Here is a 62,498-nt window from a genome sequence, read left to right on the forward strand (position 1 = left end):
ATTAAAACATTCTACCACTTAAGTCTTACTATATTTTAATATTTAACAATGTTTCTTTAACCTCAATTTATAGGTTAATACTATTATTGTGTATTACCTGAATTTAAAACTGAACATTTTTGATGTAGCCTTTACCAATATCTGTAAACTGAGCTACAAGTGTAGGGAGGATGGGATAAGTTTATGAGCACTGTAAAACTCAATAGCTATAATGAGTATTTACTATGTTTGTATGTTATATTTAATTTGAAAAACAACCTTAATTCTATTAACATTCTGCATGATTCTTTCCAAGATTTATTTTCATCAACGTGTATGTGTGTCTGTATGTATACATATATGTGTATGTGTCTGTGTGCTTATGCTTATAGACAGATTTATACTCATGTAACTAAGAATAAGCAGGCTTATATACAGGCCTGTACTTCTGAATTTCATGACTTCTGTCGTTAACATTTCACTGACCACTAACTATTAACCAAAATTTGATTCTTAGTATGTGTTTCATATACGCAACACTTAAGTCAAACATTTCTGTATTATTGACTATTAGTTTTTTTCCTCCAGAATCTTCATTCTCATAAATAACACTCCGAAGAACATCTCTGAAAACAAACCTGAGCTTGCATGTCTTGATTATTTCTAGCATTACTTCTAGGGAAAAGCCTTGACTGGGTGGTTAAAATGAATTGTTTGTGAGCTAAATAAAGGTTTAAGCTAGAATTATTAAAAATAAATTCTAATACATAATTCAAATTTGGTCAGGTAATATTTTATACTACCAGAAAAATATTATGTAAGGATTTTTATCCTCTCCTGATTTTCCAAGATGTTTGGTTTTTACATAGTAAAGTATAAATAACTAAAACAATATATTTTTCAGATAAAAATAAAAACAGTACAACTCTACACTTGTATTAACTCTCGCTTTCTCAAATTAATTCTGTATTCTCAATAAAAGTATGATCATAAGAGATCACAAGTAAAAAATTAAATCTCAGATTATTAATATTGCTTTTCAAAAAGGCATTTAAAAGTATCTGCTGTTTGCATTTATATTAGGAAACATCCTTTTTAAACGTCAGTGAGCATACTCTCCAAATGCATTTACTTAAGCATTCTTATTAATAGTCCTGGTATTATTTTAATAAGAAATATCTAATCAAGATACTTTATATTTAATCCAAATATTATAGATAAATCAGAATATATTAATCATTTACATGCAATCAGAACATTAGAATTTTTAAAGCTACGTAACTGTTGATTTATTGAGATACGTCAGCCACCAAAAGTAGCAAGTAATGAGAACAAACAATTTATGCTGGGTAAATTCTAATCATATTTCTTTAAAAATTTGTGTAGGAAAATGAACATGTACAACTATGATGAACTAATCCCTTCAACTAGAACAGTCCTGGATGTACTTAAAATATTGAGATTTCATTTAAAATAATATTTATAGTCTTTCTTCCAAAAAATACATTTTAACTATTTTGGTCTCATTGCCAAGGGGATCGAAAAGGAACTCATAAAATGAGATTATTGTAATTATTTTATTTTCCTATTAAAATGGCAAGACACAGATTGAGTTTAACAGATACCATGAGAGAGTATATTCTTTTTGACTATAAAAAATATTTTCGAGGTCTTTTTTCTTGGTAGTAGGATGTCACTTTGCAGGAGAAATATTTAACTACAGATGTATATAGACACAGATACAAATACAGATATACATATGTATATTCTATTTGCAGAGAATTATTTATCATTAAAAGGTATTCATAATAATATCTCTACCATTTATGAAATGAAAAAGTGATTTAAAAACAGCAAAGTCGACTGAAGGGAAATTATCTAGCAATTTATGACAGCATCTAATTTAAATCCCTACTTTCTGACTTAAATCAACATTGTGACTTTTAATTAAATTGACACTAAATAATAAATTCTTCAGCATATTGAGATAAGTGGATTCAAACTTTATTTCCTAGAAAGTATACATTATTCACGAATATATCTGTGAAAAAAAGTGTAATGCGATTATTTGGAAACAAAACCAAAATGAGTATGACTCATCAAAACATGTCAATTTTTAAAATCGTAATTACCACATGAAATGGTTAAGGGTAGAATTTAAATACATGGATTCTATTTTTCTCACTTTTAAAACATTCTCTGATTTAGAAGGTGGGGTAAAAGGACAAAGAATTTTGTGAAAAAAAATTACAGTGCATACACGTATTGAAAGGTAGTATGTATAATGAAGCTGCGATATATCTTTCTTCAACAGGAACACGAGAGGAAAGGAGAAAGGAGACGGGGATCGGGTACAAGACGACGCGGCAGCAGCGGCGGCGGCGGCGGCGGCAGAGCGAGCTCCGGAGGCAAGGGGCGGGGAGGGGGGGGCGTGTGCGGGGGCGAACCGAGGGGTGACCGGGATTTCGGGCTAAAACTCGGTGGTTCCCGTCGCCCGTTCCCGCGGCCGAGCCATGAGAGCCACGGTGAGCTCGGGCTTCTCCGGAGCCGCCGCCCCTACCGTCTCTCTAGGCCCCGGCCCCTCCCGCGGCTTCCCGGAGCGGCCGCCCGGCCCCACCCCCTCCCCGAGACCCTGCGGCAGCCGCCCGCCCCGCCGCCCCCTCCCCGCGGCTTCCCGGAGCGGCCGCCCGTCCCCGCCCCCTCCCCGCGGTCCTGCGGGAGCCGCCCGGCCTCGCTCCCTCCCCGCTGTCCTGCGGGAGCCGCCCGGCCCCGCCCCCTCCCGCGGCTCCCCGGAGCGACCGCCTAGGCGAGCCGGTGGAAGGCATCCTCCAGGTGGGCAACCATCTGAGTGACCTCTCAGCCTGCTGACCCCAGGGTGCGCAGGGCAAGTATCTCTTCCAAAGGCTCATCCTCGAGCAGGACTGGAGCCTCGGGAGCTCCGGGGCGCTTGAGGGGCGCCTCTGCGTTTCCCGGGTGTCAGGGCTTCTGCTTGAGCCTTTCTGCTTGCAGCCACCAGGCAGCTTTTAACCACCCTGGAGCCCCGCCTGAGCCGCGGCCCAAATGGAAACAATTAAGCTTCTGCAGCAAAGTTAAAGAAAGCAAAATAAACAAAAAGGCTTTAGAAAGGGCCCGTTTATCTTTCAAAAAAACGTTTTATTCTCCCCTAGAATTCAGGCATCCCCCCATTCCCTTCCCCTATTAAGGTTGTATATAAGCTCTCAAATCTCACCCCTTTTGGGGAGGTACTTTTCTTTTTTTCCTGTGAAACTCCTTGTGTATGCAATATTAAAAATAATACAGTTGTGAATCTATTCTCCTTTTAATTTGCTTTGTGGCTTATTTCATAGAGTCAGCTTTTGAACTGAAGTGTAGCAGAGTGTGCCACTCCCAGATGTATGATTTGGGCATAAGAATTCTTTTGAGCTGAGGATAAAAGAAAAGCTGCCACCTTCCCTTATTTGCTTAAAAGTAGGACATACATTTTCACAGCCATTCCTTCTCCCATTTCTACCAAAAAGGACAAAAGTTAATCACACCATTAGACACCCCATTTTCCCATAAGGGGAAAAAGATTTTTCCTCCATCCTCCTGGGCTCTACAGGGGAGGACAAATAATTTTCTTTCTATCCTTCTGAGTTTTGGAACCAGAGGAATCTGCATAAGAAACTTTACTAAACAACCTTTATTTCAACCCCTGGAGGCCTGAACCTTCTTTCTGCTGTCCTGTCATTTCTCCACAAATTTATTCTTTGTTGAAGACGCTATATAAGCTGCAATTCTAAATTGTCTCTTTGAATTACTCATTTTTCCTTGGGTATCTCCCATATATACATGAGGTGTACATGTTAATAAACTTCTGCTTGTTTTTCTCTTGGAAACCTGTCTTTATTACAGTGGTCGCAGCCAAAAACTGACTTGTGACATTTGGCAGGCATGCCTTGTTATAGTATTCTATAGTATTCCTATCTGGGTTTCTTGAAATCCTGCTGTCTGCTTTTAAAACATAAAAAGACAGCTAAAATAATGCTTCCTAAGCAAAATCTTTCAAAGACTTATGTGTGATAGTTTTATGAATACTCAGGCAAGAGACATCTCTTGTGAAATGAAATTAGGAAAACAATTCCATACAATAGTATCAAAAGGAATAGTACTTAGGAATAAATTTAACAAAGTGAGTGCAAAACGCATACCCTAAAATTAGATTCTGATAAATTTTAGAAAGAAATTAAAGATCTAAAAAAGTGGAAAGCATGTTGAGAAAATTCAACATTGTTAAGATGGCAATATTTAAACTCTGTCAAAATCTGAAAGGCCTTTTTTGAAGAAATGAATAACTGACCCCCAAATTTGTCTGGAATTTAAAAGGACACAGAAGAACCAAAGCAGATTTGGAAGAAGAACAAAGTAAGAAGATTCATATTCCTCATTTTCTGAATTTCCTACAAAGCAACAGTAATCAAGACAGTGTGGGGCTGGCATAAAGATAGATACATAGATCACTGAAATAGAAATAAACCCATGCATCTAAGGTTAACTGATTTTGAGAAGATTACAAGACAATTCAGTCAGAGGAGGGTCTATTCAAAAATGGCACTGGGACAGGTGGGTGGCCACATGCAAAACGATGAGGTTAGATCCTTAGCTAACATCGTATGCAAAGTTAATATGAAATAGATCCAAAATCTAAATGTAAGTGTTAAAAGTATACAACTATTAGAAGAAAACATAGGGATGTACCTTCACGACATTGGATTTGACAGTTGATTCTTAGATATGACACCAAACACACAAGCAACAAGAGCAAATGATAAGTAAATTGAACTCCATCAAAATTCAGACTTTTTTGTGTGCCACAGAATGTAGTTAATAAAGCGAAAAGAGAAATCCCAGAATGGGATAAAATATTAGCAGATCGAGTATGTCATAACGGACTTTTATCTAGAATGTGTAATGAAATCTTATAACTCAAAAAAGACAAATAACCCAATTAAAATGATATTCCATTTATTCAAAGAAGATATACAACTGACCAATAAGTACAAGAAAAGGTACTTGGCATACTTATATAACAGGAAACACAAATTAAAACCATAATAAGATACTATTTCACACCTATTATGATAATTATAATCCAAAAGTCAGGTCACAAGTGTTGACAAGCATATGGAGAAATTGGAACCCTCTTATACTGCTGCTGAGAATGTAGAATGCTGCAGCCACTTTGGAAAACTCTTTGGCAGTTTTTAAAGTTGTTGAACATAGAGTTACCATATGACCCAGCAATTCCACTAGACACATATGCAACAGAGATGAAAACATATGTCCACACAAAAATTTGTACATGAATGTTTATAGCAGCATAATAGCCAAAATTTGGAAACACCCCAAATGTCCATCAACTGATAAATGGATTTTAAAATGAGGTATATTCATATAATGGAATACTATACAGCAATAAACAGGAGTGAAATATGAAGTTTGACACGTTACAACACAGATGAACCTCGAAATCACTCTGCTAAGTGAAAGATAGTCACAGTACATCACATATAATGGGATTCTATTGTACATGAAATGTCCAAAATAGGCAAATTGATAGAGCCAAAAAGAAGATTAGCCATTGTTTAGTGCTGGGCTGGATGGAGTGATAGGGAATGATAGTAAATAGGTACACTTTTTGAGGTAATGAAAATCTTCTAAAATTGTATTGATCATTGTACATATCTGTAAATATACTTAAAATAGTTGAATTATACATTTTAAATGGGTTAGTTATGTTATATGAATTATATCTCAGTAAAACTTTTAAAAATGAGCCTATTCAAGTGTGGATTTTTAAATTAAGGCATAGTGTACCTCTAAAACAAAATCAGACGTGTTTGATAGTATTCAGGGTTTAAAATATTACAAAATCCGTAAGAAAAGAGTTATAGCTAAGAGTAAGGCCCATGAAGTCTGCCTAGATTTCTATTCTAGTTTGACCCATTATTACTATATGATTCAGGCAAGTTATATAATCTGAAAGTTATTTAATCTGAGAAATGGGTGTAATAAAAGTACGCATGTCATAGGTTTATTAAAGAGATTAAGTGAGATCTGAAGTAAGTTCATGTTAGATTTCATACTTTCATAATTCTTATTGTTATTCGCTGACAACCCAGTGTTACCAACCTACTACAAGTTCATTTCTCATATGCACTGCTCCTGAAACAGATGTGATACAAACAGGTCCCAGATTCAAAGAACTGCTGAATTTCGTGGTGCAGAACACAAGCACATGAGAGTAGGTGAGGAAAGACAACAAGAGCTGGAATAAATAAGAAAGGTTGTCTAATGCATGTGAGAAGACCCAAGCTGGAGGAGGAGAAAGTGAATCTCAGGACAGAATGGCAAACTGAGAGGTAGGGATGGAAAGGAAGATATCACTAGTGGAATAGTGAAGAGATTGGGCAGGATGAAGATGCTGGAAAGAACATCTTTGAACAGGTAGGACTGAGCTCTGCTACACATGATAGGCTAAGATGTTTAGATACGCGGGGTATTAGTGGAATTTTTATCTTAACTTTGAAAATTGTGGTTTTCTTAGAGAAACAGGATTAGTTGCATATTGCCACCACTGGGTAACAGTTCTTATATTTGAGAGTTGTGTCAAATAACCACTTAGCCAAGTAGTGGTAATGTTTAGCTCTGTCTCCAGTGGGCTTTTAACCAAGAAGCAAAATCCCTATCTTAGAAAGAGGGGTCAAAGGAAAACTGCACCAGATGAATGGCTAAGGAAGACCTGACTCAGGACTTTTGCAATAGAGACTGAAGCTATTGCAACAGAAGAGAGAACCTGAATTCCGCTCTTCCAGAACAAACGGTGAGAGGGTTTTTAAGTGCTGTGGTGAACTAGCGGGAAAGCGCTGAGGGCTGATGGTGGGGAGCTGGCCTGGGTGATCAGGCTGCTGCGGTTACTAAGTCCCTCTTGCTGCTGTTAGGCCCCAGCTCTCCCAGAGACCAGGGGCTCCCTTCCTTGATGGTTACACGTCAGAGGGCCAGCTCCCAGGGCCCCGAGAAAGACACTCCAGGATTACAGAAGATCTGCATCTCAAAGGAGCAGAGAAACAATGTGCAATTCCAAGTTTCCTGAAGTCTATGCTCTGAGAAATAAGAGGTCAAGGGCCTGGAGTCAGGAGAAATCTTTCTAAAGGTTAGTCCAGCTGAGGGGAACATTAAGGCTCATCTTGGTCAAAGGATGCATATTTTAGAAATTCTGTCATGTGGAAACAGCCCTTGAATGCTGGTAACGCTTTGGAAATATATATGCATTTACGCAATGAATTATTTTTAAATCAAAAATGTTCTGGGTACAATTATATGCATTATAAACCAAAGGGAGGTCTTTCCTTCATTTTGTTTTCCTTTGGATCTCAAGGCCTTATTACTATTTTTTCCCTGTCAGAAAAGAACTATGACTTGAGGCTTTCCTTCTTCAGGCAATATTTTAATGCAGAATTGCGCTTTATGAGCTATGACAAGTCCCATTGAATTTCCATCTTCACTTCAGAAACTAAGTGGACTTTGAGGCTGCCTTTGTGCTGGTAATTAGGGCAAGTGAATGTGAATCTCAGTGTGTTGAAGTGGTAGCACATGTATTACTTTCTCTCTCAAATTCACCTTTATTCAAATGCAATATTCCACAACAGAGCATACTGAAAATTCAGAGCCTTGTGGATGACCCACACAATCATAGCATTAGTACCTAAACTTTGCATTTCTATGGTGCTCTATAATTTTTAATCACTTCCTCGTACATAATCTTATTTTGTCTTCCCAGTAACCACTGTGGTGGGGTTTACTACAGGCTTTTATAGTTGTCGTCCTGGAAATGGCAAGACTTGACTTTGAGGCTTTGGGCTCCTAGCTAAATATCTAGTTAGAAACTGAATACTTTTTTCAGATGTTGCTAATTAACTAGCATCAATTTCAAAATCATTATGCTCTTCTCTTTTTAAGTGATTAAATTAAGATATGGCATAGTATTTAATAAATTTCTATTTGTGATACAACTTTAAGAAGGCTTCAGAATAACTGAAGCCCATTAAATCAGTTGGGGCCTTCGACTATAGGCAAAAAAATAAAGATTATAATAAAACAAGATTAACAAAAGTACTCTTACCCTTCTTCTGAGACTGAAACTCAAGAATAGCCTACGGCATTGACAATGAGAAGAAATGTTTGAGAAAAAGCTGCATATGCTTAGCATATATTTCAGAAACTTTTTACATGTCTGGTCTAATGTAATAAATACCACTATGTCAATCTCTATCCAAAAGAAACTATTTAACATACTATGAATGTAGGCAGAAAAACATAACTTTTAGTACTTCAATCTGAAATAGACATCAAGTAAAATGTCCAAAAATTACATCTTTAGCTTGATCACTTATGTTTGAAGTATTTTTTGTCATCAGGCAACCTGCCCAGCCCCCTTCTCTCCACTACATGAATCCTTGTCAAAACTGCACACCAGCGGTGCGGCGCTGACAGCAGTGGGGGAGACCGTTCAAGATTGTGACCGTGATAGAATGTTCCCAGCTGCAGGTTTTGGTGCAAAACTGCCTCCAGATGGAAGGATAGCTCATGAGTTTGCTTTGGTAAGAACACGTGGCATGGACTGATACTTTGAAAAAAATATGTTGGATCTTTTCATTAGTTTGCTGCTTATGTTGTGATCACCCATGTAGCAAGTTTTTGTGACTATACATTCGGCTCAGCTTTGGTAAATGACTGGTTTAGGAGTGTGTGATTCATGGAAAAGAAGGACAGTTACATAGATTAGTAGTAAATCTACTTGAAGTGCCTCTGATTTATAAATACGGGTTCTATTCTGGTTATCTATTTCTGCGTATCAAACCTCCCTAAAACTTAAGAGGCATAAAACAATACCTTCCGTTGCAGTCATCATTTGTGGGTCAGGAATTGGGCAGACTACAGTGGGGGTGGTGCGTTTCTTTAAGACGTACGGGGCCTCACCTTGGATGGCTTGACTGGCTGGAGATAGCTGGAACTCCTCTACTGGAGCCATGTCTAGATTTCACTCTGGCTGTTGGTTAGATTCTTCAGTTCTCTCTCTGTCACATCACCTGAGCTCATACGTCTATTAAGGTGGTTCATTTGCTGTGTCTGACACCTAAGGATGGCTGACATAGCTGGGCTGCCTACACACCTTCCCTTTTTCTACATACAGCCTGTCCATGTGGTCACCACGGGTTTCATCATGGTGCAGTGGTCCCAAGGTAGTCAGATTTCTTACACAGCAGCCAACTTCTCCCAAAGCGAGTATTCTAAAAGGCTGGGGCAGAAACTGCAGGGTCCTTTATGCCATAGCCTTGGAAGTCCCAGAAAGTTATTTCTCCTAAATTCTCTTGGTCAAACAAGTCACTAAATTTAGCCCAGTTTCAAGGTAGGGGAAGTAACCTTCACTTCTCAGTGGGAGGGGCAGCAAAGAATGTGTAGCTGCCCTAAATTTACCATCTTTCAAAATGTCATTTCTTTTCAAATACAAAGGGTTAGTTATGGCTGGAATTAATTTTTTTCAAATGGGATGCAATAATTATGGCTATAGTTAATTATGGTTTCAGTATAACAGAAGAGATATGACTGGAATAAATATTTCTTAATTTAATGTTCAATTTACATAGACCTACTCCATACTACATGATTACAAATAAGCAATGTACTGATTTTTACCTTCAACATAAACCTCATATAGATAGTGCTGATAGGCCCAATCAATCTTACCCTCACTTGCATTTTCTGATGAAATAATGGGAAAAAATCAGTGTAGGAAAAATTTGGGGGTAAAATTTTAGCTTTTTGTAATAGAAATGTCTCCCTCCCCTGCCCTATGTATTATAAAAGTAAACTTCCATGCCCGAAACTTTTGTAGGTCTATTTTGTTTTTATTTTTCTTTACAAAAATAATGTATGACATTTTTTAGAAGTTCTGCAAGAAAAATAGGCAAAAATAAACAATAATATAATCATTTGTGAGAAATTACTGAGCATAAATCTGGTACTTTATACTCATTTCTTATATAATCCTCATAACGTTCTTAAGTGCTGGGTGTACCAGGACTGTCACAGCACACTATTCTACCAAGAGCCACTCATATCAAATACAGTGAAAAGAGTACCCCCAGGAGCTGTGTAACTTTGCTCAGCCACAGAATTTAGCCAGGTTTCCAGGCGACAGGACTTGGACCCGGATCAGTCTTATTTTTGAATCCATGCTCCTAAACACTACTAAACCACATTTTTTACAAGTACCTGTAATCCTACCTCTCACAAATGTGCTTTCTTAATACAATTATATATCACACACACATACACACACACACTCTCTCTCTCTGTCCCAGAAGCTTTTATATGATTAAACTTCATCGCCCCTAAATATATTTTAAAAGCTGTATTTTCACTTTTTTTCCTATATTTATTATGTTTTCTGTTCCATCACCCACACAATTTCAGGAAAGTTTGCTGGAGGGTTTCTTTCTTCTATGCAATCATTCACATGTTACAACCCCAATGTCATATAAAATGAGTATCTGTTGGGATTTTGTTACGATTTTTTAAATTCCCAGAGCTCTACCTATAAATAGTACATGGTATTGAGATCAGAATATAATTGCTTATTATTTCAAGTACATGTTCCAGGAAAAAATTTAATGTGAAAGTCTGTATACACTTAACATTTTCTCATGAAAACATAAGTAACCTAGACACCACTTTTAATGTCCCTAAAGTTTGTCTTAACCCAGTTGCAAATCCTATGAAATCCTGCCTTATTTTTAGATAAGCAAAAAGTATAAGGCTCATATCTTTCTGAATATGTAGCCAAAACTTGAAAAAAATACTGTACTTGGCTCAGGTTTTCAGTGTTGAAAGGCAATATGAAACCTCAGTTCTCTATTTGCAGGTTCTGGTACTTGGTTATCTCCCTATTGGACGTCATCAATGCTCTGCTTTTCATAACCTGGGACATAGACAAGATGCTGAAACACCCCTGGCACCCAGCGCTGACCCCAGTGGACTCTCCCGTGGGTCTCCACCTCCAGCAGACAGTGGTACATTGATGGCATTCTCTGAGTGTGACCCTTTAGCTCAGGATTTTTCACTATTTTTTATCCACAACCTATACTAAATTATGGATTTTATATCTTCAGTCTGGACCCACACAACTAACATAAATATGAAATAATGCGCTCCCAGGCCATCTCCCTCCGCCGACACCATGCTCACTCTCAAGCCCTGGAAGTGGCAACGTGTGTGTAAGAAGACGAGTCTGGCTCAGCACCGCGGAGCACGAATACCTACCGGGTCTTCTCCTCCTGCTGAGCTGCCGCCCCCCTTCTTGCCGCCGCCGCCGCCGCTCCGGGTCCTCCTCCTCCTCTCTCCCCCGCCTCTGGTGCCTCTGCTGTCCCTGCTGACTCTGGTGCCACATCTGGGTATTTTCAGGGAAAAACCCCAAGACAGTATTTTCAAGTGTCATACCATCCACATAAAAATTGAACTTCCAGAATTTACAAATTAATTATTCTGAGCGGATAAATTATACATTTTTTTCCAAAATCCAGTCTACAGCAGTTAAAAATTCATACAGTTACAACATAATATTTTCTGTTTACAATCTACCTATTTTCATAGCTTTTCCTACTACACATGATAAAGTTCTCATCATGGCTACCAAGGTTTGCAAACACACTATACTTAAAATATATTTAGCAGCATATAAAATTGGATTAAAAGGAAAAGAGGTACTGCTGTTAAATAAAAGTGAAAATAAAAGGTGATAATAGAAACAACTCCATAGGAAAATAGATCATAATGTATTTCTGTTAGGACATCAAAAACTTTCCCATCAGAGCATATGCACAGCACTAATGAAACAATTCAACAGCACTTTAGTCCTGAGCAGAGTACAGCTCGGCTGCAAAACTTTGGTTAATACAAGTAAACATGAACGTTTAACGCAAACTGTTTGACATTCTTTGTTAGTACATTAAGGTCAATTCCATTTCTGTACACCAGAAACAGACACATCTTGACTAACTATATACATCACTAAAAAGGCAAATAACTAAATAAGCCAAAGAGAAAACAGAGAGGAAAATAAAATAGTGGTGGTGTAGTGAGATCTGAGGTATGAGACGGTGTGGGGATGGGAAGGGGGCAGAGCGTCTCAGGACTGTAGGGCCATCTTGAGAGAGCAGAGCAGGAGGGAAGCTGAAGTTTCTGGCAGGTGTTCCGGATGACTTCATTCGGGCAATAAATGCTCACAGGGCCGGGTTCTCTGTGGGCTGAGACGTGCGTAAGTCTCACCTCCTTCGTGAGCCCTCTCGAGCAATGCAGACTCCGTTTTTGTTTTCCTTTCACAAAGGCAGTCTTCTGCTGCCGGGAGCAGTGACCCCAGCTCAGCCTGGAGGACATTCAGGTGAGCTTCAGCTCACTGGCTAGTGCTGGAGGAACAGCAGCGTCTGCCATCGACCTCTTCCCTGCAGGCGCGGCAGCGCCCATGCCAGCTGAGAATGAGCACAGCTACCTGTGCTCAGGCTTGAGCTCGGGTGGGGGCGGGGAGCGGTCCTCCACCCTTCTAGACTCATCTGGCTGGTCTAAGAATTAACCTGACATGAGGCAGACTAACAGGAGAAAAATAAAAATTGAATAACACGTGTACTTCCTTGGGAGACAGCCAGGGTAAACTGAGTGAACTCACCAAGAAGGCTGCAGCCCTCACCTTCAACATCCTCTTCAGCTGAAGACTAAAGAGGAAGCTGCAGGCAGCGGTCAGTTACAGAGGTCAGCTACATGGAATGCCCGGAGGAATGAGAAGTTCAGTTAGACAAGGGCCGGAAAGGTGTCACTTTGGTTTAGACGTGGGAGTCATCAGTGACTCGCTGCGTGGGAATGGAGGAAGGGAAGACACACCAGCATGGGTGGGGACAGACTGCTGGTGGGGAAGCAGGCAAATCCTTCAGGAAGTTTGTCGTCAGAAGTAAGACTGGTTCATAGGAGAGGGAAGAAACAGAGGGAGATGTTTACAGAGAGGGAAATTTGAAATCGTCACTGAGAAGGAAGAAGGTGCAAGTTAACTAAATAAAAGTAGTAGGATCGCTGGGCAGTGTGTGACTTTCTTCAGCAGCACTTAGATGCCTGGGGGGATGTAAGGGGGAAGAGTGATAGTCTGTTGTGCAGCTGGGAGTTTTGCCAAGTAAGCACACTGAAAAGACAGAAAAGGGAATAAAGGATCTAAGTAGGAGTTATTAAAAATTTAGCTCCTGGAAATTGTTGAGAAGGAGAGTATTTCCTTTATCATCTTACATTCAGTGATTGGGAACCTGCAAATTAAATTGACTAAAGAAGATTACTGTGAGAAAACAATAACGTATGAATACATGCAGGAGTTCACAAAGCAATGGGACTTGAAGGGGTGGCTAGAAGTGGGGGCTTATATGCAATTTAATAAGTGACAGGAAAAGGAGAAAGGCATTTTCTGAAAAACAAATGACTACTTGGTGAGAGGGGAGAGAAAGGGCACTTATGGTACAACAAGTGACATTTAGGGAAGATAGATAACGCCTTAGGAGAATGTATGGGAGAGATGGCATGTTTGGGACAACGTCCGTTTGAGTCTGGTGCTCGGAACTTGTCTCTAATTTTAAGACTGTTTCCAAAAAGTAAATAAATAGAGAAAGTGAAAAGCCTGACGCAGATTTCGTTTCTCCATGAGAAAACATCTGTGAATCAGTGTTTAAGGTGACATACAGAAAGCTTGATGGCACTGTAATGATTGTTGTGATCCATCAGAACACTGCAACAGCCACAGCAGATCCAAACGCTGTCCGTCTAAATCTTTAGGTCTATAGACAGTGATTAACGCTGGAAAATTCAAAAAAGCTATCAATCAACACGGCTCAATATCAACGACAAGTTCGGTGGGTGGCTGGGTGCTGTTTAAACAGCTGGCATCCGGGCTCAGTTTGAGTATATAATACTCCAAAGTGCTGGGTTTTATTCCCAAAATCTGCTTAAAAGTCAATGAGATGCAGAGAAACGTGGTTTAAAATACTACATCAATTTTAATCATGCCCATAGAATGCAAGTGTATTTTCCCTTAATGAACAGTATCAGTATCTTACATAACGGGAAGTAAATAAAATGTTAAGCGAACAGCCCAGCAGGTAAATATTTACTATTTATCTTGCAGATCATATAATTATTCTTCAAAATCTCCACATATTTTTCACGTGCTTTCGAAACCAGATCTGGACTTAGACTTGACTCGTCCATCAAGGCTATGAGAGAGTCTCTAGGACTTAGATTCAAGTTCAGTAGTAGCTGGAAAGAAAATGAAAGAATTAGATTCTTTACTTAAAATACTTCATAGGTAACTAAATGACAGTTTATTTTTTAAGAAAAGCTGAGACTCTTCTAAGTTTTAAGAAGAACGAAAAATACCTACACACGATTACAACACAAAATACAAGATTACTATTCTAGACTTTGCCCAGGGCTGCACGTTGAAATAACTGCTCCTGTGGCTAAGGATCAGAGCCCCCGGTTTTCTCATTCTTCATTCATTTACTCGGCAACCATGTACTAAGGCACTGTGACAAGCACTGGAATCACAAGATGAAGATGACAGAGTCCACCCTGAAAAATCATGTACCGTAAACTGGAAAACTAAACAGGCAATTTCGGTACAGACATAAATGCCATGACAGGTATAAAAGAGGGCACAGTTGGAACACTCAGAAGGGACGTCCAGCTTTGTGTCAATTTTGTCCCCACTTTCGTGGCCATGATGTGTAAGCAGATACCCAAAGGAGGAGGAGAACGTGTGGGAGGGAGAGGCAAGAAGCAAACACAAAGAGCGGAGGCAGGAAGGGCGCCCACTGAGCCGGACGCAGTCGGACCAGCCGCTGGAGCCAAGGGGCAGGGCAGGGGAGGAAAGAGATACAGCTGAGGCCTTTGGCAAGAGCCAGATCGATGTGGGTGTTTTTCTTCCAAGCTAAGGAATTTGGAATTTTTCCTGAGGGCAAAAGGTTAACCCCTGACAAAGTGAATGACAGGAAATTAATTGTCATCCACCAGGGGACAGGTACATGAACTGTGATTGCTTGAGTCTGGGTTTTTGGCCTCAGTCACTACCAAACTCGAGAAGCTGATGACCTCCATGCTTTCTGAGAACAGGTCCGTGTGCAGGTGACAGGCCCACGGGGACAGCAGAAGAGGAAGGGCACAGCCAGAAACAGAGAGAGAACACAGACTTCCTGAGATTTTTTTTAAAGCTATGGATCATGACGAATAAATGAGTAGTAAGTACACTTATCATTATGAATGAAATTGTGCTTTCACATTTCTCATTAGATGTGTGTAAGAAAAAAATTTAACATAGTATCTGTTATTCAAACAATAGAAAGAGGTGCCATTTACTGTTTACAGTGCATTTTGGAAACCAATGTCTAAATTTAATTCAGAAATGTTGGCAACATACCTTCTTTTAATTCTCTATCTGTATTATTCTCCAACTACTTCCGCATCTGAAATAAGTCAAATATTATTTTTAATGTGTAAGTTAAACAAGAAACACTATCATAGGATTGACAGCTAGCTTATGAAATGTGGCCTTTAAATAAATACTTTTAGGGACTTCACCTAACTTGAGGATTGCTTAAATAGAAAAAATAATCACAGAAATAAAATCAAATAAATTCCTACTTACTTTGATTTTAGATAATAGAGAACATATATATGTAAGGCTATTTAGATTCCCCTGATGGAAAGCACAATAAACGCTGCCCTGTCAGATACACAAAATCTCAGAGGGCGATGCCCAATCTCATTAGCACAAAGAGTTTAAACAATTCAAGTCATGTTCTACACTGAATGCATTACTCTGCAGTTCTCAGAAAAACTGCCCTTTATAAAAGTTTAGTTTTTTTTAACGTTAATGGATTTTTCCTTAAAATGAGCTTTCCATTCCTGCACTTTTAGAAAACGAAAATTTTAAGGTCTGTTCTTGCTAATGTTTTTAGCACAGAATCGTAGAAGCATAAAATGAAGAAAAGTGTTCTGTTATAATGTCAAGTGAAAATTCTACTGGCAAACAAGTTAAGCAAATGTATTTTGCTCTGTCTATGACTAAAATATTCATACCAGAAAATCTGCTTGAAGAAAAGAAAAGGAGAGGGTAGCGACAGTTTCAACAGTTGGTTTCTGATTCACAACTTCCTAGAGTTAGAAATAAGGAAAACAATACATAATTCTTTAAATGTAACTTTGTTTCCATTCTAGAAATTAGGGCCAACTTTTTGAAACTTAATTAGTTACGTATTTAATTATGAAATGTGTGGGGACATTTCAAACTACAAATGTCCCCACCTAGAGTGTTCTTTTAAAAACCTTATAAAAGTCACCCGCTCACTAAACAGGGTCTAAACTAGTCCACCAGACATAATAAACACTGCGGTGGTAACAGCGACACGAGAGCCGAGGCCTTTGTAAATGTTAGGTGCAAAGACAAAATTTGGGGCTACCATTTGCCAGTATTTTCAGAGACTGTTTTCCGTAACACTGTCTGACAAGAGCATTCTACAGAGGCCTTCTACCATCAACAATGTGACAACAGTGCCAGGTGGGTCCTGTGAAGTGAAAAACGCCTAACAGATGAAGGGAGAAGACTTTACTGAAATAATTCATATAACCGTTAATAAACACTACGCAAAATGTAGATCACACTTTCACATGAGCTGAATGTAAGATTACTATCTTTTCCTCTACAAAGCTATTTTCCTAAATAGGTACTTCTGGGACCTTTATGTTTATTTCTAGGTGAGGACCCCCATGTCCAGATGGTGGAAGTGGTCTGAAGTCCAACATTAATAAGGAGAAGGCACCTGCAGTTTTCCTTAAACATTTCCATTTAACAAAAACACAGAAAGGTGAGAAAATTATACACAGGAAGACAATGTATCAGCAAGTTTTAATTCTAATGGTTTTTAATTAGGAGCATTCTCTCCTAACTGGCAGTTTGCAGACTATGTCCCATAGAAATGGAAGGTCCCACTGGGGACACTGCAGGATTGAGGTCAAAACTGAGGTCACAGGCTTGCAGATAATGCTGCCCTCTCTTTCTGAGATCAATTTGATAAAAACACACTTGCCACACACGTATACACGCACCTTCATTTCCAAAGTGAATATGTTCTTAGATTATTGATACTTTTCAGTTAATATTTGGTACCATTTTTATTTTAAATGTTATAAACATAAGTACAATTCCAGAAATGAAATAAAATCAAGTCATTTAACTGCTTTCATTCATTATCCTGTTGTAAATAGGTTAACGTATGAAGGAAATGACACTTGTCAGTTTGTAACTATTAAATGCATGTATTTTGCTGCAGAGAAAGGAAATGAGAAAGTATTTGTTGATCAAGGAGCTAAAAAATTAAGTACAGAGAAAAAAGTGAATGAAAGAAAAAGAACTGGAAGAAGTTGAGTGATTGTCTTTCAAAAGATAACACGCTTCCTCATTTGTCCATTCAGACAAAATGAAATGAGGGCAGGAGGGAGTCCACAGGGCAGAGAGCTGATAGCAGAAACAAGGTTACTGAACTCTGCCTCTGCCTTATGAGAAGTGAGCTTAACTACTGTGATAGTTTGATTAGAATTAAAATTCACAGTGGATGTGCCCTGCCTTGGAAGACTTCTTTTAAAAGAAACATGACCAGATTCTGCTGAGACGCAGTGCTGTGTCATGTCAAAAGTTAAAGTCTTAGGAATGTTAATCGTTTTAGCTCTGGTGCACTGCTATAATTCCATTTAGAAAAAGGGCTGCTAAACTGAATGGACACTTGAGAAATTTAAGTTACTTAAATAAATCATTAGAAAATGTTTGAAAGTGTCAGTAATACACCAAAAGTCCAAAATCAATGAGTGTAAAATTTAGTCTTCCTATTTAAAATAGATCTGAAGGACATTTATTAACTATTGTGGCCATGCTTCACGTTAGGCATACCAATACTAAAACACTCTTGAACACAAAATAATCTTTAAAACAGAGAAATTTTGTCTGTTATAATACTGTCTGGAATCCATTTTTAAGTTTTCAGTTCTCAGAAAAAAATTCTATGTGCAAGAAAATCTAACAGTGATGTATCTGCTCAGGCTAATTTTAACTTTTTGCATTTTATAGTAATATAATTAAATAACACAATTGAGTAAAATTGTAAAATTGCTTCTGACATGTAGGACAAAACAGCCCAGAAATAAACTAGAATGTGAAATCTGAGGGTAAAAATCAGCAAAACAGATACGGGGTCCATCTGTCACCGCTACAACGATGTCACGTGACAAGGCTATACTTCATTCAGTGGTAAGAGAGGCAATAAACCCAAGTGTTATGAACTGGAAAAAACTTGCTTCGACAACCAGCACGACTGAAGTCACAGACTTAGAGCAGCACTTCTGTCAAGTTAGAAAAAAATGCTGAGAAGGCTGGAACTTCACAGTAGGAACAGTCCAAAATGTTAAAACCTTGCACATAAAGGAGAATGTTAAATTCAACCGCAATGCCATTTTTAACATTTTGCTTTCTAGAACCATAGCTGAAAAGCTGTGGAAGTCTGTTGTTTTGTTAAGCCCCATGCAAAAACCCATCCCTTCCTGTCATTTTAAACAGTATGTTCACACCTCTCATAGCATTTATGTTTTCCCAGCAGAAATAATTACATCCCTAGCAATTCCACAAGGCACCTTCTTTCTCTAAGTCTGACTAAGAAATCTGTAAGCAGTAAATGTACAGTAACTCCTGTGAGGCGCCCGGCAGTGCTGAGGGAGACGTTTCTCTGCACCCGGACAGAGCGGGACTTGTTAACCTCCCTGCTAAACCTAGCATGATTCGACCCCACGGCCCCACAGAACTACGTGTACCTCGGAACTACAACACTGAGGTTAAAATAAATCATTTTCCAGTGTATCTAGAAGTACTAAAACATAGACACCTCTTTCCCCAAAAAACATTAAAGGAGAAAACTGTCCTCAGGAGCTTTCTCTTGCATTGCTTTTGCACTCACACTCTTCCACCATCATCCTGCAAAGTGACACAATGTCGATTTTTTGGTGACAACTAATGAAAACATTTCGAGTTTGCATCATGCTTAGCCACTGGCAGAAGTGTTAGCCATGCATTTTTTTTTTTTTTTAACACCACGCAGTCCGGTTTCATGACTCTGAAGCACTTAGACTCAATTTACCCACAACACTGTCTACGAAACCTGAGCTTTATTCTTCTTTGATTTATTATGACACGAAGCCAAGTGAGAAGAAATGGGTTGAGACCTCACATAACAAGGGCCCGTGTTACCCTTCTCTGCATCAAGAAGATCATGAAAACACCATCAAACCATAAACCAACGCACACCGCTTTAAATGGCTATTTTAACAACGATACACAATGAAAACTGGTTGTAATTTAAAGACTCACTATCGTTGAAACCTCGGCATTCCTGCAGGTGAGGGCAAGACACAGACATAAGTGAACTTCTTGTTAAAAATTGAAGTATTTGCTTTCCTTGACTACGTATTTAGAAATGTTCTACAACTGCTCAGTAAGACATTTTATAACAATTAAAATAACAATGCTAGAAGTAAAATAGCAATTAAGGATGTACTCTTACAGAAGAAAATGATAAAAATTTTAAACTTAAAAATGGAACTTAATATTTTTAGTGTTACTAGTTTATTGAATTCATAAAAAGAATTTATCTTGGATTCCTTTAAATAAAAAGCATCCGCATGTGGTTAAGTAGCTCAATGCCAATCATTTACTTATGCTTAGGGGTAGAAAAACTGGGCTGCAGGAAAACTTGAAAATTACTATCAACCAATGCCAAAACGAAATCAATCAGAAACTAAGCCAATCGATGGAAAGTGGATCTCTAGTTATTTGGCACTAATACTTAACTTCTAAAATAGAATTTAAAATGGAGCTTTTTAAGAAATTTAACATTTGTCAGTTTAGTTGCATCTATTGAATAAAGTTAATGACATGTATCTCTTGAAAACTACAAGTCCAGGGACTTTAAAAAATTATAAAATTTGTCTCCTTTCTTTATTAGCACAATTAACTATGGCTTCTACTTAGTGTGCATCAGTCAAAGAAACAACTCAGAATTTCATCAAATTAAAAACAAGAAGTGTATCAGAAATCTGAAACCCAAGGAAAAAAAGATAATATAACTAACCCGGAACAAGGGAACGCTCAAGTTAGTTGAAGGGTCGGAAAAAGTCCTGAAGCGCCTTCTTCGAGTAGGACTCCTTTTGGCCTCCACGCTAGTACCTGCAGCAGAAGGCGGTGCGCCAACAGGCCTTGCAGGAATAAAGCCTGGGAAAGAGCTCTTGTGCTGTCTCTCCAGCAGAAGCTTAGTGCTCACCTCGGCCAGCCTCTCATTAACCCTGCGAGGATCACAAAACACAGATTTCATTCATTTCATTTTCTTCCTAAGTGATGTGTATTTTTTAAGTTGCTATAATAGTAAACAGATTGTCCCATTAAACTGCGTTTTAACACCAAAAATACGTCAGCGAAGATCTACTGTAAACAAGTACAGTTTAATACTGTCCTAAAGAAGGATGTACGTTCCTCGGGGGGGGCGCTTAACTAACAAGTACTTCAAAGTGGGGAGAGTCAGAGATGGAGACGCCCCTACAGAGGACCCCCACTGCCTTCTGCACCGGCTGCATCTAGACATACTCACCCTCAGTAAACCAGTTTAGAAATAAAAGATAAACCATTCCTCAAAGCCATTTTCAAGCATTTGCTTTCACCCCCCTTATATACACATTTCACTCATTACCTGGGAGAAAGGAAGCATGCGGCACTGAGCAACAGTTTAGAGCCACCACCTCTGGGGGGCACCAGGCGGCACAGTCGATGGTGGGAAAGAACTCCGACAGCGCCAGGGGCAATTTCAAGTGTCCCCCAATTTCCCAAAGCTCACTTTGGTACTTCGCTTTTACCAGAGGCCTACATCAGCACCTGTTTTCCATAATCAAACTCTCAAGCGGATTTTCACTTTTATGGAAAAAAAGCAAAAAGCCAGAATAGCGCTGGGTGTTTGTTTTAGCCCGAGCAATCAGAGGGGCAACGAGCGCCCCGAGCAGCGAGAGGGGCCCCACCGAGCTCCTTCCCCAGAATCACACTCAGTGTCCCGGCATCACGCCGCCACGGCTTAGGACCGTGTCCGTGAGCGCCTGTGCTTTATGCATATTTATTTCATGCATCCACCAGCAAGATGTGTCCTAAGGTAACTGCCTCTTTGCTTTACATTGACAACTTTCATAGGAACGCTCTACTTTTGGATAGCGGGGAGACCTGTAGCTTGTAACACTGCTAGTCAGGCACCGGAGGTGGGACCCGCCCTTTCTGTCTCCCACACACCCCCTCGGGCAGGCCACCACATTCTTCTTAGCCACTTTGTGAACCACTATGCTGCCCTTCACCCCTATGTGAAGTTCCCCCTATTCCCCAAGCATGCCTTTGTATAGCGAAGACAAACTTAGAAGGGTACAGTACTTCGTCTCAGGGTGCCCACGAGCGGTGACACCAAATATCACAATCAAGAACGTAAATTCACCAAACACCAGCATGGGCCCCTTGGGTTTACGTTGTGCTCTTCCAAAACACAGTTAATTTTAAACTCATTAACATTTCTATTTATGGGAATTCCAGCTAGAAATTTGTGATAATATGGCTGTCTAAATTACAAAGTTTGCAAAACCCCTAGCTTAAAGACTAGATCAGGTTAAATATATGCAAATATAAAAAATAAAGTCGTGTAAAAGCAACAAAAGGCAGGGAGATGCAAAGTGCCCTGGACGGACATTTTAAAGGGGAATTCATTTGCTAACATCATTTCCCCAAATTACACTATCTAGTTAGTTTTCACTTGTTGCTCACCTCATGAACCTGGCTCAGTAAGAATTATGCCTTAGAGGCAAATTAATGACCGGAGTTATTTTCTATAATTCTACGTTTTGACTTACGAGGTAAGTTCACTTGCCAAAGACTTTCTATTTTCTAGCTCTTGCAGGTACACTTGTTTGTATTTTTCCACTTTGTTTTCATTAGAATCGCTTTTAAGTTCAGGCTCCAGATCTTTAACTCTGGGTTCCGTTTGACTAACTGAAGCACGCTTATACTCTCAACACGTTTTCTTGAAATCCTGCTTGTGCCTAAAGCAAATTAAAAGGATACAACTTTAAAAATAATTATAACCTGAGTAATTACAGTCTATTTGTTCCCTTTAGTTTTGAGTCAATGACTCAGAGAGCAATTTTAAGTGTGAGAAAAAAGCTGAATGTTAAACTACTTATCATCAATGTCAAGTGAATTACATCTGAATTACAAAATTAAAGTTGAATCACTCTTATATTAGTACTCATGTAATGTGATAGTTCAAAGAATAAAAGGATCAATTTAAAATTTTAAAAGTTGAACAATACAACTTAACAGCAATCCCCCAGTGTGGCACAGTATTTACATCACAATATATTCTTCTCCTCCTAGTAGTCTTGACTTACACCAATTGGTCTTAAAAATGATTCTCTAGTGAGAATTGTTCTGAAGGATCAATTTAGTGATAGTGATGATGGAAACTGAATTATTTAAAGGGAGTAACAAATGCGGCCTTCCTTCCAGAAATCTACAAAACCAACTGCTATATGGGAAGTAGAGGAAACACATAAAATGTACACATCAGAACTGTAATTCTCAGCAAAGTGAGTTAGAGCACGTTAGAGATCAGTGTCTCACCTGTAAAAACTGGCTGATTTCTATTACTTTCTCTACTACATCATGTCTTGCTTGCTCTTCAGTTTCCTGTCTGTGCTGCACAGCTCGCCTGAGTTCTTTCAGTGCTTCTACTGCATCCCGTCTTGCTTGCTCTCCAGGCTCCCGTTTGTAATGCTCCACTTGGCTGCGTTTTACTGGGTTCATTTCGAGGTGACGTCTCAGATTTACTGCTTCTTCCTCCAACTTCTTCTTCTCCTCCTCTAGTGCTTCACATTTCCTTTGCATCTCTTTCACAGGTAATAGGGTAATAACTCCTTTAGAAGAAGCTGAGTTTCTGCACTCAGATGGAGAACTACTGAAGATGTAGACTCCTCTTTTGCTGGAAGATCAGTATTCTGCATGAAAAAGATAAAATTGTTTGGTAATGATGTTAGCAGACTGAGAACAGCCTAACTCTAACCCAGCATCAAAGGTTGAAATAAATTCAGTTACAATAAAGTGGCATATCTACCTAGTGGAATGGAGAAACTCAAATTACTCAGAAAATCAAGAAAAAAAGTTCAAACCACCAAGAGTCACAAAAATATACTGTTTATTTTCATCATCTTTGTTATACATTTGTACTTGATTTTACAATCTTATTTTCTGTAGTTGTTTCATGTCTTTCCTACATAAAATGACTACAAGTCACCTCTTAGTAGAAAGTCTCTTACCCCTTCCTTCCGCAAGTCTCAACTCTTCATGATTTTTAAAGTTTAGGGAGATCATATTGAGTTACTTAGGGCTGAATTCATAAATGCCTCCCAAAACAAGACTTTGAAAAAAAGACTGCAATTAATACATCTTACAAATATGGATTCTAATGCCATAAGCCTTTCTCTGAAATACAAATATTTTATGCTAGTTTGAATTGCATGCCAAGGAGCAATGAATGATTCACAGAGTTAAGGAGAAATCCATCTCCTAGTGTAGTGGTTTAGTAAGATGACCCATACATTTTTCTAAACACACAAAAAAGCCTTAATTCTTGTAATCCTTTGTGGCTCTCCACAAAACAAGAGAACATACTTAACAAAAACAAACAAAAAAACTTGCTGGAATTTCAGTGACACTGAATTGGGAAGAACTGCTTTCCTTCAGATAGAAGGATTATTTGCTGAGACAAGGCAGGCGGAGGTGGTGGTTGTAAAACATCTCTACAAATTCCTTGGCACTTCCCCTGTGAAATTCCCTCCCCTGAAGTATGTACTGGCCTCAGTTAACTGGTTTCCAGGGGACAGAATGCGGGGGCACTGCGGTGTGGTTTCTAAGGCTAAATGGCCTCTGACTTTCACTCCATAGGGACGCTCACCCTTAGAACCCAGCCACCACGTTGTGAAGCCCAGGCCACCTACTGAGTCTTTGTACACACAGCTGTCCCAGCTGATGACCCCAGGGAATGTCCTCAACCAAAGCCAGCTCCAACTTCCAGACATGTGCATGAACAAGCCTTTAGATTATTCTAGTGCCTGCTTGATGCCAAGTGGAGAAGAAATGAGTTGGCTCCACTGAGCCTTGTCTAAACACAGATTTGGGAACCAAGCAAATGCTGTTTGGAGTCACCAGGTTTTGAAGCAGTTTATTATATAAATTATTAGCAATAAATCACTGGCACAGATATTGATATTAAAAATGGGGCACAACCATTAGTAAAGAACCCAAACTGTGGGGATGCCTTTGCACCTGGAGGTAGGTGAAACCTGAACAGATGTAGAGAAGAGTAAGAGTGAAAGCCCAAAGTGTCCACGAGACTGTTAGTGGAAGCCTGAGGGCCCTTGAAGGGCTGAGAGTGAAGGATTCTAGGCCAGGGAAGAAAATGACACTGAAACCGGAGGGAACGGGACTCTTGCTACCGAACAGCTGAAAGTAAAATTGATGAGAGAGATAAGCTAAAACAAGCAAAAAGATTATTAAATAGGAAGGAACCAGGACTCACTGGGTTCAAATATCTGTATCCCATTTAAAGCATCTCCACACGCCCAATTGTCAAATAATGGGTAAGCAGAGAAATGGCTTCCGGGCGAAGATCAAATCTAGGGTGCTGCCAGGAAAACAGTCTAAAGATGAAGCCAAGGCTTTGTTAAGACCTTGGAAAGGTTTAACGTGCTGCCTCAAATTCCTTTAAAGATCTTAAAAGCGTAAGAATTTCAAAGGCACGGTCCCACAACAGCTTCACAGGAAGCCGAAGGTGAAGAGTTTATCTCAAAAAGACGTGAGAATAGCTTTTCCAATGGCAGGAACCCCAATAAAATTCACAGGAAACTCAAAGTTTTAAAGAGAACTGTGGTAGCAAAACTACTGCTTGCTAGCTTGGACTGAAAGAGACAGAGACAGTGCAAAATGGGAAGAAGCCTTTGGGTTTTTCTTAGAAGGTCTACGAGGAGGAAGCTGGCTTGAGAGAACCACTCAGCTGCAAACGCAGGTCACTGCTCATGAAAGGGACAGAACCAAGAGCTCAGAGAGAGCGGCGAAGAAAACCCCCCCCCCAGGGTTAGGACTAAGTCCTAATCAAAGAGCCCGCAACATCAGGCTGCACTTCAAAACTGCTACGGGCCAGTGTGCCTCCCATCTTCCAGCTGTGAGAGAAGGAGTCCTTAGCAGTTTAGCAGAATGTCGGGTGTGTGGTGGTAAATAACCCGTGTCTCCTTATCCTCAAGCCCCAGCACTGAGGGGAGTATTCCCAAGGGCTGTACTCCAGAACCACCACGCCCAGGAACCTCAGCCCCACCTGGACCTGGGGAAGATGGGAAAGTAAGGCCCTGGACTGGAGCCTGAGCCTAACACCACAGCGACCGAGACCTGCTTGGGGACTGAGTGGGGATAAGTGGATTTCTTGTGTGGAAGCAGTAACAAAACGTTGTGGCTAGTGAGTAGATTATGCTGGTTTTTGAGTGTCTCCATAAATTTTCAAAATTAAATTCCATAAAAAAGGTAGAATATGGGCCAACCTTAAGTGACTTGCTCCTAATGAACAGAAAACAGTGAAAGTCACACCGAGTGAACTGCAGGGCTCGGTTTGAAAAGGCAATTCAGCTTCTGCCTCGCTCTTAACCCTGGAACCCAGTCTCAGGTGGGCAAGCTCAGGCCACAGAGACAGCTTACGTGTTCCAGGGGAGGGGGTCCACCTTCCCGCCCCACCTAAGCCACAGCCCACCACCCACAACAACCATCAGACATCAATGGGTGAACCTTCACGTGATTCCAGCCCCCCACCTTCGAGCTGCCCCACCTGAAGCTGAGAGGAATACAGGCCAGCTGTCTTGGCCACACTTTTCCTAAGTGCAGGTTGTGAACAAAATAAATGCTTATTTAAGCCACTGAACTTTGGGGAGTTTGTTAGGCAAAAACAGATAAGCACAAAAGTGGATGAAAAAAGACAGTAAGAAATGTAACTTGAATATAGTAGAAATTGGTCTATAAACTGGAATGTAACAAACGTTGAGATTAACTTATTAATGACAAAGTGCTGATGAGAAGCAGCAGATAACTGAAAGAAAGACCTCAGAACTAGCGAGAGGGAAGATACTTTAGAGCTCCATCCCATTACAGCTCCTTACAAACAGGCATGTATTTCACAGTTTCCCCTCAACTTTGAGGTTAAGGAAGACTGGTGAGCAAGGAGACACAGGATTTGAAGTCTAATAATTGAAAAACAAATAGAAAGAGTCAGTTTACCAAAATCAGCCTTTTTACCTCATTTCAATTAACTGAAATTCTAAGAGACAGGCAGCTTTGAGAACGTATTAATCTAGCACTCACTCTTCATTTTCCTTTCCTCAGAGACAAAATAAAATATTATGGAACCATAAATGTAATGTCCTTTCGCAGTATTTAAATTAAATACAATTTTTCCTTTACCTTACTTAAAAGCTTGTTGGGAAGGGAAGGTAAGATTGTCTCAGCTTCATGTTGTAGCACGATGCTTCTCCATATCAGAGATTGGCTTTGAACTTTTGAAATTCAAATTACTAATCTGTTATCTGTTTCTGATAAACTGATTGAATATTATCTAATTTTTAACAGCTGTACTCTTGGAAAATTTTCCTTGGATGGGATGAAATATTTATTTCATTAATTATGCATTAAGCTATAGAATACAGCTAGGCGCCTCTCCTTTTAAGTAAAAGGAGGTAGACACAGGGAGCTGAGGATGCAGGATGTACACCAAGAACAAGATCGGCACCAGTGTTACACACAAGAACCAAGCCAAAAGAGGACTTCATCGTGAACGGCAAGAGGATGGATTAGAGAGGTTTCCAAAGAGGAAGGTTGATTTAATCTTTTCCAGGCTTAACCTTTTGCCTCTAGATACTGAAATCTATGGATGAGTCTATGAATTATAATGAATGCAACATAATGAAGTATATTGCAGACTGAGTCAGCAGATCCCGTGACCATGATTTGATGGAAACTGGAGTGAAGTGGGAGGCACTGGGTGAGAAACTAAAGGTCTGAATGGGGGGGAAGGGATGGACTTTACCTTTGCAAGCCTACTTTCTGTCATGTCACAGAGTCAGCAAGCCATAAGCTGGCCACAGGCCCCTTCACGAAGCAGCAAATCTCCACAGAAGTAGAGTTACAGACATTCCGTGACACTGACTTTTTATTATTATGTAAAACAACTGGAAATATGCAAGAAGACTCGGAAAGAGTTCTCAGAACATCTGAATTGGTACTGGCATAGGACAGACATACATCAATGCATCACCACTGACAATCTAAAAGAAACCCTCACATTTACGGTCAATTGCTTTTCAATACGAGTGTCAAATAACTGAATGAGACAATAATAGTCTTTTTAACAAATGGTACTGGGACAACTGGATATCCACATGCAAAAGAACAAAATTCGACCTCTACCTCATACAATATATAAAAAATTAACTCAAAATGAAAAAGCTAAAACTACAAAATTCTTAGAAGAAAACACAGGGGTGTGTCTTCATGACTGGATCTGGCACTTGTTTCTTAGGACAGTAAAAGACAGAAATAGATTAACTGAACTTCATCAATATTAAAAACTTCTACTCTTCAAAAGACACCGTCAAGAAGGTAAGAAGGCAAGCTCCTGAACAGGAGGAAATACTTGAAAATCCTACTTCTGATCAAAGAATTGCACCCAGGATACAAAAGAACTCTGACAATTCAATCATAAAAAGACAACCCAATTTGAAAATGGGCAAAAACCTAAACAGACAGGTCTTCAAAGAAGATACACAAATGGATAAACACATGAAAACATCCCCAACATTCTCAGTCATCAGAAAAATGCAAATCACAGCCACAATGAGATGCCAGCTCACACCTAGCAGGAGAGCTGGTGGACAGTGGTGACAGGAATGCATAGAAATTGGGAGAATTATACACTTTGGATAAAAATGTTAGATGGTGCAGCCACTCTGGAAAACAGCATGGCAGGTCCTCAAGAGGTTAAACAGAGTTACCATATGACCCATTTGACAGCATTTCCATCCTTAAGTCTGTTCCCCAAAGAAATGGAAACATGTTTACACCCAAACTTGGACAGAAATGTTCACAGCATTATTAGCAATAGCCAAAAAGCAGAGGCAACCCAAAGGTCCATCAACTGATGGATGGGTAAATGGTTTAGCCCCACAACCGAGTACTGTTCAACAATAAACAGAAATGGAAACACTGACAAGCGCTGTAACATGGATGAACCTTGAAGACGTTTTGTCAAATGAAAAAAGCTAATCATGAAGGACCACACAGCATGTGATTCCATTCCTGGGAAACACCCAGAGCAGGCACATCTATAGAGACAGAAGTCAGACTGGTGGTTGCCAGGGGATGGGGGGGCTGTGGTGCCGGGGGTGATGGACAAGGGATGCAGGATTTCTTTTTGGGGTGATGGGGATGTTCTAAAATTGATTGTGGTGACAGCTGCACATCTCTGAATATACTAGGAGATACTAACTATGCATCCTAAATGGGCGAATTATATGATACGTGAATTTTTTTCTTTTTTGGTGGAGGGAAGTAATTAAGTTTTACTTATTTATTTTTAGAGGAGGTACAGGGGATCGAACCCAGGACCTTGTGTATGCTAAGCATGCACTCTACCACTTGAGTTATGCAATCCCCTTATAATATGTGAATTATATTTGAACAAAGTTAAAAAAAAAAAATCCAAAGGCAGGATCTAGACAATTTTCTTAATTCTCTATTTTGGGTGTACAGATGTGATCTGAATTTCTCCGTGCATTGACAACATGTCTAAAATGAAGAGAAAATGAAGGCAATGCCTAACTTCAACTGGTTTGTATAATGACCTTTCTGCACAAGGCATTCTGAAATCCATGAAATAAATACACACAGATTCGATATCCATTCACAAAAGTGAAGATGAGACATGACAATTTTCTGGAACATTCCATGAAACATTATCCTCTGATTTGATCTAGCTTGCCTCATTGTGGTGAGAGATCACTAACAAATACTGTTTAATAGGAAAAAGAAAGTTAACTTCTGTGAGGAAAGAGGTATAATTCTCAACTTCTCTAAGGGTAAATATTATAAGAAAAAAATAAAGAATGGCAGAATGAAAGTCCAAGTTTAAGAAACAAGTGCATTATAAAGATAATAAAAGTGAAATTATAAGGAAGATGCAAAAGAAAGCTGTCCCTGAAAAGCTAGTGTCCTGCAACACTCTGCGCTGCACACTCACGGCCGACGTGCTGAATTTCATACGTACTGGATTCGCAGTTTGATGTGACTTCCTCTCTCCATCCCGTCTCTTGTTTTCTGAATTAGTCTTATGATGTGCTGTCACCTCCAGGGACGCTTCCAACATGGACACTTTCTTTCGGGTGTCAGTCAGTTCTTGTTGAAGCTGTCTCATATGGGCCTAAAGAGATAACTCTGTTACTGAATTTTAAGTCACCTTATCATTAAGTTACATTAATAATATATAACTCCAACAAATGGACTTTAAGAACTATCCCCACAGACATCAATTCGCCTTCTTTTCCTCACAGGCACACATTCCTTTCTACTGAGTTCCATTAAAGACACAGAAAGCGTGACCCTCCTGCCTTACCAACAGTAAGTTAACTTAGACGATGGATGCAGCCCCACCAGCCATTCCCTGCCCCTCCCAGGAAGTGGCCAAGCTTTACCCCCACTGAAGTCTCAAACAGAAAGGGGTGTGTGGGTGGGATGAGTGGTGGTAAATTCCACACTGTGGAACATTCTCCCTCTTTCTCACTAGAGGCTTAAGTTCAGAGTTCTTCACATATTCAATCTGGTGTTTAAAGCCTTCCAATAGACTCCCATCTCACAATAAAAGCGAGGTTATTCCAGTGGCCTTTGGGGACCCGAGACAACCTGGCCTCCCTTGCCTCCTGGACTGCAGCTCCTACGGCTCCCCCCACCCCTCCCACTCACTCCCTTCCTGCCACTCAGGACTCTGGCTGCTCCTCCTCAGTCTGAAAATGGGACCCCAGTGCCAAACTCGAACATCACAGAGCGCTCCAGTTCCTCTGTACTGGACAAACTTAGATCCAAATGACAGTAACTGAGCCTTGCAATGAGAACTGTGAGCACATTATTTGAAAAAATGTTCAAAGTAAATTATAAATACAACAGGGGAGACTAAGTCAAACACAATTTTGCTAAAAATTACATTTGTCCCAAATTATGACTGAATGAAAAGTAGATGTCTTTAAGGAGTGGAGAGGTCATAACAATACATGATTTGAGATGGAAGTATTTATAAATTTAATTCCAATTTACATGAATAAAAATAAAGTTATATCAACGAACAATGTATGAAAAGGTACTGAAGGATAAGTACTGCAAGATACAGCATTTACACATCAGTTCATCTGGGAAATCTGGATTTAACTGTCAAGGTAATCCACACAATTGAATCTTTTCTCTCTTTCTCTCTCTCTCTCTTTTTTTTTTTTTTTTTTTTGTTTCTTTACTCATTTGTTCACACAACTGAATCTTAATTTCAAAATACTCATTTTAGTTCTCAGCATTTCATTTATCTGCTTCACGATACTAAAATGTGGTGACAGAAAGATTAAAATGATTTGGGCAGTATAAATTACTAAGACCTGGCTGCATCTGTCAACAACTTATAGCTTAATCTCTTAGAATTTCAGGTGACACGGCATCTTTACTCAAAGTAAAGCACCTCTCAGGTCTAATTTTTGTTTGCTGGATACAAGAAATGCCTTTAGGCTGCTTTACAGTGTATATATTTATAGACCGCACATTTCTCATATTCAACTAGTTTCAACGTTCAGCTTTCATCAGATACTACTTTGAATTTTCTTTGAGGAAGTCTGACAATTGGTTCCCTTTCTGGGTACTTACTTCCATTTCTGCTCTGTCTGTTTCATACTGACACAGTCTGTGCTTTAAACATCTGCATTCATCGATTAACTCCTTGTTTCCTTCCTCCAGCATCAGAACTCGTCTGCTCATGGCTTCAAGTTTTCCCATGTGATCCAGAAACAGCTGTGGGGCATTAAGTATTGTCTCTTCGCTTCTGCCTTCATTTTGAGCAACTTCCAGTCGCTGTCGAAGCAACGTGTTTTCACTCTGTAGTTTACATACTGTCTCCTTCAAGAACGCCTGCTTCCCAGTGTATTTGCTGAATTCCACTTGTTTGCTCTGAGACAAGGGTTCAGTTTCCTTGTTTGAACGCTGGGCTTGGCCTCGGTCTCTATGCACGCATTCTAATAACAACGTCTTTGGTCTAAGAGCATCTTTCCTGGGATGGAGCTCAATTTCTGGGCCACGGAATTGACGTTCAGCTTCAGGAAGTTGCTGAGGAAGCACCTCGCTGCTATCTTTTGGGTCAGACAGCTTAAAATCCATCGTGTCCTGTAAGTGAAACCCCTCATCTCTTACTCTTTGAACTGTACGCAATAAACTGACATATCATAATTTCCTTGGAAGTGAAAGACTAATCTCTAAGTTTATACAACAAAAAGTTTGCAGTAACTGGGTATCCAACTGGAAAAACTTAAGGTGGATACAAATCTCAAACTTTAAACAACCAGAAATCCCCAAAGTTCAAAAATTTAATGAAAGACAGTGAATCCATGAAAGTAAAAAAGAAACCACAAAAGGATGTTTAAGAAGCTCAGAATCGGAAAGGCCTTTCTTTCTCTGAAATACAACAAACCCAAAAGGCTTAAAAAAAATGAATAAATCTGACTACACTTAAAAATTATATCTGACATCTTACCTTTACAGCTACCCCCAAAGTAAGAGCCTTAGCTCTGTATAAATTGGGCCAGGTTAGATTTCCTAAAAACTTCTTTCCTGAGAATATTCCATAAATATTCTCCCTTTCTATCATTTTTAGAGTGAGTTATAAGAATTACATCTACGGATAAATGATAAATCTAAGCACTGTTCTAAGCACATCTACAAACATCAGTTAACTCATTTAGCTGTGACAATTCTGGAATAAAGGGTTGAAAACACAAGCAAGCTGCAGGGTTTCCCCCAGGGCTTCTGACTCTCTGACACTTACACCAAACCAAAGCTACTTCTCTAAGATAAATACATAAACACAACAGAAGCCTTCTACTTCCCTAATGGTGAACACACTAAAGGTCAACAAGGTCAAATTTACAGAGCTCTTCGTAGAAAATCAGGAGACTATTTGCTTCTGCAATAATTTTGATTTCTTCTTCATGGTGTTTATAACAGTAATGGATGTGAAATAGCAGGGAAATACAGTGAACTGCTTTATTAAAAATAAAATACTGATCAATAAATTATCACTCAGTACAGAGTACGGCATATCTATCACTATATTCGAAATCTCCTTGTACTGAAATCGGATACCACATGGAGCAGAGCGTTCCTTTTCATCAGACGTAGGAGAATGACACCCAAACTACGGTTTCTGAACTGGCTGCGCTTTTCCCTCCTTACCATCAGTGGAAATGATGAAGTTACCTCTCCATTCGTCTATCAAAGGAGTGAGATCACTGCCAGAAACTAGAATGCCTGCCGTTAGTAGCAACAGTTTTGAGATAATGGAAAGTTCATCGATTCCTATGGGCAATATTAACAGCCTCTCCTTGGATGAGGCCATTGTGAATGTCACTACGTCACTGTTGCCGGCAAGTGGACTTGAATTCAAAATATTGCTTTATCCAATGGACCGGAAATGAAACCTCCAGAAAATATATTTACATATATAGGCTTTTAAAACCCTCTATACTTTCTGTACCTACAGTATTGGTTTTTAAACTATGTAAGTATACAAATTCATACACACACGTTTGAAGATGACTAAAGAAAATACCTCAGCATTCATTTCCTTATTAGCCTTTTCTGCCTCCTTTTGTTGGGAAAGATGATGGGCCAGGATGTCATCTTGTATTACTCTGGCATTCTGCACTCGAGAACGTTGTCTCTCAGCGTCATTTCGCTCTTCTAAAACCTGGAGACATATTACATTAGGTTTTGGGTTTTATACCATGAAAAAAAGTCAAAAAAAGCTTAGGAGGGGAATCTTTAAAAAATTTTTTTAAACCTGTTAAAAAGAAGTAGCCTTTTTAAGCACAGGGACCTTTAATGCATATAAATAACTCAAATTCTAATATACATGACAGCTAAATTTATCACAGAGCAAAAACACAAGGGATGTAGTGTCATGAAAGAAAAACTTTTTTAACACTTTTGAAATTGAGTTATAGTCATTTAACAATGTTGTGTCAAATTCCAGTGTAGAGCACAAGTTTTCAGTTGTACATGAACATATATATATTCATTGTGACTGTTTTTTGTTGTGAGCTACCACAAGATCTTGCATATATTTCCCTGTGCTATACAGTATAATCTGGCTTATCTATTCTGCATATGCCTGTCAGTATCTACAAATTTTGAAATCCCAGTGAAAGAAAATTTCTTTATAAGGCATTTAACCAGTTCCATCATAGTCTCAAGGCGATTTAACCTGGATTTTAACTTCAAAAAGCCAAAATTAACACATGGATTTGAATTAGACTTGTTATTTTGTTGAACGGACCAAAACTGTCAAACCTTATGTTAATGATTAAGCTCAATTTAACTTCCATTCCTTCATTCAGAAAAGACACAGAGCATCTGTTAGATGCCAAGAACACCAAGAAATTAGTAAATTAAGCTCTAAATGTCATAGTTCATATCTAGGATGAGATAACTTTTATTTGTTTTAAATGCAAATATAGATTCATTCAGAAGAATATTATAAATAATATTGATGAAACAGTGTTAGAGATATGAAACTTTCACGTTAAGATTAATTTACCTGATTTGGTTTATTCCTTACGCCCTTCGGTTTGCATTCTAGTGCTCGGGCAGTGCTTTCAATCTGTTGCTTCAGGAAAACTTGCTCATTGTCTTGTTTCTCTTTTCTTTTTAAATCATCCTCAGGTTTTTCATATAATGTATAAGCATTTTTCTTCTTCTTTGTTTCTTGTTCTAATGTGAATCTGCAGTGAAATATGCTTACCTTAAAATTTATTTTGTTAGAAAATAAAAAGTTCATTTTATGATCTGGTTCTTCACATGCTGATTTATTACCCTAATGGAATTTCTATGTTCTCAATTTTTTTTTCATTTCTAAGTCTCACATTTTAAATTCCTCACTTCAATCTCTTCATAAAGATACACACACACACACACACATGTTTGAAAAGTAGCAATAAAAAGACAAAATGCTACTGAGTTCCAATCAAGAGTAACTCTGGTCAATAGTGTAGGAAAGAAATTTTGCAATTATTCACTAAGGTTTGAATTGAAAATTACCCTCTTTTCCCCACATAGTCATAAGTTACTCCTTCATTGGGACAGAGAAATTAGTTACTAGTTAAAAGAGAAGTTGCTATTTAGAAACAAGTTTATAAGTTCATGAGAGATAAAATTTCAACTTCCTGAAGTATTACAGGGACTCCTACATGATCTCCAGGGGAAGATAACAACCGCAGGTGCCTTTTCCAGAACACAGACCCGCTAATTAGCATAATCCAAGGCGAGGCTGGGGACTCTACTCCCTGATGCCCTACACTTTGTTTCTTCTTTCGCAACACTTTGAACTTACCTTGTTGAATATTATTTATTTAGTAAATCATTTTTAAATCCCTTTTGGTACAAGGCAGGATCCATAGTAAGTAATTAAAAAATAAAGAGTAATCCACGCTTTCAGCATAGACCTTTGAACTAATCTTATCTCTGTATGAGAGCGATGCTGAATAAACTAACCAGTAATCACTTTCCACTTTACTTTTTAGTCCATCCATTCATATGTTAAGAATCAAACTGCATAAATTTTTTGAAAGTTTCTGCCTTGAGAAAAATGGTCATTTCATAATTCTGCAAGTGGGAATGTAAAGTAATATAAACTTTCTGGAGAACACTTGACAGATAAAGATCAAAGAATTTTTTTTACAGAAATATAGAATGAGGATATATATATTGTATATATATATTGCTGTGTTATTTCCAAGAGTCTCACATTCCACAATATTAATGAAATTTTCTCCCCTGTAAAATCCCAAAAGGGAAGTTAGCAATTATGACTTCTCCTATATACCTACAGTATTAAAGTAAATATAAAGAGTTCAAATATTTCTTTAAAACCAAGAAATTCAGTACCTCATATGGCGGACCTCTCGTTCCCACTCCACATTTTGAAGTTTTAACTGTGATTTTGCTTCTCTTGTTTTCAGCAGCTCTGTGTGTAGCCAGTTCACCTTCTTTTCCATTTCTTTAAGTTTTCCTCTAAGTTGTGTGCAGTCAGATTCTTTAAGTTCTATTGATCGGAATGAATCAACTGGATCCTGAATTTTCAATAACCTATCAGGATCTGCATTAGGAAGAAAACAAAAATAGAAACAAAATATATGAATAATTTTTGTGTATAAAGGACTGTGCATTTTCACATTCATTCATCCATACATTGAACAAATGGATATTGAGCATCTATAACATGGAAGACATTCGTCTAAGCTCTGCAGATGTTAAAAGAATCACAAGGTAATATTATGAACATTATGCAAATAAATTTGACAATTCAGATGAAGTGGGTAAAATTCCTTGAAAGAGAGGAATTACAAAAGCTCACTTAAGAAAGAACAAATAAGCCAAAAACCCCTACATCTTAAAAACCAAAACAAAAGTCCTATTTAAAGACCTTATGACAAAGAAAATTCCAGTCCCAATGGTTACACTGGTGAATTCTTCCAAATATTTTAGGAAAATTTAATACCAATTCTACACAAATTCTCCTCAAAAAATGAAGAGGAAGAAATATGTCCTCATTCTATGAAACTCACATTACCCTGAATCCAAAACCAGACAAAGATATTACAAGAAAGAAAACTAATGTCGTGAAAATGGAGGTAAAATTTCTAAACAAAACATTAGCGAATTAAATCCAACAACACAGGATAATTCATCGTGACCAAGTCGGGTGTATCCCAGGAATGCAGGGCTGTTTTAACACGTAAAAATCTATGTTATTCATCATATTAACAAACTAAAAAAGAAACCATATGATCGTGTCAGTGGATAAAAAGAGGCACTTGCCAAACCTCAACATCTATTCCTGATAAAAACTTCCAGCAAACTGGGAACCAAGGGAACGTCTTCACTATGACAAAGATCCGTGCTAAGCCGACAGCTGGCACCATACGCAACGGTGAAAAACGGAATGCTTTTCCCAGAAGGTGAGGAACCGGATAGGAGTGGCTTCTCTTACTCCTTCTAATCAGCACTGTACTGGAGCCAGTGCAATCAGGCAAAATAAAGAACCAAAAGGCATCTGGATGGGAAATGAAGAGGTAAAACTATCTGCTAATCAGCGGGGAATATGACTACATGGTGCGAGTCAGCTAACTCCAACCTGTGGGCTGGGTTGCTTGCTTTGGTAAATAAACTTTTACTGAAATACAGCCACGTCCATTAACTTGTGTATTGTCTATGGCTACTCTTGTTGCAACGGTGACAGAGCTGATTAGCTGTGACAGAGAATGTATTTATTGGCTGCAAGTCTTAAATGTGAACTATCCTTAGTAACACAGTAGTTTAAAGAAGAAAAAGCTGGACCACCTCTGGTTATTTAGAAAATCTGAGAGAATCCATAAAAACACTACTAGAACTAACAATGGGTTCAGCCAGGTTGGAGGGCAGAGAGTCACTATACAGAAATCAACTGTATTTCTATCATCAGAAACTAAAATTTAAAATATATTATTTTAAAACAAATAAATAAAAATATACTACTTATAATCTCACTGAAAAATAAGAAATACAGGTAAACTCATAAAAGACGGAAACACCCAGACACTAAAAACTCTAAAATATTGCTGAGAAAATCAAGGAAGACCTATATAAATGGAGAAATAAACTTTGTTCGGGATTAAAAATTTCATTTTGTTAAGAAGTCAATTCTCCCCAAATTAATCTACAGATTCAACATAATCTACATCTCATTTCCAGGACACTAGCAGACTTTTTTTTTAGCATTGACAAGCTGATTCTAAAATTCATGTGGAAAGAAGGGTAATAAAAGGAAACAAGACGAAGCCAGAGGACTGTGGCCTTTAACCATGGAGCTACGAGTGGCAGGAGATGGATTTTAGGCAAGGAGGTAACAAAGACCTGAATTTTAAAAACTGTCTAGTAATCATGGTTGCGGTGTAGACCAAGGTCCCAGGAGGTGGAACGGTGCAGAAGAAAGTCCTGAGGTGATTTCAGCGTTCTAGGAGGGAAGTAGTGATACCCTGACCTTGGGTGAAGGCGTAGGAGCAGCAGAGTCAACAGAAAGCACAGGGAGAGGGAACGGTCACAGCCCCTGGCTGGCAGCGCACAACACGTCTGCTTCTGCTTTAACACAGAGCAGGTTCCTGAGACGCAGGGGACTGTAACGGAGCCGCGTTCCCTGGGCGGCACTAGGTGTGCACACGTTACCGCGAGACACTTAGAAAGGCTGTGTAGCCACACGGGGGTCCTACCTTTACTCTCCGGGCTAAGTCGCTCGATTAGCCTCAGGGTGTTCTTATAATTAGGGGAAAGCGACTCGCAATCCTCGGAAGCTGTCCCCGGTGACCGAGGTAAGTCATCGAGGCCATCCAGAGAATTCATCTGCTCTTTGACCTACAAATAAATAATGCTATTTCACAGTGTCTCCAACATTGTTATAAAATACGCTCAGTGTACAGAGGTGATCGATATCCATCTTTTTATGAGAGCAAAAACACAGACACTTCTCGAAAGAACTGATTTCTGTCAAAAGGCTAACTTTATCAGTAGTGTTTCTAAATGATTTTAAAGTAAACGTTTCTACAACAAAGGAGGATTTTCTGTTTTTCCTCTCTATCTTTTATAATTTTTTTTTACTACAGGAAAACAATATTCAGGAAGGTTTTTTGCCTCAATTCCAAGGAAAAAATTTAACTATAAATTATTATAGATCCTAACAATACTTTAAGTTTTGTGACTAGATAAAATGCTATTAAAAACTAGATATTAAATAATTATTTATTGACTCTAAAAGTCTAGTTTGAAAGGCAATTTCTTTTCAACTGTGTTATCAAAGCACAAAAAACAGTATTAAACAAGAAATTTAAATTTACATTTTTACATACCTGTGAGTGGTTATTTTCACTTCCATCAAGTCTTTCTTGCTCTTCCTCAGATGTGCTTTCTAAGTCTAGGTCTGCTGAAAAATGAATATGCTTAGTTAAAATTCACTACTTAGAACAGCTAGATAAAAGGCATCATCTTTATAAAAACATAAAACACATTTCATCAATTGACAGTTTAAATTAAGCTTAATCTTTAGCTGGATATTTACTTCTTTAAGAAATACTTCTAATTATTTAAAATTTCAACAAACTATTTGGGAAATACTAGATGTTACCAGATTAAAGGCATACAAACATCTCAAAGTTTCACTCACAAATTGATTCACCAGACATGAACAAAACAAAGAAATAAAACAAAATTTAAAAATACACTAGAAATATACAAAGTCACCTTCTATACCTCCTAACAGTACCTTTTTAACAACATACCAAGCTTCAAGAGCAATGTTATTCATGCTTTCCAAAATTACTGTTACTTTTTATGCTTTTATCTTTCCTTTATCTGAACGTTTCCCTCTATTGTTCTGACAAGTTCTTTTTCGTCTTTGAAGACTCAGCCTGCTCTGTGAAGTCCTCCTTGATTGCAGCTCTCTTTCTGCAGAGACACAGGGATCTCTTTCCTTGGAGTTACCTTGGTACTTCACAGATTTTTCTAGTGTGTCTTCACCAGCTGAACTCTAAACTATTTCTTTACATGTCTATCCTCTTTGCTCCTCTGCTGCAGAGGACAAACTCTTAAAAGTATCTTTGAATAAACAGTATTTATTAGAAAAACTTTGAGTTTATAGCTTGTAGTCACTACTATAGGAGATAACTGAGAATCTTTTGTAAATACGACACTAATTCTACAGGTAAGGAAAGAAAAGATAAAACTATAGGAGCAGAAAAAATATTGTATGACTTATTACTACAGCTCTGATTATATCACTGGTTTCACATCCATGAGCCCTGTTTAAAACAGCAGTTCTCAGGTGCCATCCGAGAAGCCCTGAAGCCCCAAGTCCCCTCCATCTAGGAAGTCCAGGAGGTCAAAACTAATTTCACAATAATACTGAACACTATTTTCATTCTCATTCTCCGTTAAGTGTGCAGTGGAGGTTTCCAGATACATGACATGTGATAACATTATAGCTCTAATGGCTAACGCAATGTTTCTGTGTGCTTGTTTTTTAAATCTTTCAGTTTCATTTTCTAATATACTAAACATCAATAGATATAACCCACTTAAAAGTTCTTCAGAATTCTCAATAATTTTTCATAGTATAAAAAATATCCTAAACCCCAAAACTTTTAGGATTATTTTTGAAAAGATCATGTCTACCAAATACTAAGGTAGGACTAATAACTTCCATCATTTTTAATAATCAAAGACACCACACACACACTCTCCTAATCAAAACATCCAGTTGGCTTAAGATCTTTGGGCTAGGGAAATAGCTCAGTGGTAGAGCACATGCTGAGCATGTACAAGGTTCTGGGTTCAATCCCTAGGACCTCCATTAATAAATAAGTACAGAAATAAATAAATATCAGCAATGTGATAGCACTCGATGAAATCATTAAAGTGAAATATGACTGACATGTTAGCAAGTGAAGGTTTACCCTACGTAAAGGTCAGAATTCAATTAAGCATTTTAAAACTGGAAAAATCTTAGAACCAAATAATCAATCTCTCAGAATCCCCGAGAAGTATACGGACTCCAAACTGAGCACTTTAGTGTCTCCCGACATCAATAGAAACATCCGAGTCAAAGCTGACATTTTAAAAATCTATTTCTTATGCTTATATATATTTTTCAAACATGGATACCGATCATAACATCTGCCTTACTTATGTCATCTTTCAATTAAATTTGAAAAAGCAAAAGGAGTTAGGAAGAAGAACACTGTACTTCATTTCAGAGTTAAATTTGTATTGCAAAATTTACCTGATTTGAATCTTTGAAAATTCTTCATTGCTCCTGTTTTTTTAGGAACAGAATCTTTCACTCCAACTGCAGGCTGAATGGTTTTTGAAACAAACCGATTAATAATGTACATTTGATACAATCTGTAGTAATAATTCAAGGGGGGAGGGTCTAGCTCAGTGGCAGAGTGCCTGCTTAGCAGTGTATGAGGTCCTAGGCTAAATTCCCAGTACCCTCATTAAAAAAAAAAAATTCAAGATAAAAGTATAAAAGTTTTTACCTTCAGGTGAGGATACTTTTCAGTAGAATCTAAAAGCCAAAAGGGACACATAATCAATTATAAGTAAATATGAAAGCCAACTATCCAGTCATGCAGTTAGTACTGAGGGCAATCCTCATGCTTGCTTTGGAAATGAACACGTTAGGTTTCGGTGTTTTGTTTTTCAGGGGCAGTTAGGACAGCAACAAGGCAGAAATAGGAATCCGTTATAGACACTGAATAAAGAGCAGGAATATAGGTTTAACAAAACATGCAGGTAAGATCTCAAAAGTACGATTATGTTTCAAATGACTTTATAAACTAGAAACGTGCACATGTACCAGTGTGAACATGCTGCCTGAGGAGGAGAAAAGCGATCTTTAATCAGAGGAACAAGTCACGGCTCCAAGAAGACAAATGTGAAAGCTGACGGTAAAGTGCAACAGCACATCTTCCATGCGACTGACACCATTAGACTACAAGTATTTACCACGCTCTTCAATTCGTCCTGTGATTTAGGAAGTCCACAGCTGTGATGGCAGTTCATTTGAATGTGCAATTCACTTCTCGTCAGAGAAAGTGTTATGAATTGATCGGCTTGGATACACACTTGTAGAATAATCGTTCATAAAAATATTCATTTTTTTCCATACCCACATGGGCTACCGGTGTGCCTACATTTCTTGGATCCTCTAGCCGTCAAAGTTTCTTGATCCACTCATGCAAGAAAGAATGTATACTGAGTTTTCAATATTGAAATCTGGTGATCAAAAAAAATTCATTGCCACAGAATTATTAGACATTAAAAGTCTTTTATATTTCAAAACCTGTGTAGTATTCACTGAAAACAACAACTTTCGCATTTATGGAATGAATCCTATTAATTTCTTTTATTTCCAAAATTGGTTTGGTAAATCAGGCTAATGTTTAAAAGGATTATTGTGAAACAAATATCTTATCAAAAAATTAGGTACCATTAAAAACAACAACAACACAGCCAATGCTTCATATTCAAATTAATCTCACTTGAATAACAAATACCAATACAACATGTATCTTTGAAGCCTGATAGGAGGAGTGGCAGTGGTTTACCCCAATTATAGGTCCCCTCCTGATTCCAGTATTCTCTGTAGTGGCAGTGATCTAACCTGGCTTCAGTGCAAAGATACTGACGCCATCGAAAAGGAGTTCTCGCAAGTTTCCCCTCAATTCCAAAATCACCTACCTGCGGCCTTTTTCCCCTCCTTCCTTCCTTTCACTTTCCTCTTCAAAGGTACCTCTAGATCTGTGGTCTTAATTCTTCCCCTTCTCTATTCTTTGGATGGATGATGCCCACCATTTCTTTTCCCTCTCTGCTTAGCAGCAGTAGCTTACATCTCTAATTTCTACTTCAACTCTTTGCCTCGCTCTGGCTATGAACGTGCTCAGAAAGAAACACAAAATCGTGCTTTTCCTTGATGCTGTTCTGTCTTTAACTCCCCAGTGGCTCTTTTTCCAGATTCCCCTAAACACAAGTCTACCCTCTGAGCGTGATCTGAAGACCAGCAACAAGGGCATCACCTGAGAGCTTGTTAGAAACGCAGACCCACTGCTCAGAATGTGCACTTTTCACTGGGTCCCCAGGTGACTGAGTAAAACGTGAGCAACTCTGATCTATACCGAGTCTGCTTCTGCAGCACTCGGACTTAACTGATCCTTCTGAAATCCAGCCGCACGCGTCTCACTGTAACACTTCCCCGAAAGCTGCATCAGGAGTTGCAGACTTTCCAGTGGACTCTTTACCAGGCTCCAGCGCCCCTGACCTCCCCGGAACGCACCCTGCCCTCTTCCTCTTTCCCACTCTCTTCTGTTGGCCTATGAGACACCATCCTGTAAGGCAGCAGCACGCTGCATGACACGAAGGTCCAGACACTGACAGCTGACCACACACGCCTGTGCTCACCCACGGCAGGCACACCCAGCTCTGCGTGATCAGGTACTGCAGTCCTCACCGCCTTCCTAATGATCGGGGGACGGGGGAGTGGAACATTCTGCTGAGCTTCCCGGACAAGCTTTGGTGCTGGAAGCAGCTCACTTCATACCCACCTCATTTCAAACACTCCTCTTCCTTCTTCTAAAGAACTATTCTACATTCATTACCACCTCCTACCAGGGACCCCCCCTCCTTTTCCTTCATTTTCTCCCCTCCTCTCTACCTCTCTCATTCTTCGCTCCCTCCTTCCCTCCTCCTGATTTCCTGACTGTCCTCAGGTCACAGAGCATCTTGAAAGAAAGCTAACAACTGAGCTCCTTAAACAGCATTCTAGTTTAATCTCTTGCTGACACCCGATAAGATATACAATTTACTTCCTTTCCTCCTCTTTTTTCTCACTATATGTTCAACAGGTGATTTTCTTTGGCTGAGAGAATAGATCCAAATCCATGTTTTAAATCAACATTCTGTCAAATGACTTCTTTATAAAATACAGTGCTTACTTTCTATTTGTCCATTTAATGTATTTTTTTCTCTTAGACCTGCAGCTCCAGATAAATGACCAACATGGCTCCGTAGTTGAATCTCGGAGGTACTCTGTTAAAATTAATATTAATAATGAGTTGCATAAAGATTCCCTTATCCCTTTCTAAGAAAATACCTGTGTTTCCTACCTTATTATTATTTTTAAATTTCCTACTTTAAAAGCAATTAGACTTAAAAACAAAATAAGCATATCCTGGAAACCCAAACATTTAAAGAGAAAATTTCATATAGACTCTCTAGATCAAGTCTATCTTTTATCTTCAGTTGGCTTCTGACTCTGTAAACTGAGCATGGAAAGCCAGAGCAAATATTTTCATAGACAAAATACTGACTTATGTGCAGATTTCAACAAAGAATTAACTTCAAAATACCTAATTCCATTCTGCATTCCTCGACAAAAGAAGAGGACATTTTAAAAAATACACATTTTTATATGTATAACTGAATTGCTTTGCAGTACACTTGAAACTAAAATTATAAACTGACTACACTTCAATAAAAAATAAAATTTAAAATATACATATTTAAATATATTCTTTAATAAGTATACGTGCTATAAATTTAAAATATTTCTTAGGATAGATATTGCTTTTAATATTAAAATAACATACTTGGCATGAAAAAAAGCCTTGGAGTGTGTCATGTTGAGTATCAACAGAACACTGTGGAAACTGCTACATTTCAGGAAACAAAGGCTTAGCAGAATCTAAGATTATTTGATAAAACTTTTATTCATAAGAAAAATAGTTGAATAAAGTACCAAAGTAGAAAGAAAAACATTTATGTTTAAATTAACAGCAGAGAAATTTTAATTGTAGCTATGCAGCTCTTCAAAAAAGTACCATAAGCTTTACTTTACTAAGGGAAGAATAAGAACACTGTTTAGTGACCACCCGCATGTGCCAGGCCCTTATGATGCACATTCTCTTCTCGACACACAGCAATAATAAAAGTGATCCTAAGGACGGTTACACACTTGCTGCTTCCTGGCCACTCCAAGACGCTGGAGCACAGTGATGAGCAGATGGGACCCGCTGTTCCCTCTGTCCAGAACATCCCTCCCCGGGACCTTTGTGTGAATGGCTCCTTCCTGTCCTTCACCTGACAGCTTTGGTCACACTCAGCTCCTTTCTGACTACCTAAATTCCACCCTTACTCCACCCCCGGCCTAACTACAAACTCCCCCACTGTTGTCTAACCTAACGCTCTCCACATTCCTTAAGTGAAGGACTTACTGTCTCTGATAAAGGGTTCCTGTTTACTTGTTCTTCTGTTCCTGCCACTACAGCCTAACCCCTCAACTGCTACATTCAGTGTCTAGCTGCCTGGTGCTAGTCGGTGTTCAGGAACAGGAGTTTATTTAAGGTCAAAACATCTCAAGTCCCCAGAAGGCGTCAAGTACCAAAGCACTACATACCTATCGGAGATGTCCGGTACTAGTTTGCTGACACTTAACGTACCCCAAATGAGAAGTCCCCGTGCCCGCTCTAACGTTCCCATTTTATTGTCCTTCAGATTTTAGAAAAGTGTCCTCAACATTTCAGTAGGTCCCTAGTGGCCACTGTGATCATTCTGTCTTATGTTTCTATAGCACCCTTTACAGTTGACAATGTGTTTTCACATTTGTTACCACAGTTTTGTTCACGACACATAACCTGAGAGGTAGGTATCAGTACCATGTTTTTGAACGAGGTCACTGACATTCAAACAAGTCAGACAAGTGTTTCCAAGATCCCACAGTGGGTCAGAACCAGGATGCCACGTCTGCTGACTTCAAGTACAGTGCTGTGCCACCAGGCAGGAGCTGCCGGGATCCAAGGGCTCAGGCTCTTACCTCTTTCCACGGCTGTCACCTTGGAATAGGTCACCACTACCCTGCACTTAGCTGCCTTCAAGTCCGGTCGCCATAAAGGTACTCAGTGCACGCTATTTTCCCTACCCGAAATGGGCTGTCCTCAGTAAAACATCACTAACCCAAACTGCTGGTATTTTAACACCACATACTTATTACTACTCCCCATGCTTTTGCTTCTCCTGAAATGTTCTTTGCAGCTCTAACTGACAATCCAAATATATTAATACTTTGAAGTCACAAGCACTGTCTTTTCAAGGTCAAAGTGGTTAAACAAACAAACAAACACACCATTATTTGTGGGTTTTTTTTTTTTAGTACAACCTGTTTCTCTCTGAATCTCACGAAGAGTTTTACACATTCATTTATAACAAAGAAACAGCTGGTCACAGGCTGACCAAGAATTATTTTCTTTAGTTTTTAGAAAATGTAACTTCAGAACCCAAACCGATTCCCTATGACTTCTAAGCCTTGGTTTTTGCACTACATACACCAGTTTCATTAGGTGAGTCTGGAAAATTAACAGAAGTGCCGTCTGCAGTGGTATGACACGTGGCACGGAATGACTTTACTAAGTGTGGGTTAAAATGAGGAAAAAATTTTGCTGGGCAAATGTAAAAGTGAGAAAGTGAAGTCAAAACATCCCTCCATTTATGTTTTAACATGACTAGTCAAGTACAAACTTAAGGCAAGAAAAAAAGGAAAATGTAAGTATAACAAGGCATGTGGAGAAATACATGTATTTCAGCATTTATAGATAATAGATGGGTGATGTGTCAGTATTGTCAGGGATATACTATGAATGAAAGCTTCTGTTTAACCTTTTTATTATATATATAAAAATATATAAATTACATATGCAAGTATATATATTATTCTTCAGCAAATTTTATAAAAATATCAAAATATATGATATATAAAACAAAGGCCTTTGTTCATAATATATCCCCAATAATACTGACTTGTACTAATCTACAACCGTTTGTTTGTAAATACTACTATAAGTAAGACTTAAATTTTGTCACTAGAAGTCGCTCAATTGAACACGGTCATCTCTCACTACCTGAGCACTGTGAATTATTACTAGAGAGAGAGAAATATACATTTTAGAAAGTTCCTAACACATCAACTTTCCACTTAGAGAAACAACAGGTAATCAGGATTCTAAGCATAATATATAGCTTGAAAAGATACATTGAATGGAACATGAGAGGGGGCTAAAAAGAAGGTTAAAAAGTTTTCATCTCAAATTCTAAGCTCACAATTGGTAGATACTGGAAAACAGACTGTAACTTATTCCTATTCATCATATACTTCTTATCTATTTCCTTGGCATTTATGACAGATTTCCTGTCATAACAACTGAATTTTACAACCTAAGCAAAGGGAATAGAAATTGAAGTCATATTTTTAGAATTCAAATAGATTTCATTATGACATAGTACGTGTACTATATTACCTGTACAATCAAATAGATTTCATTATGATAGAGTATGCGTGTTATATAACCTGCAGCGTGGTGCAGAAGTCCATGTCTCCTCATGCACTCACATTCAAAAAATACTAAAATGCTTCTTACATTTAAGACCTTATTCTAGGTGCTCCAGGAAATGCACAATTACATTCCCTAATCTCTAGCGGTGTATGCTGATGCAGGGGTTATAAAATGAATATGTAAATAACTATACTACAAAGTATCTGAAACTTGAAATTTTAGAATGGGACACAAGGACTGGACATACTTTTTTAAACTATAATACAAAAGAATTCTGAAGTAGGTTTTTCATATGGTTTTTATTAACAGTCTACTTTGAGAGCTGGTTGTTATTTCAGGGAAAACATGTATTCTTCAATTAGATGAAGAGCTTTGAATATACCCTTAATGGGATAATTTAGAAAACACAGAGGAATCTATAATATGGATTTTGAGAAACAGAATTTTAATTTCTAAATTTCTATAATTTCAATTATCATTTTAGTCTTAATGCAGAACCAGAGATAGAAATAAAGTAAAACAAGCAAACAAACAAACAAAACAAAAACCTCTTTCCTCACAACTCTCTGATACCAAAATAAAAAATGTCCAAGGGGAAAAAAAGAGACACATGCTACGCAGTTTTGGAACTGAAAGGCCCCAGGAAGAGGCCATGATTATCACAGTAAGTAGCTGTCTGCACTGAAGATGTCCCTGAGGCACGAGTATTATACAAGTGCCGCCAGTGTGGTTTAAAAGTCAAAGAACCCTTATCCTTGGCCAAGCTTCACACTTCCTCTATGGTGGGAAAGCTTTTCACAGTACAGTTTTCCTGTCACTATATATGTTCTAGTCCATTTTGCTTCAGCCTTATCTTCAGTATTTACCAAAGGAAAAAAAAAAGAAAAGAAAAGAAAAAAAAATCAACCTGTCATATTTTTATAAAATGGTTTACTCTGACCAACTTTCTAACACAAACATAAAACAATGATAGGCAGACCACTGCTAAATTTTAAGAGTAAATACTACACAAAACTAAATTCAGAGCAGAAAAATGAATTTCACAAGAGAACACTTTACCTTGGGAGGAAGAGCTAAGTCATCATCTGATGGAGGCCTTGAATCATCAATGTCACGTTTGGGTGAAACGCTTTGGAGCAAAAATACACATTAAAAATGAGTGAGTTCATTTCTTTAAACAAACTAGTCACAAAAGTCTATGCTGAGGGATAAGAAAGCAGATCTGGGAGCCAGGCTGCCTGATGGTCAAGTCACAGGTCAACTACTTGATAACCATGGAATCATGGGTCAACCAGTCAACCTCCTTAAGCTACACTTGCCTAGTTAACTAACAGTAAGCTGTATCAGCACAGCTACTCTGCAAAGCTGTTGTGGTGACTGTACGAGGTAACATATGTCAAGTACATAACACGGTGTCTAACCCAGAGTAGGACACTCAACAAGCCTTGTTTCTTTTCTCTGTGTTCCCTTAGTCAACATGTAATTTTTAAAAATCCATAAAATCCTACCTGATGACAGAGATATCTTCATTCCTCGGTGAAACCTCAACCACTAAATCCGCTATTAAAGAAAAAAGTAAAATAGATTTCATATCAGCAATAGAAAAATACAGACTATTGAAAGTATAAGACCAATGTTCTGTTAACAAGCTTTCCTTTGGGACCACACCTGGAGACTACACACTTGAGTGAATACTGAGTATACTCCTGGTAGGTAATTAATGCGTAAAAACCACTTCCCCTCCTTTATATTTATCAAAAAGTAAAAGGGTGTTTATCCAAATTTGATATCTTGAAGTGAACTGCTGTTTACAAGGACCAAAATCCCAACCAAACTTTACGAGACTCACAAAGGATGATATTCATTAGTAGAATCAGTACCATAAACTGACAACGTCAAGCTCACACAGCGTGGTGTTTCTGGACGACACTCATGGGACTAACCCACCCTGCCATTTGGCTTTGTCGGCCTCGTGTTATCTGGGCACGGTCATCCCTTTTCGCTCACATACGGTCTAGGGCTGCCTTCACACTGCAATGGCAGAGATGAGTAGATGTGACAGACACCACATGGCCTAAAATATTGACTCTCTGGCCCTTTATAGAAAAAGCTTGTGCATCCCTGCCTTATGTCACAACCAGGAAGCCCGAAGACTCACATCGAATCTTCTTACTCTTCTGCTCAACATTCTTCAGTAGATCCATGCGGCTGCCATTGGTGGTTCCCAACTCAACAACCATTTCTTCTTTGTCGTCCTTGCCGGACAATTGCAACTTTTCTTTGATGTTTTCTGCCCCAGTATGCGAAGAAGGTAATCTCTTCTTAGCTGCAAAAAGAGAAATGATTATTCTGCGGTCATCACAGTAACTACATCTCCTTCCCCCGTGGCTGGTTGAGGCATGAGCATGCGATGTACCCCAGCCAGTAAGATGCCAGGGGAAGTCTACCGGAAGCGTCTCTGTTTTCTTCCTCGTTAACAGGAAACATGCAGAGGGAAGCAGCCCTCCTCGCCTGCGGATACTGTCAGGTGAGAAGAAGACGCTTGGAGCTGCTGCCAATCAGCAGACCAGGAAAGGCGACATCAAACACCAGCAGCCTCACAGCTGAAGGAGGGACAGCGTCTGGGATCCTGACGACATCACCAAACCTTCTAAACAATCCTGACTCCTGCTGCTGTAGCCACTGTTACTTAGGCCTCCTATTATTATTTGTGGCTAAGAGCATTCTGACACATCTCCAAAGGTCTACAGCAGACCTCCTCCTTTCTATACTACTAGAAAGGCTTTCAGAAGCGTGCCTGAGCTACGTAGTCACCTCGTTCCCAACCATTCCTACAGCATCCTTCCTGCACCAACAAAACGAAACTCATAGACCCTGCAAAGTTCACTGGCACATCTTAGCCTTTGCACCGCTGTCCTTTCTGCCAAATGTAATCTTCAAAGATGTTCCGCCCACCAAACACTGTCCTTCTGCCTCCTTCCCTGGTAAACTTCTACTCGCTCTGCATGGCTTACCTGACATCCTACCCACTTTTCAAAAACTTCTTTCCTCACCATGGACTTAAAGTATTTGGCACATATTAAATAAACATAAAAATATATATAAAGACAGTTACAAAGTCCTCGTGGGCTCTGGGACACAGTAAGCACAGAATAAAGTAAAGCAAATCTTAAAAATGGTGATGACAATAACGAGCTCCCGGAGGCCAGGAACTGTGCTTTTGACCTGTTTGCGTTCTGTAAAGTCACAGTGGCGATTAGTACCTAAAAGACACTTGAGAGTCATCTGTTAAGTGGATGAATTAACAGATAAGAATGTTTTCTTTGAAAATCCTGTTTAAAAAAAATACAGACATTAACCAGGGACAACTCTGTTGTGTTATGAGCACCTTGAAGACCAAAACTCTGTCTATTCCATCTTTGTATTTCCTACAACAGAAGTTCTTTGCTTGATCCAGGCCTACCAAATTAAAGGTGCCCTCATACAGTTCAGGTGGAACAGCACCCTAGGGGTCACATCTAGGCAACATAGTCTTCTTTTTTTCATGTGAAGCACTTCTGTGCCTTTATTAAAATTTATTGAGTCCTGAGTTGTGCTATTTGAGTATTTATTATGACAATCCTTTAACTAATGGCAATAGAAAATCTTGTTCCAACAAAATATAGTTTCATGACAAGAATCCCCCAAAAAGAAGAAAACATCTGACTCTCATGACGGCAACATATCTCATTCTGTTTGCACTTCTGAGGAATGCAATCGGTAAGAAAGAGACCTTGTTGGTGTAATGATGTGAAAAGAAACCAGTGCTTCTCAACAAGACACTGCTTTCCTGACTTCTGCACTATCACTGGGTATCTTTAAAAAACAATCTCTTATTAGTATGCTACACACTGGCCCAGCTGTGCAGTTCTAATTGTTGGCCATTTGTTTACAGCACCAGGAAGGTATTCCTGAGCTCCCAGTGTTAAAGACAATAACTTTTTAGTGAGACTACTCATTATGCAATAACTAGCATTCATTTACCGGAAGTAATCCATTTGCTGTAAAAATTAAAGATCCAGTTCTGTAACAAGGCCAACTTGTTATAATGTTAGAGGAAATGTACAACAAAGTTAAAACCCTGTTTTTCTTATTTACACAAAGATGTAATATGGCATTTCAGGAGCCATGATTAAATAAATGAATTTGTTTTCAGACAATATTGTCTCTCATTTTAAATTACCTACAATTAACTTCTTAAATAATTCTGAATACTAGACCATTAAGAAAAAATTAATGAAAAAAATAAAAACATACATGAAATTTACACACTGGCTTTTTTCACTGCTCTTCCATTATCAAAACGTCCTCAATCTTACTTCCTTATCTATGGTAGGCCCAACAAGAGTAACTTATTACCAGAACTCTGTCCTAGGTCGGTATTTTGAGGGGGAGTAGTTGGTATATTTCCATCTGTGTAGTCGACAATCAGCTGGTAAAGGCTGTGTATAAAAACATGGGATAAATACATATTACTACTTGAATACTAATATCAAAAACAATTACCAAGTATATTAAATTCTTAGATTATTTCAGACAATATCAGAGGTAATATCAAAACTTCAACTGTCCCATATACTTCAAACTTGTACAATCTACACTTTTAAATTTAGGATGTATAATTAAAAAACAAAAAAAAGGAAGGTGAAGTAGTCATGAACTGAGGGCAGTACAGCTCAGTAAGTTAACTAGAGCGAGCCTGACATAAGGAAAGTGTCTCGAACTCACAAGTCCCAGCTCTATAACCAACAGCTATTTGTTCCTGGAAAAGGGGCTTCTCTTCAGCTCAAAGTCTTCCTTTATAAAACTGGGATCTTACTGTCTTGTTAGGCAATTAGTTATTAACACTCATAAGAGTATTACAAAGATTTAATGAGAGAATGTATTCCTCAGATGCTGAGAGAAATAGGGGAAGAATGGAATAATCTGTTCTTGAACTTTAATGCTGGAACTATTTGAGAATCCCAAATAAAACCCAATGTGTGTTTTTTTTATAGGTGTAACATTTAGATGTGGCAGTTTTCAGAAAATGTTACAAATTATGGTGATTAGCTGTTCTTCGTGGTTTATAATTCAGGACACCTCAGCTACTATATAACTTGTAGCTAAACTCATTTATAAATATATGACCTCATACAAGCATATGTATGAGAACTAAACAAGCTGTCACGCTGAAGTTTACGTGTCGATCGCCACGAAGACCGCGGAAACTGGATCAGCACAGGCATCCCGGGAGCAGAGGTCAGTCATGACCCGACTGCACGACCAGTTTCTTTTTCCTTTTCTTCTTTTAAAATTTTATTAAAGGTCTTTAGAGAGCAACATCCAGACCCAGACTCAGCTGCCAAGGAGATCCTGTTAAAACTAGTTTTAGTACCAACGCTGCAGCAACAGAATCAAGGGAAACAAGAGAACGATTAGCATGCCCTCGCCCTGCCCCAATGCCTTTGGGAGAGGGTTGTCACTGTGGCCTTAGGGAATCCCTTAGGTTCTTGAAAAATGCAAGAGGAAGATTATAGAAGAAAGCCCCCAAAGGAAAATACAGGATTTTCTGCTCTGCTAAACATTTCAAGACCCAAATGACTAGTTAGAAAAATCAGATATGTGACATTACTTGGACCGCATGCATAGGGGTTACACTGAAATGAAATGGAGACCAGTAGGACCCTAAGGATAAAGGTCTTATAAACCCTGAGATAAAGAACCCCGTGCCCACTGCTCCATCTCACTAGTCTGGCCTTTTGCTGGTTTCCAGCTGGTGATGGGGAGGGTCTCACTGCCATCCCCAAAGTGCCTGCTCCCAACTAGGAACTCTCACCTGTCATGTAACAAGTAACAGTTAGGTCATTTTCAACCTCAATTTAGAGATAACTGCCATTTTAATGTAAACACTTACTGTTTAAAACCATTACGACAAGCATATCTTTCAGCAGACATTCCGTGTAAATCTCGAGAACTGGCATTAACGTGCTTCTGAAGCAGCAGCTTGACTGTGTCCGGTGAGTCATGAAACACAGCAAGCATGAGCGCTGATCTAAAATAAAAGAGACAACTTCACCCTTAGGAAATTAGTTAGCGTAACTCAAGCAGTTAATTTGGTCTAGTTTACCAAGTTAATATCTTGCCCACCCCTGGAGAACTGACCATTTACATGCTCAAGTGCTCATCTTTGCAAATCCCCTCCAAGGCCAAAATGGAGGGACAAAAAAGAAGCCTCCTGTCCTACTTGGGTAGCACATAGTAGAAGCTGCTAACTTAAAGTCCTCTGATGGACAAGAAAGGATGCTGAGGTCACTTATCTGAAGTAGGTAAAGGTTTAAATAAAGGATTCCCCATTTCTTCTCTAGTCTGAAATATAATGCTTTAAAATCAGCTAGAGATCAGGTAAGGAGAAGCTGTTTGCAGGCTGAAAACAGTAACATGAATAAAAATGGCAACAAAAATAGTCACGGCTGCAGTTAACCACGCTGAGAAGCATGTGCCCGGCACTAACCTGAACAGTCTACGCATGGTCTTTCTTAGGCACAACCACCCTTGAAGGATGTACGACGACCCTCCTTTACGTGACAGGAAACGTACTGGTTGGTGATAAATCATGTCCCCCAGGTAACACACCTGACCAGCAGGAGAGCTGGGAATTCAACCTCATCTGACTCTAAAGCCCAGCTCCTTCCTCTCTATCATCCACTAATGACCTGTCTTCTTTAAAGGGAATGTTTATTCAATATTTAAAGCTATTTTTCTTCCTTCTACCGTTATCAATTGAAAATAAAAACATCAAACTGTACTAGAAATGAAAAAGGATAAAAACTGATGAGCCCACAGTATCTGGTCATAGTTACTCTATTAGTGATACTCACTTAGTGATAACCTAATCACATCACTATCCTTCAAAGAAAGTAATTTAAAGCAGAATCATCCAAAAGGCAAAACAAACTCCTCTCTGTTTAATATGCATCTTTTAAGAAAAAAATATACACCAAGTAGAGGTTAAAAAAATTATAAAAGAATGAAGAAATTCAACACTGTCTCATAAGGTAAATTAAAATTAGAGTCCATACTAATAAAACTAAAATGAAATCCCTGAACTATGGTAAGATCACATGACCAAAAAAATCAGGTTGCAAATGACAGCAGTCACTACCATAAAGGAAGATGAGTCCTGCTGCATACCGTTCTTCGTGACACCAGGCAGAATAATTGCTTTTCTACCTGACTGATGATGTGTTGATTCCAAGTTAATCCTCTTCTTATTAAGTTAATCTTTCTGATTGGCTGTTACTACTCTAGAACAACATTAAGATTAAACAAAAAAAAAAAAAAAGAGGGAGAGAGAACAAACTATTGTACCTTTGCATCTTGTCGACTGCATGTACATTTGCCCCGTTCTCAATCAAAAATTTGACCATCTCTTCTTTGTTCTCCCTGACGGCGACTAAAAATGGTGTGAAGTTATACTGTAAAATAGTAAAAACATTTGATAATGTACAAAATTACATATACATTTCAAAACTGAATTTAAAAACTTAAGCCTCTGAACTTAAAACATATACTATAAAAAAGTAAATAACAAGTAGCTCCTTCCTCCTCGCCCCACTGTGCCCCTTCTCTTGAAAAGGTTCCTCCTTGGCCTCCTGGAAAGTTTCCCTGTGAAGTCATTCTCTGAAACCCCCTTCAGACATTTGCTGGTTCCAAGAACCTTCGCTTCTATCGCAGCGTGCGTCAGGCATTCTCTAGTTCCCTTACTGCTCAACTACTACTCCTGACACTCTAAACACTGCTCCAGAGAGAGCCATTTAGCTACTGAATCAACTACATTTTTAAGGAGCCACGCTGAGGAGAAAGATACCATACTGTCTGCAACATGCATAACCTATCCAGTTACAACTACGACTAATCTCATAAAGCTTGCAGACATTCCAATGGGAATATGACTACTTGCATGTAAAGAAAAGGTTTTTTTTAAACCAACTTATACATTCTAATTTGAAAACTTCCATCCCACTCTTAAGGGATTATTATAAAATATGAAGTAGACTATAAATTAATATAGGCTGTCTTTAAAATATTGAAATACTTATCAAAATATACAACAGGAATTGTAAATTCAAATGCTTACAGAGGCAACATAGGTGGCCCGAGTAAGTGAAGGTCCCAGGTGAGGACAGCACACCGGAGAACACACGCCCCACCAAGAAGGGGCCACCTCTGCAGGGCAGACCGCACAGGAGCCTGGGCTCAAGGGGGACCAGATTTGATTCTTGAGGAGAAGTTCTGAAGTGCAGATTTCTGCACAAGTCTCCTAAATTTTAAATGTTGACTCAATGTGTGGAGACAAACTGAACATACCCAGGGCCATGTTTAGTCTATAGCCCACTTGTGTTTTTATGTTTGCTGTGTTTCCAAACAGTTGGGTGTAAATCAAGTATTTGTATGTAAAACCTTGCCTTCCTGTAGAATCATATGTCTTACACACGAAAACACTGGGCCCCAACATGAAATAAAAATTGTGATTAAGACTCATAATATCCACTTCAAGAATTTTTCCAATGCCTGCTAAAACTACAATCTACCTGTATCTTATTCTCCCTGATTGTTAATCAAATGGATCATCAGTTCATAAGACGGCTGAAACTAAATTATTATAACAATTCCAATTTGTTACTAATGTCATGGGTCTTGATGTTTAAAACTGCCATCTTGCATGGTACACTTATATACAATGGAATACGACTCAGCCATAAAAAAAAGAATGAAATAATGCCACTTGCAGCAACATGGAAGGACCTAGAGAGTCTCATACTGAGTGAGGTAAGTCAGAAAGTGAAAGACAAACCCCATAGGCTATCACTTAATATGTGGACTCTAAAATATGATACAAATGAACTTATTTACAAAGCAGAAACAGACTCACAGACATAGAAAACAAACTGGTGGTTACCAAAGGGGAAAGGGGGTGGGAGAAGAATAAATTAGCAGTTTTGGACTAGCAGATAGAAACTACTATATATAAAATAGATGAACAACAAGGTCCTACTGTATATACTACAGGGAACTATACTCAATATCCTGTAGTAAACCATAACGGAAAAGAATATGAATATATATATGTACATACATATAACTGAAAAAGAATATATATAACTGAATAAGAAAATATATATAACTGAATAAGAATATATATAACTGAGTAAGAATTTTATATATAACTGAAAAAGAATATATATAACTGAATAAGAATTTTATATTTAACTGAATAAGAATATATATATATATATATATATATATATATATATATATATATATATATAATAGAATCACTTTGCTGTACACCAGAAACTATCACAACACTGTAACTAGACTTTAATTTTAAAAAGCTGTCATCTTGATTATGCTAGGGCTCAGTGAATCTAACAGATAGATTGCAAGAGTCTGTCACACAGCTTTAACCAAAAGAAGGCTCATGATTTCCTATTACTGCAATCAGAAAAACCCTGTTGACCTAATGACCTGGATGGGAACAAATGGTGCAAAATCTTTAAAGGGTCTGACTCTACTTACTGAATCACTCACCACAACCAAGTTTATAGGATTGTCTGAGAGCCACTGAATGATCAGTGGTTAGAAGGGAAAAGGAGCTACTCTTCAAGGCAATAGATACTGCCAGTAATATTGCCAGGAAGAGACGGATAGAAGTCAGGCTAACATGGCTGGAAACGAGAGCACTGAAAGAAGCAGCATCTATCAAACCCCCGCACTTCCAGAGACGTCTTATTTTTGAGATCTGTGAATTTACATGTATTACATGTATCCATTCAATAGTCCTTAACCAAGGGTTGTATCAGAATCTCAGGGAAGTATTTCTAAATACTGTGTCTAGACCTGAGTACCTTTATTCAATCCAAATCTTCAGGGGAGAGCCAGGAGGAAAAGCAGGAGGACCAGCTGCGCCATCACTTGCTCCCCACCTACAGCCACAGCCCTGCAGGGGAGCTGCACCCGGCTGAGCATGGAAGACCCCAAGGTGAAGGTGTACGTGGAGGGCCATGTGGCCACCAGCACAGGTGAATGCCCCTGCTGGCTGTCAAACATGACCTGACCTCACTTGCCCAGATTCTAGAACCTGGGATGCTGGGGTGCTCAGGGCCTGCAGTTTGCCGCCTCCCCTGCCCAGGTGCAGTCACCCAGCTCCCCCTGCTGGGTACTGGGCTCCTTCCTCCTCCCACCCACCCCCAGGCAGGCAGCCAGCCCTTGCCATCACTTCACTCCCCGCAAGCCTTCATCTTCTTTAGGCGCTGAGCCTACCACCCACTCCCAGGCACTTCCTAATGGGACGTTGTTCCTTCTGGGGTAGAAGTGCGGCTGGGAGACAGAGCTCTGCCCTTTCCGTGGGCACTACCTCTAGCCCCTGGCCTTGGCTTTGGAGTTGTTTCCATGGTAACAGGGCCTGGTGTATTCAGTATACATTCTACTATAAATAAAACACCTGTAGCTAGAAAAATCCCTGTATTTCAAATATCTTGTAAATAGTTGAGCTATACCTGGTTTATCGCCTCGATGTTTGCCTTATAGCAGAGCAGCTCTGCTGCAATTGATGTATCTTCAGCCAAGACGGCGTAATGCAGAGCAGTGTTCTGACAGTTGTCCGCAAGATTTGGGTCAGCACCCTGTTTCAGCAGGATAGTGACACACACTTCTTTCTGGCATTGTACAGCCTGTTGGTATCAAGCCAAGAAACAGACTGTAAGTGCTAGGCATTCCAAGTTAACATTCCTCAAGTCCCAGCAGCTCGTTATATTTAAAACAGATAAATTCATTTTTATTCTAAGTAAATCGAATCCATCTCACGTGGACACGGTTGGCTGCTACACACCTTGATGAGAGCTGTCTTGCTTTCCTCATCACGAGCATCCAGGTCACACTTCCGCTGGATAAGGAGAGCCACCACTGATGACTGGCCGCTGGCGCAGGCTAAGTGTAGGGCAGTCCTGAGAACATGAGAGGACTTTTTAGGAAATTAGAGCGTACTAGTTCAAAGGTACAGTTACTCATGTAATTGTAAACATTCAACAGCATGCTATTCCTACCCCTTTAAAACTAACATTTAGTCTTCTTATCTTAGTTCTTTCTATGGGGAAAGAACAATATTTATTAGCTCTTATTACTCACCACATTAATGGAAGAACTACCTGTTTGAATAGAAAGGGCATGCCGTTGAGATTCAGCTCACCTTGGGTCTGACTTCTACTTTAACACTGTCCCTTATTAGCTCTCACTTAGCCTGTCTGTGCTTCAATTTCCTCATCAACAAAATGGGCATGAAGTAGTAGTTATCTTACAGGATGCCGCTGTGATGCTTAAATGAAAAGCTATGCAAAGTGTCTGGCAGTTGAACAGCTCAATAATTGTTAGATAATATTATAATTGTTACCGTTACTGTTTTACCAAGACAACATTTCAATTAAGTAAAATGATAGTGTATCTACTTTGCTGCTGCAAGGATGAGAACACTGTACTTCAATGATTCTAACATGCTCATTGTCTCACACTTGAACATCTCTGACATGGGAAGGCAATTTAAAATCCATGTCTTACAACCACAGTTGGCAGCTCCTCCTAGGCCCGCCCCACCCCGCACCACCTCTGTTACCTGTTCTTCCTGTCTCTGCTGTCTACATTTTTCTTATGTGACAGCAGCTCCTGCAGTGTATGCGTGTCACCTAAATATGCGGCTTTGTGGAACTCCTTTAGCTCACACCTATGGACATGATACCCAGGCACAGGCTTCTCACGATTCCTGCGCTCTCTCTGATGGATGCTGAAGTCCACCCAGTTCACGAACTCAACGAGTCTCTTCTTCATCTGGCTTATCGCCTTCCGACACCGCTCACTTCCCTCCTGGTCTCTTGCCACCTCCCAATCTCAGCGCTGGCGCTGCAGAAGAGCCACAGAGGTCTCGCTGCCACACCTTGGCTGTGAAGCTCAGCGGCTTGGAATGTTTGGTCCGGAACACTCGTAGCCTAGCAACAGCACTGACCCTCAACAGTCCCTCAACTGTCCCTCAACTGTCCCTCCAGAGCCAGTGTCCCTGTGAGTGTGCACAGAGGCCCAGAGGCCCAGTGTGCCCGGTGCGCACGTGGGAGCCTAAGTCATTTTAAGTCTCTGCAATTGCTTGTGGGCCATTTTGGATTCCTTTGAAATGTTGGTGCTAGGTGGCTGAGTGTTTTGGGACATTTCCAGAAGTGAGGCTTGACCCTGAGAAAGCCATGTTTGTATGCAACTGCGGTTAGAGTGGGGTGGAACCACAGGATGCTGAAGGCCTAGTCCCCCAGAGAGCTCCCCACCAAAAACCTCTGTATCTCCATATCCCCCAGTGTATTCCTTTCCCCATGCCTCTGGGCCCCAGCCAGTCTCCAAGGAATTTAGCAGATGCAAACAGCAAAAAGCTGTTTTCATGGTTTCAGAGATTGTGGCAATATATATCATTAAGTACAAACTCGAGAAGCCAACACTCGCTCTCCAGATGAAATGAAAATGTGTTTCTTCATGTCTGCTGACCCTGCTCTGTGGCTCAGCCTTATGTTTACACGCTTTCTTCACTGTATTTTTTTTTCTTTTATTTCCACCAATTAAATCTTCAATCAATCTGAGACTTATTCGGGAGCATGGTATAACATTTGAGAACTTTTTAACCACATAACTATGAAAAGACCACGTCAGTTACTCAGTGAGGCCATGCTGCTGGCTGACCACTTGCAGGAGGGGGGGAAGGCAGGGCAGGCCTCTTCTTCCTGCCTAACTACATCCTTCCTCAGCTGGCTAATTATGGCTTCTGGCCCTGCAAGGATCAAAACTGCAGGGGGCGGTAAAGTTCCTAAGTGGCTGACACTCCTGGGACCTGGTCTTGAGTGGACTGGACCTGGCAAGTGTTTTGAAGCTGACTCTCTCAGGGGCATTTCTGTGTCCCCACCTGCAATTCCCCTGACCTAAGGGAATGTGGTGTTACTAACTTCCCCATTTAAACTATCTTTTCTATTAGCATACACTGTTATTACCCTCATCTTATAAAAAAAGATGCGTTCACCCTCCAACTGCGGCCCCAGTTCTCTGCTCTCCAGCACACACGCCTCCTGCCCCTGCAAAGGAGCTGTTCCCATTCACTTCCTCTGATTCCCCTCATTTTCCATCCAAGCAAGTGTGTCCACTCACTGCAACTGCTCACGACAGGGTCACCCACCACCCACCAGGTGCTGACTCCACGGGGAGCTCTCAGTCCTCTCCTCGCATGGCCTGGCAGCCACACTTCCCACCGCTGCTCTCCCCGACTTCCTGAAGCCCTTTCTTCATGGGGCTTCCTGGGTCTCGGGCTGCTCTGGTTTCCTCCCACGGCCCTGGCCGGTCTTCTCAGTCCCAGCCCCTGAATGCTGGCACAGCACCCCTGAGGCTCAGTCTTCTGGCCTCTACTACTGTCTGCTGCCACCCACATCAGCCTTAGGGCTTTATGTATTATCTACAAGTTGGTAACTTCCAAACTGCTATTTCCAATCCAGACCTCCCTCCTGTATTCCAGACTCAAATACCCATTGCCTCTCAAAGTCATCTCTTGGAAGTCTAATAGGACCACTCCTGGGCTGGCCCTCACCTGTCCTGCTCCCTTCTGTGCCTGCACACTCCTGGGCCTGCCCTCTCATGTTCCTGCCCTACTCTTGGTATACATTTGCTCACTACTCTCAAAACCCTCAACACTTTCTCTTTAAATTATGGATCATTTTCCTAGTACTTTGACCACTTTCTTGATAGTGACCCTGTAACATCTAACAATTTAAAAGATTTTTCACACTTCTTAGCTTTTCCATGCTGTTTAATAACACTGCAGCACATCCCAGTCTTTTGAAAATTATATGTATTTTGCCCTCCTATCCTTCTGTACATTGTGCTGATACTCCAGTCTTGTAGGTAGATTCCCCTTCATTTACTGTTAAAGGAGTAGGTCCTTGTGTTGTCACTACAGCTCTGACAACTGAAATGAGTCAGCTTATGTACATGCTGTGCTGTGCATCATGCTTTAGTGAAGATATCTATTCATGGGCCATTTACGCTACTCCCAAGTCTTTCCAGGTGATCTGCATTCATCTGATCACTGAAATAGGTTCCTGCCTGCCTACTTCTTCCATGTGCCGGTACTCTGGCTCACCGGAAACGTGTTAAGCCAAATTGTGTATACGATTTTCTTTACGTTACCAAGCTTGGTGTTCTCACTTGGCCCTTGATTTATATTTCTTCAAGCTTTGGCTCACACCCAGATCCAGGCAAGCCAGTCTTCTTGCACAGACTTGGTTCCAAAGGCCAATCAAGTAAGGCATTTTTGATATTGACTGGACACCAGAAAAGTGCTATTTATCTATCCTAAGTGAAGGCCACAAAATATGTACACTTGCTTTACTATTTACGAATACGAGGCCCTTAAAAGAGTTCTGTAATATGTCTGATAAGGAGTCAGTTGCTAATCTCGTGGTTTGCTGCACAGAATGAATTGTTTTGCTCGTTGCTTTTAAGATTTTCTCCTTGTCTTTTCAACTGTCTGTGCTGTCTAGTTGTGAATCTCTTATGTTTGTTCTCTGTAATGTTTGTTGAACTTAGGTGTGCAGATTAATGTTTTCTTTGAATTTAAAAAGTTTTCAGGCATTATGCCTTCTAAATTTTTTTGTATTTTTCTCTCTTCTGGTCTGCCAGTTTTGTGCGTGTTGCCACGCTTACTGGTGTACCACAGTTCTACGAGAAACTATCTTAATTTTTCACTGTCTGTCAGATTGGATAATCTCTTTTGCCCTGTTTTCAACTTTACTAATTGTTCCTTCTGCCACCTCTAATGTGTTGTTGAGCCCCAACAGTGAGTTTTTAATTTTAGTTATTGAATGTTTCAATTTTAAAATCTTCATTTGTTTTCTTAATGTAATTTTTATCTCTTGCTGTTATCATTGATTTCTTGAATCAGTGTCATCATACTTTCCTTTAAATCTTAAACATGGTTTTCTTTGAATATATTTATAATACCTTGTAATATACTAGTACTATAGTACTTGTATTCTGAGAACATATTTATAACAGAAGCTTTGATTTTCTTCTAAATCCAATAGCTGAGCTCCCTCAAGACAGCTTCTCAAAAACAAATGTTTACTAAAAGTGATTATTAAAAAAAGAGATGACTAACTGAGCATAAAGTCATCAATGTGAAGGATTGAGATACAGAAGTAGTGTGTTTGTGGAAAACTTTCTTTTTGATACCAGTTTAGTAATTTTCTCAGCACATTTTGTGTATTCAGTCTTGTGTGTGTGTGTGTACCATTAAAAGAAAGAATTAGTGGAAATAGAAAATCATCTCCTGTAATCTTCAATCTTCTTCACAAAACTGTTCCTATGACATCCTCTAATCTTTTGCTAATAATGCTATGTTCAAATATGATACTAATTTATATATATCCACAGTTTCAGATACCTTAGTTTGGATCAAGCAGATAAGAAAAAAAGATACGAACTGAAAATAAGATACAAACTGGAAAAGTATAAAATGTATAATGTGTAGATATATGAAATCTTTATCTATTACAAATAACTAAGTATAAGCATGTTTTTTTTTAATTTACTTTATGTGACACCATCTGCATAATTCAGGAAGTCAACACTTTTCCACAGCGCTTTATTATATGTTGATGAGAAGCTTTGCATTGTGTCCTCTAGCCCAATGTATACCTTCAAGCACAAAACTTACAAAGTCTATTCTTAGAATCATCTCTCCCCACCAAGGCCAAAGCTTTCATTTGTACCTCAGTTCATCTATTCTTTAGGATAAGTACTCTTCTATGAATTTATTCATCAATTAACTTCTGATGGGTTAGCCCTATAATTTTTTCCCACTGAATCCAAGCAATAAACACATTCAA

General features: G+C 39.1%; 2 protein-coding genes and 1 long non-coding RNA gene across 6 annotated transcripts; 1 reads left to right on the forward strand and 2 right to left on the reverse strand.

Annotated features, from left to right (window-relative positions):
* The first annotated feature begins 6,537 nt into the window (after positions 1–6,537).
* LOC141577050 (uncharacterized) lies at positions 6,538–11,326 on the forward strand. Of its 2 annotated transcripts, none has more exons than XR_012505483.1 (4): positions 6,538–6,841; positions 8,436–8,618; positions 10,943–11,090; positions 11,190–11,326. It is a non-coding gene; the product is annotated as an uncharacterized LOC141577050 (long non-coding RNA). The 2 variants fall into 2 exon arrangements; XR_012505482.1 differs by lacking the exon at positions 6,538–6,841 and adding an exon at positions 7,031–7,171.
* A 199-nt stretch (positions 11,327–11,525) lies between these two features.
* Positions 11,526–40,458, reverse strand: LOC141577048 (ankyrin repeat domain-containing protein 26-like). Of its 3 annotated transcripts, none has more exons than XM_074360310.1 (13): positions 40,416–40,458; positions 38,488–38,558; positions 37,855–37,996; positions 35,495–35,705; positions 34,149–34,332; positions 33,162–33,299; positions 31,208–31,720; positions 29,577–29,729; positions 22,844–23,217; positions 22,075–22,263; positions 20,274–20,484; positions 15,521–15,566; positions 11,526–14,361 (listed from the first exon to the last, which is right to left on the reverse strand). In XM_074360310.1, exons 1-9 carry the CDS (start codon positions 40,441–40,443, stop codon positions 23,113–23,115), a joined length of 1,545 nt encoding a protein of 514 aa, XP_074216411.1. In that variant the 5' UTR covers positions 40,444–40,458; the 3' UTR covers positions 11,526–14,361; positions 15,521–15,566; positions 20,274–20,484; positions 22,075–22,263; positions 22,844–23,112. The 3 variants fall into 3 exon arrangements, with proteins under 3 accessions (XP_074216411.1, XP_074216409.1, XP_074216410.1); XM_074360308.1 differs by having other exon boundaries at positions 38,488–38,561; XM_074360309.1 differs by lacking the exon at positions 22,075–22,263 and having other exon boundaries at positions 38,488–38,561.
* Positions 40,459–51,434: 10,976 nt separating this feature from the next.
* On the reverse strand, positions 51,435–58,587 carry LOC141577049 (uncharacterized). Its single transcript, XM_074360311.1, has 5 exons — positions 58,208–58,587; positions 57,431–57,545; positions 57,099–57,272; positions 53,908–54,014; positions 51,435–52,591 (listed from the first exon to the last, which is right to left on the reverse strand). Exons 1-5 carry the CDS (start codon positions 58,417–58,419, stop codon positions 52,450–52,452), a joined length of 750 nt encoding a protein of 249 aa, XP_074216412.1. The 5' UTR covers positions 58,420–58,587; the 3' UTR covers positions 51,435–52,449.
* Between the last annotated feature and the right edge of the window lie 3,911 nt (positions 58,588–62,498).

Source organism: Camelus bactrianus, unplaced genomic scaffold (genome assembly GCF_048773025.1).
Source record: "Camelus bactrianus isolate YW-2024 breed Bactrian camel unplaced genomic scaffold, ASM4877302v1 HiC_scaffold_97, whole genome shotgun sequence".
NCBI classification, from domain to species: domain Eukaryota; kingdom Metazoa; phylum Chordata; class Mammalia; order Artiodactyla; family Camelidae; genus Camelus; species Camelus bactrianus.

Bases quoted from the DNA above. Each gene is read 5' to 3' on its own strand.
- LOC141577049 (XM_074360311.1), bottom strand. From the start codon at position 58,419: ATGAAGAAGAGACTCGTTGAGTTCGTGAACTGGGTGGACTTCAGCATC. The intron at 54,015-57,098 runs GTATAGCTCAAC...ACTATTTTACAG, and splicing joins ACATCGAGGCGATAAACCAG to TATAACTTCACACCATTTTT. The intron at 52,592-53,907 runs GTACAATAGTTT...CTTTTATTTTAG, and splicing joins GCAGTCGACAAGATGCAAAG to ATCAGCGCTCATGCTTGCTG.
- LOC141577048 (XM_074360309.1), bottom strand. From the start codon at position 40,443: ATGAAGAATTTTCAAAGATTCAAATCAG. The intron at 38,562-40,415 runs GTAAATTTTGCA...TTCATTTTTCAG, and splicing joins TTTTCAAAGATTCAAATCAG to CAGACCTAGACTTAGAAAGC. The intron at 34,333-35,494 runs GTACTGAATTTC...ATTTCACTGCAG, and splicing joins CGAGAGGTCCGCCATATGAG to ATTCACATTAGAACAAGAAA.